Source organism: Anas acuta, chromosome 1, assembly GCF_963932015.1.
Source record: "Anas acuta chromosome 1, bAnaAcu1.1, whole genome shotgun sequence".
In the NCBI taxonomy this organism is placed as follows: domain Eukaryota; kingdom Metazoa; phylum Chordata; class Aves; order Anseriformes; family Anatidae; genus Anas; species Anas acuta.
The window spans coordinates 6059480-6130884 of NC_088979.1; the positions used below are offsets into that span (position 1 = coordinate 6059480).

A 71405-nucleotide genomic window follows, 5' to 3' on the forward strand; every position below is an offset into this window, starting at 1 on the left:
GGCCTCATCTTCTGCACAGACCATGGAAAGCGATTCCACTGCCATTCTCTGTTTCTATTCTTTCTTTATTTGGTCTCTGTTTGTTTGTTTTTTTTTTGACTTTCATCTGCCAATATCAGAACTTTGAGGGCAGATTCTGCTGAATAAGCAACAGGCAGCCAAGAAGTTTGAATACTGGATCCCATCTGTTTACTTTGAGCTACCCAATTAACTCTCTCTCCAAGACAAAGCCCAAGAGCCGTCTGGAAGATCTTCCTCTGCAAGGACAGTTTCCAAATGGGTGAGATTAAACCCCTTTTAATTCTCTTCATTCTAGAGTATTCCAAGAGTATTTCAGCAGCCTCCGTGCTCTCAAACTTCCCCACAGGCTCTCATGACATATCTCAGAGCATGTAGCACACAGCCTCATTATTATCCTATGAAAACACCATTCTGACTGTAATACAGTTCACATATTGCTTCTGACATTTCAATAGAAACACACAAAATATATTTTGGGTCACCAGGACACCACAGCATACCAAGGATGCCTACCATGCTATTCACTGTGGAACAAGAACACAATGGTTCTGTAGGAAAATGGCCCTAAGCATGTAGACAGTTTGGGTTTACAGGCATCTGGTGAGCAGTCAGAAAATGAGGATGTAATGCAGAGGAAAAATTGAGCTGTAGCTTCTGTCCACAGACTGAAGAGGTAGGATTCTCCTTTATCTGTTTTTCTTGGCTCTGTAGGCTGATGGCTGCATTGATTATACTTGTAGAGAGTCCAAGTAAGGGTAATAACAAGGGTAGCAGATGACTGGAACAATCTAAGATCTGAAAAATGTCAATAAATGGGTCAGGTTTGCCTCTTTAGGAAAGGAACACATCTTTCAAACACATCTTCTAAGTACTCTGCAGTCAGCATTCAGTCAGCCCAGAAATATTCTTATATTTCCACATAGCTGTTTCCATGCAGTATCTTACTGAAGGCTTGAAGGAATCACCAAAAAAGTGCCCCAAAAGCAATTCTGGAAATACCCAAGATGAAGATGAGTGGCTTTTTCAACAAATGATCCTATATTTACACTAAGCCTTTTAGCAGCACACAAAACCAGAGACAAGAGTCAGCCCCCTCTAGTTAATACATAAGCTTTTCTATATCCAGAGAAAATAACAAATGTAGGTTGAAATGTTGGTTTGACACAGGTCACTTCTTAAACTGCTTTTTCTCCTCTCAGATTAGGTTGTCACAAGTAAAGGACATGGCTGGACAGACAGGTAGGACTGATTAAACTGTCACATGCCAATGGTACATTAAGCTACTTTGGCAGGGCAGGAGAGGCAGAGTGGCAAGCCTGCTGCGACCGGTGCTGTTTTGCTATGTGTGGCCACAAATGAAGCCCCTGAGGATGTCAGGGAATAAACACAAGGACATAAAGCAGGGGAGCATGTATTATGCATGCACAAGTAGAGGAAAACAGTCATTAGTCAAGGTCTTAGCTGTAGGGACACAAAGGTTGGTACTGTAGCCCTCTCCTCCCAAAGGATCTAGTTCTTTGCCTCCTTGGTTTTTGAACAAATCATTTGCTTTAAATCAAAATGGATACAACCCACATTCACACAAGTCTGACAGGTGACAACAGTAGACTCCATCTTTAAAATCTCATTCATATTAATTTTTCTGACTCTTGCAGAACAGGACAAGACTGAGAACAGCCCTTGTGACTTTATTTCATATTTAAGGCAAAGACAAATAGAGCACAAAATATTCAGAATTAGGGTTCAATTAAAATGAGCTTCTACAAATGAGAATGTTTATTTAAAAAAAAAAAAAAAAAAAAAGTCTTATAAATGCCTTCTACCAGCATGGAAGGAAGAATCCTTCCTCACTGCTTACCTTCTAAAATGTTCAATACATTTGGGAGGAATCTTTTCAACATGGGAAAATAGAAATCAGCAAACTGGAGATATGGGAATTGAGCAATATTTAAGGACAGGCAGCTTATTTCAGGTCCAGCCACAGCATTTATAACATGCTTGTTCTCATTTGTGCTACCAGTCCCACAGCTGTGCTTTCCTTGCCGTGAGCCAGCTAGACATGTATCTATTGTCCAAGCAAGTAGCGCTTACTTGCTATTTACTCTTCCAAATCAGAACTTATTGTCAAAAAAGGGCTGAATCCCATTTTGGTTCCATTTACAGCTAAAGACTTCTGCCAATATCAGCACAGGCATGTGCTGGGTTATGGACATTTCCCTGGGCTTGAGCATTCAGCTACTTCTCATGGCAGATCTAACAGAAATTAAACTTCAGTCTGACTTCACCATGGAATTAATTCACTCTCTTTGTGTGTCTAAGCAGCCTTCACCACAGATCTGAATATCACTGTTTACATTACCCTTTCTCCAGCTCATGTACAGTCCAAACCAAAGCCCCCTGAAGACTCTGAAAGGATTCCCACGGGCTACAGCAAACTCCAGGAAAGCTGTCTAGTTTTCAAATGCTTACCTTCAGTTTTTTATTACTGCAAACATTACCTTCTAGTATCTGTTATTTTTAATTTGTTTTGAACCTCTGGAGAACAGCAAGTACAATGCGCTAACCTGGCTGGCCACCAGAATTCCCATCTACCAGGTCTCTGAGTCCTGTGTCTGAAAGATGCTAACCTTTGTGTTTGTTTCAACTTAGAGTACACAGGTTGAATGTGCAATGGCTCCAGTTAGTTGTAGCCGGAGGTATTGTTATATACTGTTCCTTTTACCCTTAAAACAAGTTTTGTTTTAAACAAATAGCTGCTCTAGGGGAAATAACTTCCCACAGCATCATAAGAAGCAAAACACTCTTATCCCGTAACAGTAGGGAAGATGAAGCATCTCTTTTCACAGCACCACAATACAGCGCAATTGAATTAGGCTTGCAGTTCCAGCCCCCATTCAATGGCTACTTGATTTTTGCATTACTTGAAATAGAGAGACACAGAGCAATTTACTGCCCTCCATCCATCAGATTTCTATGATGTTAGAAGGAAGGCTGCACTTTCCTTGGGAAAAGAAGACGAGCAACAAGAAGCTATCTGCACCAAAGGATGCCTGTTTACACTAAACTATAAATGAATGCCATACTTCTGAGTTTTACTGAGTCCAAAAAATGAGGGGTTAGTAACTCATAGGGAAGAGAAACAGCTGACTTGTTGTTTCAGGTAAGTCTTCAGCAATCAATTAATTGCCTGATCAATGCAGCATGATCTAAGCAGCCTAATTGAAGAGAATTAGTACTTAGGAAGCATATATCTCCAGAGGGGGACCACTGCCAGTAAAGTTAACAGCCTTTGGAAATACAGCTGCCTAATTTGATTTAGGAGGGAAAATGGTGTGAAACGAGATATAAGGACATCACAGGTAATTGACATCCAGAATGATACCCTTCAACAGAAAGGCTTCAGGCTGAGAATTTATTGATACCCGCAGACTCTGGTGGCAAGAGTGCTAACACATACATGTTCGCATTTGGAACCCAACAGCAGGAAGCCATGAATTTTTTATCATGCTATCACAAAGTTGAAGCTGATTTTTCCTGAAAGGAACAATGCTCTTTTAAAGAAGAAGGGGACTGATGACATTTTAGTGTCACAGGGGTTACTGAAAAACTCATCTTTCCCTTATATATATGAGCTAATCTAAATCTACTCTTTCTTAGTTTAAAGCCATTTAAAAAAGCAAGTAGAAAAGTATTTTGTATGTATTTTGGGGTTCGTTTAACTCACCTGCCCCACTGGGCTTCCAGAAGACTTTTTCTGGGCAATATTTAGTTCCCTATCTGGTTATTCTAGAGTTAAAGATTCAGCTGCATAAGCAGAAGTGCATCTGGCCTGAGGAAAGGGCAATATTCTCTAAAATTAATATACCTTATATTCAAATAGGGCTGTGATTAGTGAGTTAATGTACCACAGGGTACATTAGCAAGACGTTTTTATTGGAGCTCTGAAAGTGGGCTTTTTAATTCTGCATACATCCTGCTTGCAAAGGATGCCTTGCAGTCCTCAGTCCTGTATCTGAGCTAGCCTCTACTTTCTAGAGGCAAAAGCATGCTTAGAAAATCCTAGGCATCCCATGTCCTAACTGAAAACACCCAGAAATGGCTGCACAACCTGAGCCAACAGGCTTTTTTCCTTTTCATAGCCCTTTGTAGAGACTGATTGACTGATGAACACTAAGAGGAAGATCACAGAATCACAGAATTGGAGGGGTTGGAAGGGACCTTGAAAGATCATTGGGTGCAACCCCCCTGCCAAAGCAGGCTCCTTAGAGCAGGCTGCCCAGGTAGGCATCCAGACAGGCCTTGAATATCTCCAGAGAAGGAGACTCCACAACCTCCCTAGGCAGGCTGTTCCAGTGCTCCGTCAGCCTCACCATGAAGAAGTCCTTTCACATGTTGGTGCAGAACTTCCTGTGCTCTATCTTGTGACCATTACTCCTTGTCCTGTCCCCCCAAACACTGAAAAGTGGTTGGCCAAATCCCTCTGTCTCCCACACCTCAGGTATTTATACACATTGAGGAGATCCCCTCTCAGTCTTCTTTTCTCCAGGCTGAACAGACCTAGTCTTTCATCATAGGAAAGATGCTCCAGGCCCTGTATCATCTTTGTGGCCCTCTGCTGGACTCTTTCCAGGAGATCCCTGTCGTTTTTGTACTGGGGAGCCCAGAACTGGACACAGTTCTCCAGGTGAGGACTGACTAGGGCAGATTAGAGGGGGAGGATCACCTCCCTTGACCTGCTGGCCATGCTCCTTTTAATGCACGCCAGGATCCCATTGGCCCTCTTGGACATGAGGCCACAGTGCTGGCTCATGGTCAACCTGTCGTCCACCAGGAACCCCAGGTCCTTCTCCTCATTGTTCCTCTCCAGCAGGTCATTCCCCAGCCTGTACTGATACGTGTGGTTGTTCCTTCCCAGGTGCAGGGCTCTACACTTGCTCTTGTTAAACCTCATTTGGTTTCTTCCTACCCATCTCTCTAGCCTGTCCAGGTCTCACTGAATAGCAGCACAGCCTTCTGGTGTGTCAGCCACTCCTCCCAGCTTTGTGTCATCAGCACTATTCCCTCATCAAGGTTGAACAAGACTGGACCCAGCTCCGACCCCTGGGGAACACCGCTAGTCACAGGCCTCCAGCTAGACTCTGCACCACTGATTACCACCCTCTGAGCTTGGCCAGTCAGCCGGTTCTCAACCCACCTTACTGTCCACTCCTCTATCTCACACTTTCTCAGCTTTGCTAGCAGGATGTCATGGGAGACAGTATCAAAAGACTTGCTAAAGTCAAAGTAGATGACATCCACTGCTCTCCCCTCATCTACACAGCTGGCAATGCCATCATAGAAGGCAACGAGGTTGGTCAAGCATGACTTCCCCTTGGTGAATCCATGCTGACTACTCCTCATAACCTTCTTTTCTTCCAATTGCTTGGAGATGGCATCCAGAACGAGCTGTTCCAACACCTTTCCAGGGACAGAGGAATGTCGGGCCACACAAGATGTTGTGTGTCCCAACAGTACAAACTTCACTGTTCTTCCCCCTCTTGAAGAGATCAGAGCATTTTCACATGTGAATCCAGCAGATTACAGGAAAAGAAATGTATGGCCTCTCTGCAAAACAAAAAATATGTTTTATGGAAAGACAAGCACATTAGTCAGACTTTCATATGGCTCTAGGAGTTGTTAGTAACTGATTGAGCTTCACAATTTGAAGATCTGATCTTATCATTATTTTCACAGCGCTGCCTGGATTTCTACTTAGACTTGAGCCAGATAAGTAGGTAAACTAGAATATAGATTGTTTGCTTTCATATAGGAATTAATTTATCACCTCATGCAGCTGCATGGCATTTCTGGTTACTTGACTACAAGAATGTGGATACCAAAACATGAATCTCCCACTTAGCACATGAGCTGCTGCCTATCAGGTGAGGCTGGGTAATTGTGTGCATGCCCTTAACTCCAGGAAAATGTAAAATTCACATCCCATGGTGAAAAAGCATTAGGCAATATTGTATTATTTTGTATTAATCACAGACTAAGCAGGCCATCAGGGACAGGGACCACAGGTCAGCCAACATACAGTGATGTGTTAAGGCATCACAACATCAATCGTCTATCAGCATGGTGAGATACATGGGGACATAGGAAGTTCCACCAAAAACAGAGAGACTTGCAAATACATCATTTTACTTCTACTTTTTTTTTTTTTTAGCCTGCCTTTTAACAAATCTTGTGTGTCCTTTCTGTTCCAGCCACGCTTCACAATAGCTCAATTGTTTTTATCCTTCTAGTGGTCCCAAGACCTACTGAGTTTTGCGTGCTGATATCCAGAAAAAAGAAGCACACTGTATACATACAAAGCCAAGAATATATTGTTAGTGTAACTGTAATATTAACAATTTAAGCGTAACAGCCCAGATTTAATTATTAAAGAAAAGAATTTGTTTGCAGCATCACATCACATTTACAATACATGGTACCTTTTGCATATGTTAGATATTTGTTTTTAGTCCCCTTTGTTACTCCTAGAACCAGTTTTGCCCAGCTTCAGGTCTTTATTTCTTCAGCTGACCATTGGTGAGTTATTCAGAGCTGTGGAGACCCCAGTGTCATCACAGGCCCCCTCTCTTATCACCCTGTGTCTTTATTCCCTGTACACCATGTCTGGTTTCTTCTCGAGGTCTCTGCACAAGGCTTGTATTTCTCTGCACTACAACATTGTGTTAGCACCGTAAAACCATGGTGCTACCACACAAAGCCAAACAAAAGTAAAACAAAATAGCTGTCGACACCTGGTCAATTAGAAAAATTGCTGTTACAGCTACAGCAAGTAAAACAAAGCTCAGTGGGTCAAGAAGAGTTCAAAGCAAGCAAGCCTGACATGCCTCAGTCCTCTGGCCTTGCAAATTCAGCACAAACTGTGGTCTGTTACTAGTACAGCAGTACTGTGCTGTAGGTCTACACAGTCAAGAGATTTTAAAGGAATTTTATTCTCAGTCAACAAAATGTATATCAGAATTATTCATGTGGAAAAACAGCAGGCTCTAAACTGACCAGGTCGATTTAAGGCAGTCTTCAGAAGCATTGAGCACTGGTGAGACTCATCTAGATGGATCACTCAGAAAAATCCACTCTTCTAGTCAGTTCAGGCCCCCCTTCGGGTGCTGATAGCCATATCTTATTGCCTCTAGCTAGAGGTATAAATGAACACTTGTAACGTGCATCCAGTAAAATATAAATGAAAGAAAATGCTCCAGCTTGCTTCGATCACCTGGCACATTTTCACCATGCGGATTTGTTGTGGAAGGAGGAGACCTGATGTGCAAGAGTTAATGGCTCCCATTTCCAGCCAACAGCCTCAGTTGTGCAAGCACTTATCAATGTACTTACATCTCACATTCAAGTGGTCTCAAGTGTAGTGGTGGGTTCTTCAAGCAAAGTTAATTAAGAGAGTGAGATAAGGGAATTTGTTCCCAAAGGCTGCCTGATCCTCAGCTCCTAGTGCAAGATGATGCCAGCTGGGAGGGTGATCCCTGCAGCTGTGAGCTGTGCCACTACGTCCTACTCCAGGCTCCATGCCTGAACAAAACCATCTTCTCCTCAGCAGGATTTGCCTCCACAGTGGGAAAAAATAAAAAAAATAAAAATTAAAAAAAAAAGCTGAGGATCTTCATTTCTGCATTCTCACAGCCATGCTAACAGGATGGTATGACAAGACAGATCTTGTCACCCTGTTACAGAAAAGGCATCTCGGCTCAAGTGATCGTGTCAGGGCTGTGAGCTGTGTTGAAAAGGGACACATGCTCGGGGCTATCACAAGCCCAGGCAGACTCTAATGTGAACACATTTCCTCAATATTCATCTGTTCGGCTGACTCCTGTCTCAGCACATAAGACATTTCCTGTGGTAAATAAAGGGCTATTTACCATTTACAGAGCGTGAGGTACTGACTATCAGAGTAAATTAAAATTAAATGGGGCTCAATTAACACTTGTTGCTTTTGCCAGTTTCATTTCTGAACAAATGCACTAAAATTATGACAAACCTGGGATGCAGCTTAAGCAGAAATCAATAGAGAGACAGACAACTCTATTTCTGACTGAAATCACACTAATAGCTTTCTTTCAAAAAAAAACTAGCAGAGGACGTGTGAAATAGGTACTTAAAAACATCCCTCAAGAAAAATGTGCCCTTCAAACACAGATTGCAAACTGTTTTACCTAGCTGTGTATTCTTTTCCTAGGGACTTCTTAACCTCCTTGGTTAATGCATTAAAACATGATAGTGCCTACACAGATCATTTTCATCAAGTTGACACCAACATACCACCATGTCATTGTGATTATTGTTCAGCTGAACCTTGTAATCTTTCCTAACCGATACCAACCTCAGCAAAGGACCCAGACATTAAAACCAAATAAAATTACCCTAGCATTCGTTTGCTTTTTAACCCATAACCAAGGTTACTTTAATCTTGCTGGAAGGGATGACCTCTTTTTCTCAGCCTCCCAACACTTGAATTCGGGCATGTGTTTAATGTTTTCCTGCCTGTATCTCTGCATAATTAAAATACTTCAATATGGTCAACGAAGTTAATGATTTCCATTTATCTTAAATAAACTGGCAGATGTCCAGTAATCACCCACTTGTGTCTACCAGCAGTCCCCATCTCTTCTTTCCTTCTGCTTTTTTTTTTCCACCAGACAAACACACTGGAAGCTGAACCCTGATATTAGAGCAGATAGTAAAATAGCAATAAATATATTCTCAGGAAGCTGTGGCTGTAAGGACTCCATTGCCTACAAATTCTATTGTAAATTATGCATTGCTGTTTCGTATCCTTGACATTTTTAGTAAGTGCAATAAAACACCTTTATAGAGTTGGAAGGAACTGCATGTCAGCTCAAGGAAAAAAAAAAAAAAAAAAAAAAAAAAAAGAACAAATGAAAGACATAATTGTTTTATCTACAATAGATTTCTTTAGTAGATTACCGCTGAAATGGACAGACTTTTTCCCTGTCTACTAGGCAGGATTAAAACCTGGAAGGTCCCACATTTCACTCAGCCAGCCATTAGATTAGAAAATAAAGTGCAGGAAGGAAAACCAGAGTAAGTTGCAACTGCAAAGTCCAGAGCTACAGCAAGGAGTTATATTTGCCACCATTTTAAAAGTAAACAGGGATGCAAGGGTGGGTGGGTATCAGTCAACAGCTCTCCAGGGGTCAGTTGGCATCACCTAAACCCCCAGAAACCTTTCTGTGCCAAAATCCCAGAGTTAAATTAAGGCTTTGAGCAAGATAAAATATTACACAGAACCAGAGGTAAGAACCTAGCTAACAGACAGACCCCTAGATTTCTAAAATATAAGAAAGCTGTGCTCTGCCTTCCTCTGTGATCACACGCTAAAGGGACTTCTTATTCTTACAGTCAGAGCTGTAGTGAGGTCCTATGAAGGAGATATTTGTTTTTGCAGGCATGATGTGAGGTTGCTTTTTCACACCTCCTGTTAAATACAAGCATCAATATGACTGCATCATTTCCAGCTCCCAGATAACAAGAGCATAGTCAGCAGCTCCAAAACCAGATCATTGCTTTTTCCTTTTACTTAGAGTCTTTTTGGTTTTGCTGACCTTGGAGTAAAACAAATTATTAGATTATTACATGTTAAAACAGTTATTTATGTCCTCACTGAGGTAACTGTGTGGTTACTACAGCTGTGTAATCAGCCAGAAATCCATTCTTCTGGGCCCTAAAATAAACTTATAATAAAGTTCAAATTGTGAAGCTCGTAATGAACATTAGCTCTACTAGTAAAAATTATACCTTGAAGATGCTTTCTTCTGTTACTGTATAAATAAATATACATATATATCCTGACTTCTCATACAAAGATCCTTCCAGTAATTTCATGCACTCCTAAGGAAGACTTCTGGCCTGCACTCTTATCCTGGTTTGGAGAATATAGTCTCTGAGACATGATAGCAAGAATGAAGTCACACTAATTAAAAATTCTCCTGGTCCTGAAGAATTTTCACTCTGAATGTTCACAAATAAAACCTCCAGATCTGAATGACACAGTGGTGCCTTCCTGAGTCTGCAGACAAACCCAAATGAAAAACTTCTGTTGCTGCAGGATTCTTTATGGTACTTGGGTAAGAGGAATCCTGATTCATTCAAGAACAAGAGCATCTTTTTAAGGTGGTGCCCGTGAAAACTTCACCTGCCCTATTGCTACGCAGCTATTTCGTGCTACAACCGGCATGATTTTTGCAAGGGCACAAATTCACTTCCTCAGATCCAGGCCAGCAAGATGCAAGCAAGCTTCTACCAAGCTGGCCCAAGAGCCCCATGGCAAGTGGGTTTAAAGATGGGATGGCTGCATCCAGCTGAAGTAAACTCAGGACAGCAGGAGGGAGTTTGCAGTGTGAACAAAGTCTGCTCCTGCCCTGATATTAATCTTAAAACAATAAGTCAGTCTGCACTGAATTGTGCAGACATCTCCCTGCTTTGCTGTTGGACTCCAAACCAGCTGGACAAGCCAGCTCTCATTCAAAAACATTGCATTCATTGTAGTGCTTGTCATATTAAACTAATCAGCCAGCTGGTGAATACATGTTTGTTCACATCCACCTGGCATTCAAGTCAGATGGATACCAGGAGGGAAAGACTTGGCAGGTCAAGGTGCCCCTTCCTGCACACCTCCACACCCCAGTTTTCAGATAACTATCCCACGGGGAGGCTCACCCTAACAAAAACAGACCATAAACCTCCCTTGCTGTAGCAAGATTAAAGAAAAATTGCTCATCCATCATAGCTATTTTCAGAATTAAATCAATCTCAAGTGGTCCTAACAAACTGTAAGTAGTCAAACCTGGAATTTTTGATGTCTAGAGTCACTTGCCAGTGGTTTTGTTTTGCACATCTATTTTTTCCCTTGAAAAGGTGTGTTTGATGACCTTTGAGTCTCTGTTCCTTGGATAAAATTAATGCCCTTTATTTTAATTGTCATTTTCAATTGCTTTAAGTGTGTGTGTTAACCAAGCAGACAAAAACTGATTATTTAAATCAGTTTTTACTTCAGAGAAATGTGTTTTGCCTTAAAATAAGCCATTTGGAATTACCACTGTCTGTGCTAAAGTCTAAACTAATATAATTATATTCATTTAAATTAAACTAAATGTTTACCAATGAAATTTTCAAAGAAAGGCAAACTGCTGAATTGGTTGAATTTACTGACTACATACCAGACACTAGAATTTGCTCAAGTTATAAAACAATTTTGACATTTGGACTCTCTTTTCCAAGTACAAAGGGACTATTAATTTCTGTTTAATCAACTTTATCAGTTCAGTAACTATTTCTTTCAAAATATAGAATAGTTACTCTTCTTCCTCTGGTTTGAATAAAAGAAACTATCAGAGCAAATGACACTCAGTAGTTTTAAAATCTTAAAAGGCATAATGACCAGAAATAATAAAGTTTGCTGAATAATTAATGATAATACTTCATTTGTTTATTTAAAAATTTGTTTTGCATACATTTTTCATTAACTTTTTTTCCTGATATATATACCTCACTAATAGTTTTTTAATAAATTAACTATTCAAATGTTTCTGTGCATTTAATTGAATTTTAAATCTATTTAAATGTAATTAATAAAAATTGCACATAAAACATTAATCATCTAGTGCCAAGGGAATGTATCATTTATCGTCTTATACAGAGAAAATGTGAGACAAAGATCAGAATACATATACATTAAGCTAAGTTGCTACCTAGAGACATACCAAACCTTACACATACACAGATGTATACCTTTATGCATATAAGGGGATACCTCTGTATCTACACGTATATGGCGTATGCACATAAATATTGTGTCAGCTAACAGAAAAATACCAGATTTATTCTAAATTCCAAATTCTATTAATTCCCCAATCAAGATGTTTTAATGGTTATTCATCAGTAAGGGATAACCTGTCTTTGGTAAAATAATTATAAATTGCAAACAAGATTATAATAGATTATTTAACTCAAGGCTCACTACTTAATGGTTTAAATTATTATTAGAATTGACAACTTACATCAATTTGAATCAAATTCAGTCAGACAAGGACATTTTTTGTCATGATAGTGTTCTAAAAGATTTACAGAAAAATGAATTAGAATTTTATTTACTCAAAAATCAGCATTCAATTCACAACAAAATAATGCACTTTATGTAGAACATAGTCTCTTTGTGTTAAAAGTGCTGTGTAAAGAAAAAAGATAATATATTATATATATATATATATTGGTTCAAGTTAACATATTCCATAGCCAGGAAGTGTCATGGTTCCAAAGACCCCATTTTCTAAGTCCTCCTTTGCCCTATTCATGATGAAATATTTTCTACCTAAAACATTATTTAATACTTATTTTCCATTAAAAGATAGATCGAAGGCCAAATAGGAGAATTTAGAAACAAGTTATAACCTGACTTTTCCCAGGCTGCAGTGGAATAAAATTATTTATTCAAAATAACACTCATCAGTTGTGCCTGTACCCCAATCCAGACCTGGAACAAGTGTTCAGAGCTTTAACCTCAGTTTCATATCTTGTTTTCGGAACTTTTCTGCTTAAAATTAACTCCCATGACCAGCATTTGACTAGACATGATACCTTCTGCAGGTCTTGGCTCACATGCAGCAGCAAATTCCTGGAAGTACCAAGCGGATTTTTGATGTCTGCCTCCCCGCTGCCCCCAAAGGTGCCCCGCCACACCTGGATTTTCAGCCTCTGAACAATGAAGGTTCTGAATAACAACAAAAATAACAGACGAAGGACTTTTGCCATGTTGTGCAACAAAGATTTGTCTTAGGTCTTGTATTACCACCGTGAAAGACCTGTATGGGAACGGCATGGAGCTGGGACAGGGGAGGGTCAGGCTGGGTGTTAGGGAAAGGTTCTGCACCCAGAGGGTGGTTGGGCACTGGGACAGGCTCCCCAGGGCAGTGGTCATGGCCCTGAGCCTGACGGAGTTCAAGACAACGTTCTTGGACAACGTTCTCAGACATAGGGTCTGATTTTTGGGTGGTGATGTGTGAAGCCAGAAGTTGGACTTGATCATCTTTGTGGGTGCCTTTCAATTCAGGGTATTCTATGGTTCTACAATTCTAGTGAATCATCATCTGAAAATGTCAGCAGTAGCATGAGCAAAGTAAATGGTAGTAGGAGATACAAGCATGAACATCCTCCCTGAGAACACATGCCATGGAGATGGCTTTGGCTGGCTTGTTCTCTCCAGGTTTTCACCCTGCACTTCAGGAAAGATGTGGGCCCTTGAAAAAAAAAAAAAAAAAAAAAAAAAAAAAAGCCTGAGCTCAAGAAAATAAACCTCAAAGAAGAGACAGGGGACATTTAGGCCAAAGACAAATACAAATGAGGGTGATAACCGGTAACCAGTCCACCCCAAATTTCTAATCCTTCCCCATTCTGGACTCAACTTCTTAGGAGCTGCAGATATTCCATCCCTCTCTTTCTTTAGCACTGTTAATTCAAAGCAAGCTACAGAGAAGCTAAGGTAAGATTTACTTGATCAAACACAGATATTACAGTGCAAACACATTTCAGTCTCCTTTGCTAATCAAAAGAGGGAAATTCAGTTCAACCTAAGCAGAAGGTGCATATTTGTTCCTAAGATGCTTGCCCTACAAATTCATTTAGAGACTATAAAGGAAACCCAGCATGATTACTTTGGGTGTGGGTCCTCAAACAGTACATATCGTCTGAGTAGAGATGAATCACACCCTAAGTTATTAAGGGCAACAGTACAAGAAGAGAGTCTCTTTAACCTACAGATTTTGCAGGATTATGTCTGTAAACAGAACTATATTTTTCAGCTACAATCTGAAAAGTATATATTCAGCTATGGTAACACATGAAACACTTCCCATTTTCACTACAGCTACTATCAGTATCCATTAGCCTAAATAGAGCAAGTAGAAACAATGACTTCTTGCTGGGACTAAAAAAGAAAAAAGAAAAAAGAAAAAAAAAAGAAAAAAAGAAAAAAAAAAAAAAAAAAAACAGAGAGAAAGAGAGAGAGAAAAAAAATCAGGTTGGGCAAAACACATTTTGGGGTACATTAAACACAGCATGGCCAGCCAATCAAAAGATGTGACTCTCCCATTAAAGTTGTGTTGGTATGGCCTCACCTTTAATGTTGCATACGATTGAGGATCCACAATATAAGAAGGATGCTAAGGTACCTGAAAGCCTCCAGAGGAGGGCAGCAAAACTGTAAAGGGGCTAGAAGGCATGTGCTGTGAGGAGAGGCTGAGGACACTGGATTTGTTAAGCTTGGAAGAAAACAGGTTGAGGAGTGATCTCACTGCTCTCTACAACTTCATGATGAGGGGAAGTGGAGAGGGAGGTGCTCATCTGTTGCCATGTCCTGCACCTTTGCTGGGCCCTGCACATTGGTCACAACAACCCCATGCAACGCCACAAGCTTGTGGCAGAGTGTCTCAAAGCTTTCTGTTCTGTTCTATTCTATTCTATTCTATTCTATTCTATTCTATTCTATTCTATTCTATTCTATTCTAGTTGCCCAGACAGGCTGTGGAGTCTCCTTCACTGGAGATCATCAAAAGCCACGTGTGCACAGTCCTAGTCAACCTGCTCTGGTTGTCCCTCCTTGAGCAGCAGTGGGATCAGATGGCCTTGTCCCTTCCAACGTCAACTATTTTGTGATTGTGTAATGAAAGAAATAATCCCCTAGAGGATCTCAAAGCCATACCAGTATCATTAATGTCTTTCATTTAATCAGTTGTGGCTTTAACTATACCCTTAAGCTGGGTATCTTCTTTGTATTTGTCCAGAGCCAGAGCAGTGGAAGAATCTCAGTATTCTGCTCAGAAGGGAGAGAATGGTTCAATTCAATCTAAGCACTTTGTTTCTTCTACCTTGCTTGTCGTTAAAATTATTAACATTGCACACTGTTTTTGAAAATATGATGCAAGAATATCCATGTGCAGAATGAATGTCTGCCTCTGGAGTCATCTTCTGAGCATTCCCACTCACTGAATACAACAAAGCTTTACCAGATCACCTCCCAAAAGCAGCCTTTCAGCTCATACTGCTGAACAACCATCATGACAGCTCTCCTAATAGATAGCTTTGTAAGTGTACCCAGCGCTACACAATAGGTGAGCTGTGCCACACAAATTATACTGAGTTATGTTCTTTCTGCAGATGACTATAAAATTATATAGGCCTCTCTCCATAAGGGACTTAACTTGCCTTCTGCAATGAACACAAATGTGTGGCATGAATCATGAGGACAATGATGAAACTGATTCTTAATAGCTAATTGCTTCACAAGGGAGAGATCACCTTTGTAGGGAAAAAAAAAGAAAAAAAAAAAGAAAAAAAAAAAAAAGGACCTGTAAATTTAACACAAACCATCTTAAAGGCTTTATATAGAGCTGAGGAGCAGATTACTTCTCTGCATCCTTTCTTCCCAATTTCTTGCAAACAAGCCAGACAGCAGTTTTCCAAGGTCAGGACATATCTCAACTGCACCTAAGTTCCTTCCAGGACAACGTTTCATTCTCTGATGCAACAAAAAGTGAAAAATCTCCAAAATATCATTTTTCTTCAGTTCCCTGTTGCTTTCCTTTGTTCTTTAGCCACTTGAGGGAAAACCTGGCCACTAATCTCTCAAGCTTCAGTGTATGGTTACCACTTGTGTATCTGGCCCTGTGAGAGGAGGAACAACAGCAGAGGATGATCCTAAGGGACTGTGAACATCATTGGAACCTCTGTTGACCCTCTCCACTCAGCAGTCCTGTGTGTGGGTAGACTTGGCTTTAAACTATTATAAGCCATGTCATTAGAAAGCAGTACATTTACCATTATTCTTCCAGCCGTGTGCTTGAGTACAGTATCAAGATTCCCATGCCCTCACAAAAAAAAAAAAAAAAAAAAAAAAACAGCTTCTTCCTTACTGTACTGGGTCTGGTGGTAAAACCACCACATTTACGGAAATCAATTTCCTTTAAATGACCCAAAGAAAGGCCTGAGCTGAATTCCATTGCTACACCTATGGGACTTCTGAGAAATAAAAATAAATAACTTTAGATGTCAAGGAGCAGAGCAACTCCAAAACTGATTACTCAAATTTAGAATGGCATACCATCGACCCTTGCCCGAAGATTTTTATACTTAATGTCTCTGAGTCAAGTGGACTATGAGACCAGAGCAACAATTAAATACTGGTGAAAGTGTTTCAGCAACAGCAACATCTTTCAATACCTTTAGGACAAGACTGGTACTGAACATAAACTTTTCCATCATATATCCTTTTAATAATAGCAATTGCTGCATTTCCAGTTTTCCAAATAGCACGCAGGTAGGTATGTTGGCACGAATTTGGCTAATCATGGAAACTTTCAGTGTATTAAAGACACATGAGGGACCTGGCACTGTTCCAGATGGAGTGCATTACCAAGATTTTTATGGGAGTCATCTACTGGCAATTTGAGTGTATTCCTATTTTGGATGTGGAGAAACTAGAGAAGGATTTCAGCAGAATCTGCAGAATCAAGAATCAAAACTTCATGCATCTATTACAACTACTCCTTTCACTGAAGACAGCACCAGAAAAATTTTTACTCCTTTTCACCACAACCACCTCCTCGCTCAGTTTCCTACCTGATTTTCTTTGAAAATTCCTGCTGATTTAAAGTCATGTGACTCCTTTTTACATTCATATGGCCATTTCATGAAAAAGAGCATAAAAACGTCCTCACAGTACAAACCCTGCCATTCGCAAAAGCTTCTCTTTTCCATTTTACGAGTGGACATCATTTTCTGCTCAGTTCATTTTCTTAAGATGAAGAATGGTTCCGCCTAGTCTTGGATTCAGCTGCATGAAAAATTACTCAACCTGAAACTTCGTTTCCATTCAGATGTGTGAAAAGAATGCACTTGCTTTAAAATAACGGTGGTCTTTGTAGATGCACCAGCTCAGGAAGCTCAGGATCAATCCATGATCTATTTAATCATATTTAAAGACTCTTTTCTCTCTGTCCTGCCATAGCTTTTTTGTGCTACTCTAATTTCTCTTTTACTGTGTACCGCAAGCAAGTCTTGTCAGCATTATTGACATCATTTGGACCTACTGCACGAGTACATCCATTTTGATGTGAATAAAGGATGACCAAACATGAAACAAGTGAATTGCACCAGAACTGGGTAATGGTCTCAACGATATTCCAGCAAAGCAGTAACCCTGCTTATTCTGTGCTCTGAAAGAGGAAAAATAAATGACTTCAGTTTGTTTGTATGTGTACCAACCATTACATTTTAGCAGTATCTTTAATTAAAGAGCATTCCATAGAAATCTGCATAATTCTTACTGTATCTGGATACAGTGCCTGAGTATAAATGTGACCTCTTCCTAATGTAATTTCTCCTTTTGCTGTCTACAGCGATATTGTTCATAACTTTGTTCTATTTCACTGCCTGAGACTAGCAGAGAAGACCTCAAGAAAAACAGTGAATTTACTGGAGAATAATCAGATCTACACTGTGTAAAAGAAATGGACATTTAACCATGGCTATTTCCTCAAGAAGATAGAATTCTTTGTAGGCAGAAATTGTTCCAATACACTGCTATATAGGTTGTTACTCATGAAAGGAATTATCTTACAAAGGAAGCACTAAAGCAGCATTCACAAAGGCAAAGCTTCATTTTTAGTAAGGTCAGTTTGCTCTGGGCAAAGTCACAAGACAATCTTTTCCAGCTTTTGTAGGATGATATATCAACACCACATCAGTCATGTGCATAGAAAATGTACAGTTTGGGTTTATGTGCTGAGGGCAGGTAATTTAGCCAAATCCCCATCAGCAAAACAAAACAAAACCAGATAATATCTTCAATATCTTCACAAAGCCTACAAACCCAATGGCTTATCAGAGCTCTGTATAACAAGATCCTGTGGCTAAAGGAAGAAGAAAACCAGGGTATGAATGTTTTCTTCTGACAAAGAAGATAAAGAAACATATCTGCTGAGGCAGCATTTCTGCAGTTTTCCACAAAATCTTCCAATAGCTGTAGGATCCCCAGCTTCTTGAGGACCACAAGAGCACCTTGCTCAAAATAGAAGGCTGCACACAGCATGTTGTCGGTTCAGTGTTGTTGCCTTTTGTACAGCAAAGGTGAAAACCATTGGTGTAAATACTCAGAAAACAAACCAACAAGAATAACAACAACAACAAAAAAAACTTTGGCAGGCATTTAAAATTGTAGGTGAAAGTCTATATTTAATATTCTGCAAATATTAGTCCTGCATGTTCTGACCCAGCTGCCTAATTTTGTGTGGATTCTGACGCTTTTCATGTCAAGCTCCATGAAGCATTTTTGCAAGTACAGTGACTAGATCATACATACTTACTTTGTGATGGGCTTAATGTTTGTTCTGGGTGGTTTTTTTGGAGGCAATGCTCAGCCCTCAGAGCTTTCAAAGCTATCTGTGAGGATGCACGTATTGGTGCTAACATCCTTGACAAAGCCTTGTGAACACAACAGAGAAAAAAACCAACACTACTAGTGTCTCTAGCAATAACTTAGTTTTAATAAGCTTTCTAGAGATGCATATGATCACAATGTGACGTACATCCAGCACATTGTTTTTACATGCAAAAAATCAATGAAAAGGATTTCCAAGGTTGGAAATACACAGTCAAGGCAGAAGAACAAACCTCTCCTGAGGCTGTCACTTTTTGTGACAGGTTTTGTGGGCTGATAAAGTCTGATGACAAGACAGTGTGCTGTGGTTTTTATTAAAGCACACTTGTCTTGTCAGTACCCTTGTGTGGGCTGATAGCTTTCTAAGATGACCTTCCAAGCAGAGGCTGAGATACAAGCTCTACAAGCCAAGAATGTCAAGATCTGTGATAATGTTCAATTATAGTACCTTTGTTTCCATTATGGCTAATGTCTAATGTAGATATAATTGATTTGTCTTCTGGCTGTTTTTGCATTCAACGGCACTGTTGCTCAATAGTTCCACTCTGCTTGGCTCAGTGAATAAGCTTCTTGCAATACATGCCTTGGACATGCCCTTTATTTGAATAAATATTTCTAAGTAGACAGACATTATTTCTACATGTGTTTTTTAGAACTAAGTACTCCTGGTGCTCTTCTAAAATCAGCTCAGAGCATGCTACATACTCTGTACAGAAAATACTCCCCAAGAAATAACACATTTATCCAGGTATTTCAGAAAATAAGTTTACAGCTTTTTGGAAAGGTCTCCGCAGAAGGGGAGTGTGTCAGAAAAGTCTGAAGTATGAAGATCAAAAGTTTTCACAGTAATCGACATGTTTTCATGAAACGTTTGCTCAAGAGAGGTTCTTCAGCTGATCAATTGATCTTTTAGATGAAGAATAGGCAAAGTGAAAGGTCTTCTGTCTGACAATATATATATTACAGAGTATTTATATATTATTAGTATGGTGAAGACCCAGGCTTCAGCCTCTTTCCCTACAACTTAATTCAGACTTGGAGTTTGACCTTGACTCACTTAAATGTCAAACACATTTTACAGATATTGGAAAGTAACACCATCCACTTGCATGGATCCTAAACATCACATATCTCACATTACTGTAGCCAAGGTTGCCCAAATCCTTCACATCTCCAACCAGTCCTTACATGTTCACTAGCATAAGGTCCAGCAGCACACCTTTCCTTATTGCCACCTCCGTCACCTGTGTCAGAAAGTTATCATCAGTGCCTTCCAGGAACGTCTTGGATGGCTTGTGCTTTGCAATGTTGCTCTTCCAACAGGTATTGGAGTAGTCGAAGCCCCCATGAGAAATTCCTCATGTGGGTTCCTCAAACGGGTGCCTCAGAGATTCAGAGAAGGAAACACTGCCACCTCTGTCTACAGACAAGGAGCTGAGGTGGCAAGAATACCCAGATCTTATTCTTCACTCTTGAGCACACTGGGAAGTTCTTTGCCTCCAAATTATTTCTCTGTTTGCATCCACAATCCAACATGGACTGGAAGCTCGCATGGGCTGCAGGTTAAATGAAGTACCCATGGACACAGCTTCACTTGCAATGTTTTTTCAAGCAGTTCAGCAGATATTGCTGGTAGAGAAGCTCCAAAGAGCCCAGTGCCTACAGCACTTTTGTGACACAGCATCAGTGGTCCCGGGCCTGCTGTTGTCCCATCCACCCTTGCCAAGATAACACTAGAAAGAAAGGATTTTTTTCCTTTTAGAGATGCCAGCAACATTCCTTGGAGAGCTTTGAGTTGCCTATTACAAGGGCAGAAAATATTGACAGCCACTCAGAAACCAAGCTGAGGCAAGCTGCCAGTACAGAAACCACTGTTGCAGCTCATAATCAGCTTAGGAGTCAGGGAGCACAACTATTGCATGCAAAAAGCATAGTACCATGAAAGCACAGATGCTTTATATGGCTGTGTAAAAGCCTGCAAGGAAGTCAACCGACCCAACCAATGTCTTCAGCTTTGGACTTCTCCACTGCTCTCACTCACAGTTGGATTTTTCAAGGCTCCCTTGCACTCCGTGCTTTCCAAGTGGCTTAAACACATCAGAGAATATTCCTGCTTTGGAGAGGATGAACACAAGGACAGCAATAGAACTGCACTTTCTTGAACAGAAAAAGTTGTTTTTCTTAGGCTGGACAAAATTTTAATATGTGGTACTTACTATTTCCTCTACATACAACTGGTGCTTAAAAAGAGGCAGGAAGAAAATGAACAGCCAGCAGATCCTTCCCACTAAACTAGCCATGCTTTCTAAAGTGTTCTCTGCTATTAGCCATGGTCAGACTGCAGGGTAAGGACAGAATGTTCTGTACAGATAAAGTGTCAAAAATTGCTCAGAACCAATCTTCATATTCAAAGACATATTTTCCTTTAATTTAGCCATTCTGAATGGCCTCCGGTCACTTGAAGACATTGAAAAGCACCAGAAACGTAAAGAATTACAGCATTTGCTTTAACCATAGAAGCAATTAACTCTCCAGCAGTGTGGAAAACAGCTTTTGAGCTGTATTTATTGATGCATAGATTTCACTGTAGTGTGATATTTGAAGACAAATTGCTGTGCCTATAATTAAGACCGTTGAGGAATTGGCAAGTGAAATATAATGATGAAAGACCAGCTCAAAGGGCAAGTGAGTTAGATTGGTCAGGATGATACAATCTATATGACCTCAGTGCCCTATTCCTGCTCATTGATTTCCCAATTAAATATAACTTTTTATTCAATCAGTTAGAATATACTGCAGGTTATTGATGCACTACTAGTAGGAAAAAGCAATGAAGTAAAGATAAAACAGTGGGTGAGCACTGTCTCATTTTAACATTTTATTAACCTTAATGGGGTCATGATGAAGATGGTGTTATTTGCTTGGATCTTTTCATCCTTTTTTTTTCATTTCTGTTTTTCTCTTTTAGTTTAAAGTGAACTTATTCTGCCCAAACCAGGGCAGCCAAAGCCCAGCCCGGGGAGATGCAAGGCCCTTTGCTCTCCTGTATTTGAACTATGCTGAAATTTCATTGTCAGTACTGCACCTTCACCCCATCACAGCTAGATTAGAGACAATCTAGGTAATGCAGAGACAATGAGAGGTGTAGAATAGTTTCTGTATAAGGAGAAATTGAATAAACTAGGACTTCACCTTGGGGGGGGGGGGAGGAAGATAATTACGGTGTGATAATGGTTTATGAAATAAAAAATATATATATTAAAAAAAAAAAAAAGACACTGAAAAAGTGAATATAGCTGCTTAGCCCTGAAGAACTTAAGGCATCATCTGCAGAAAGGAGCTGGAAGAACTAGAGAAAAAGATTTCCAGAATGAGTACACCTGCATTTGGAAGAATTTGGCTAGTCCAGAGCATTGCCAGAGATTTGTGGGTTTGTGAGAAAAATACCTTTTACTAGCTTTCACCTAAGCTGTAATCAGGTTTGCATGAAAAATGCTTGCTTTATGCCATTGTTTAGAATCAGACCCTCAAGGAACTGAACCTTTTTTTTCTTTCTTTCTTTCTTTGTTTTCTTTTTCCAGAATAATAGCAGATACAATAGAATAGCAGTTACTCACTTCTCCACTTCTTTCTGAACAGTGTTTCATTTGCACATCCAACGAGCTGGGAAGAAAATTACATACTACCATCTTGGGCTTTTTCAGGTGTGCTCCAGCTTTAAGGTGAGGAAACATCTTCTTTGTATCAAAAATCAATTTCCTTCCAGAGAGCAACATTTTCAGAGATCACAAATATTGACAGAGTATGTACAAAACCTGGTGAAACACACGTATGAATCACTTTGTGCAGATTGTTATATCCTAAGGACCCAATCTGTCACAAGCTCGCATTTGTGCGCCAGGTATAACAGTGTTGAGGTCAATGGGACTGCCCATGACAGATGAAATTTAGAGTGGAGACAAGCCAGGCCTCAGGGCAGTGATTTTATTGGGAGTCTAGGCAAGATGTAAAACCAGCCCTTCTGTTCGGGAAATGTGGATTGTGAGATCCATTGAGTTTGGTCTTTATTGAAAAGCTGCAAATATGGACATAACAGGGAGGAGCCCTCTTTCTCACTGTTCCCATCCTCATTCCCATGACAATACACACAGTATAGACATGGAAACCAAAGTTCTATATTTTTTGACAAACAAAAATTCTCCCATGTGGCAGGACGAGGGGGAATGGGCTAAAGTTGTTCCAGGGGTTTTTTAGGTTGGATATTAGGAAGAACTTGTTTACCGAGAGGGTTGTGAGACATTGGAATGGGCTGCCCAGGGAAGTGGTGGAGTCACCATCCCTGGAGGTCTTTAAAAGATGTTTAGATGTTGAGCTTAGTGATATGGTTTAGTGGAGGACTTGTTAGTGTTAGGTCAGAGGTTGGACTTGATGATCATGAGGTCTCTTCCAACCTAGACAATTCTGTGATTCTGTGAAACACACGAAGTCAACACAAAACATTTTGCTTAGAAGCTTCACATCTTTTCCAGACTCTTCCTGTGGACAATGCCTTCTACCACTGACCCACTGTCTAGCGATGTTATTTCCACACAACTTCATTATCACAATAACTGAAAAACCTACCATGCATTAAAGGACTTTACCTTGTATTGCTGAACTTCCACACATAGTTCTGTATTTACTTCCTTTATTTATTCTCACACTTCATATGGTTAGATTTGGACCAGCTTCTCAAGATCTTCAAGGAACTTAATGTGAGCAGTAATTCTGCTATGCTCAGTAAAAATATGTTAGTTGGCTCCTCTGTGGGATCAGACCTCCATTTAGATAGATTTGTATGTCTCTGCAGGTCTCTGAAGCCTATATATACTAAAAATTTAAGATGCCATTTTTCCTAGTTATTTTCATTGGAAAATAAACAATTTACAAATCCAGAACTTTATGTCAATTTGCTAGTTCCCCCCAAATTTGCATTTGTTGGCCGCAGCACAAGTTCCCCTGTGGCCCGTGGAGAGGTCCCTGGTGGAGCAGGCTGTCCCCCCTGCAGCCCATGGGTCCCACATGGAGCAGATCTCCACGCTGCAGCCCGTGGAGGAGCCCCCAGTGGAGCAGGTGGATGTGGCCTGGAGGAGGCTGCGGCCCATGGAGAGCCCCCGCAGGAGCAGGCCCCGGGCCAGAGCTGCAGCCTGTGGAGAGGAGCCCATGCAGGAGCAGGGGGTCTGGGGGGAGCTGCCACCCACCCATGGGGGACCCGTGCTGGAGCAGTTTGCTCCTGGGGGATGGACCCTGTGGTACAGAGCCACGTGGGAGCAGTTCCTGAAGAGCTGCAGCCTGTGGGCAGCCCCCAGGGGCTCAGTTTGGGAAGGATGGCATCCTGTGGGAGGGACCCCACGGGGAGCAGGAGCAGAGAGTGACCGTGAAGGAGCGGCAGAGATGAAGTGTCAGGGACTGACTGCAGCCCCCATTCCCCATTCCCCAGCACCTCTCAGGGGGAGGAGGTGGAAGAGGGTGGATGGGTGGAAGTTGTTTCTAGTTTTCTTTTAGTGTTCACTGCTCTAGTCTGCTAGTGATAGGTAATAAATTATATTAGTCTCCCTATGCTGAGTCTTTTTTGCCCGTGACAATAGCTGCTGAGTGATCTCCCTGTCCTCATCTCAACCCTTGAGCCCTGTTCCATCATATTTTCTTTCCTTCCTTTGAAGAGGGAAAGTGGAAGTGATTGTAGTGGAGTTTAGCTACCCAGATGGGTGAAACCAGCACAGTGTCTCATTTCTGCATTCATAAAATGAAGGTGATAGCTCAGATATATCATAGAATCATTCAAGTTGGAAAAGACCTGTAAGATCATCAGGTCCAAACTTTAACCTTTAAGCACTGCCAAGTCCTTCAATAAACCATATCACTAAGCTCTACATCTACACATTTGTTGAAGACCTCCACGGATGGTGAGTCAAACACTTCCCTGGGCAGAGTCCAATGCCTCACAACCCTCTCAGTGAAGAAATTTTTCCTAATATCCAACCTAAACCTCCCCTGGTGCAATTTAAGGACTTTTTCTCTTGTCGTATCACTTAGTGCTTGGTAAAAGAGACTGATCCCTGCCTAACTATAGCCTTCTTTAAGCTATTTTTAGAGCACTATAAGGTCTCCCCTGAGCCTCCTTTTCTCTAGGCTGAACAACCTCAGCTCCCTCAGCCACTCCTCATAAGACTTGCTCTCCAGACCCTTCACCAGCTTCATTGCCCTTCTTTGGACATGCTCCAGCACCTCAACATCCTTCTTGTAGCAAAGGGCACAGAACTGCATTGAGCATCACTGATAGTCTTATCAGTGGAAACTTGTCAAAGATGATGGAGCTACAAATGCAAAAATAAAACTAGTTATAACTATATGCTTATTCACACTATTCCATAGATCCAGTGAATCAAAAGCTGGATAGAAGAGGAGCAATTTTCCCAAGTAAAGAAAAAGAAACATTTCTGCTCAGTGAACAAATCAATAACTTTTCACACACACACACACACAAAAAAATAAAAAAAAAATCATGGGACACCATTCTACCATCACCCTTATCAAAATAATGGGAAACTACTTATCCAAGTTTTCTACTGCAAAGAAAACACCCAATATATCAGATCCACAAGGACACTGGAGTGAAGGAGTGAAGTTAAAATGAGTAGCTTAATTACCTGCCATAATTTATTGGACATAGACAACTGAGTCCATGGTTCTCCAAAATTAATTCATGATGACCTTGAAACAAAGAAGCTGTGAAGTAGTCAGACTCTCTTTCTTTTTTTATCCCCACAGGTAAGTTTTTAAAAGTTCTCAAGACTTGTTAAGTATTTTCTTGTGATAGAAGAGGAGATAATTCTTCACAGAGCCTTCAGATCTCATCATCTGAAATACGTTTGTTTAGGAGAAAATGCGATCCATGTTCATACCCTTTTATTCCCCTCAAAATGTATTGGTTCCGTTTATAAAAGGTATTAAATGATACCAGGGTTTCAGTCGAATTCACTTACCCGTAGAAGTCTACTGTTTAGATGTTTATACTGCAGCTAGTCATCCCACATCCCCTTTGTGAGAGGCAGAAGCAAACAGGCACTTTATCTTTGTGGTGTATAGCAAATATCTAGAATAGCTCAGATTAAAGCAACTGTTTTCATCCATTTACTCTCAAATGACTCAGTAGATGTCTACATTTGATAGTGCTGATGGATCCCACCCCATGCAGTTGCCCCAGGATTCACAAACACCTTTCATGGACCTGGCAATGAACTCAGCCCTCCCAGGACTCACTTACATGATGTAACCCCATTACTACCTTCAGAAGAGAAAGTGCTACAGACTCCTGGGCTTTCCTATTGAAGCAAAATCTCTTCTCATTTGAAATTTCTGGGGAATCCAACAGGCAGAAAATTCTGAAGAAGAAACAGCATGACAGAAAGAAACCTCTTTTGGAGACACATTACAGAGATACCCATCTACAGAGTGAGTGTTGAAGGAGATCCAGTCCTTTCAAATACTTTTTTTTTCCCCCTCTCCCTCTGCAGTCTGTTGTCTTAGAGGGATTTTAACACTTTAAAGCTTTGCTTTATGAAAAAAAATGTCCAGGACAGCTACTCTGGAGTACAGGACCCAGGCAGGTACATGACTAAGGAGGTGGGACGAAGCAGTGCCACTACTGCATTTTGTTGCAGCATTTGCTGACCCTCTGTAAATACAGGCCACCCAAAATACCCAGGTGGATGATTGCTCTTCTACACGATCTTCCCTTGCAAACTTCCTATTCTAAAATAAGAGTCTCTGTTCCTGAAAACAGTCTGTTCTGCAAGCGAACTAAGTCTCTGAACCAAAGTAATTTCACTCTGAAACAGGAGTATCCCCACACTGACCTACTCCAGGATTAATTCTTTAGGAGAACTGTTCTGCTGAGGTACCCCACTCGGTCATTTCCCATCAGATTTGTGCACTGAAAAAACTTTCCCACTTCTAATGAAAGCTGAATGGGATTTTCTGATGGCTGTATTACAGCTCTTTACACAGCGATTCCACTGGTATGGGAAACAAATGGTCTGTGATTGCACCGGTCATGTTTTTCATATTTTTGTACCTGGTTTTTCATTTTTTTGTACCTGGTTTTTGTACCGGTCATGTTTTTCATATTTTTGTACCTGTCCTCATTATTTGTGGAGAAAAACAATTCACACACACTCTTCTCAGAGACACAGCATTATGCTAATTTCTTAAAGTTTTTCCTTTGAAGCCACTAGAGCTTTAACAACTTGCAGCACTTAAGAATTTGCCTGTTTGCATTTTGCGTGGGTCAAAATAGTGAGAGAATAAGTGTGAAATGAGTCAGTATTTTTCCTGTGATTAAGTGACGTACTTAGAAAACTCCCCCGGCCATAAACCAGCGAGATCTGAGCAGTTCTCCCTGCAATGGACTCTTTCAAAGGAATCACGTTTCCAAGGGGATCTTTCCTTAATTCAGTTCTGTCCATTCTTAATAGCTCAGCCCCATCACAGCATTAGCACAAACCTTCTCTGATTTGAATGTGTCACGTCCACGCAGGGATCAGCGTGATCATCCGGGCTGGGGTCCTGCATAATGATCATCTCCTGTAGAAGTTTCCTCTATTAAGTGTAGTATTCATGGCTGAGCTGTAACTGCCTGCAGAGAGAAATAAAATCGTGCTTTAAAGACATACAAATGACCTAATACAGCCCCTAGCAAGGTATTCCAGTAGCTAAGCATTAAAAACATGTGCCTTATTTCTCCAAAACGCTGCTTATGTAATGTTTGACCGCATTAGGTAGAGACCATGATCAAGGCACAAATGAGCTTTACGCCGCTACATGGTGTTCTGACTTGCCCTACAGAAGTTTCTTCATAAGAATATCAATTTTTCACTGAATCTCCTGTATCAGCATTCCTAGAATTGGCTTAGCTTTACATTTCTCTCCCAACCCCTTGCTATAAATAGCCGAGTCTCATATATCATTTAAGGAGAATAAAACATTACTCCTTGCATTCATTTATTTGATTTTACTGCCTTGCTTGTATGTTAATCAAACGCATAAAGTGCTGAGGTGCATAGGTGCCAAGTAAAAGTCAATATTTTACCGTGAACCTCATTTATCTACATTAGCCTGAAACAAGGTAGATCTGTAAATTTGGACATTATTGAATTTAATGACGAAGATCAATTACAACATCTCTGACATGACAGGGATTTGTCAGATGGGGAGGAAAATCATCACTTCTTCCTCAGGAAGCTTATAAATGCTGGCTGGTTGGGCCTGTCCATCTCTTCCAGTGGACTGATGTACGTGAATGCTTAAATAATAACAGTTGTATTTGAAATACAGACCCGGCATTTAAAAGGAGTTTAAAACAGGGCTAAGCTACAGTGAGCCCTCTGAGGGATTGCTTGGCAGGATTGGCTGAAGTACAATAAATTAAGAAGAAAAAAAAAAAAAAAAGTCACTTCAAGGGAGAGATCCGCAATTTGGCTGCAAACTGAAAGCAATTCTGAACTTGGACTGTGACTTTTCTGGTACACAAATACGAACCACAACCATTTTAGAGGCACTATGATGGTACAGATTGTAAATTATAAAGCTCCCCAGAACCACAAGTGCTGCTTTTCTGAAGGAAACTTGGGAACACATGGACAATAACCTCCTCTGATGGAAAGTGCTGTACGTCGCTGAAGTAAATGTCTAGAGACTTGTAACACTTCCTACCCATCCTTCAGCCTTGTGCCCTTTCTCCAGCACTGGGTAGGAAGCATTACTTTTCAGGTTGCTAATGCACCATCCCCTTAGTGAGCTGGATTGGAGGTTGTGTACCTCAAAGGAAGAAGGATTTGTATTTTTCAGTGTTTTCCTAGACTTCCATCCAACAGCTGATGGGTACCATCAGAGCCTTTGATCTTACCAGAAAATGAGCTCAGCACATCTCAGGATTGGCCCTGTATCTCAATGTGTTTTTCCAAATCCTGGGAGCCAAGGCTGATGGCATTCTTAATGCACAGTCCTATTTGGCAGATACACTGTGGTGGTTTCACCCTGACGGTCAGCTAAATTATACCACAATCATTCTCCCACTCCCCCTCCTCAAAGGAAGAAGGGAGAAAACATGATGGAAAAGGGCTCAAGGGGTTGAGATGAGGACAGGGAGATCACTCATCAGTTATCGAGACTTTGCCTTAGTCTTCACTAGTGATCAGGCTTCCCGTATCTCTTGAGTCCCCAAACCTCTAAGTAGGGTCTGGGGTAGCAGAGTCCCTCCCACTGTAAGCGAAGAGCATCTTCAAGACCTCCTGATGCAACTTAACAACTACAAATCTATGGGCCCTGGTGCCATGCATCCCAGGGCCCTGAGGGAATTGGCTGATGGAGCTGCCAAGCCTCTCTCCATCATATCTGAAAAATCATGGCAGTCAGATGAAGTCCCTGGTGATTGGAAGAAGGGAAATATACTCCCATTTCAAAAAGGGTAGAAAGGAGGAGCCAGGACACTACAGACCAGTGAGCCTCACCTCTGTGCCTGAGAAGATCATGGAAAAAATCCTCCTGGAGGCAATGTTAAGACACATGCAGGACAAGGAGGTGATCTGAGACAGCCAGCATGGCTTCACCAAGGGCAAATCATGCCTGACCAATCTGGTGGCCTTCTGTGATGGAGTGACTGCAACAGTCAACAAGGGAAGACCTTGTCATCTACTTGGACTTCTGTCAGGCCTTAGACATGGTCCCACATGACATCCTAATATCTAAATTGGAAAGAAATGGATTTAAAGGGTGGACCATCTGGTGGATAAGGAATTGGCTCCTTTTGATCCCTTACTCATTTCAGTACCTAAAGGGGTCTTATAAAATGATGGAGAAGAACTCTTCACTCAGGTAGATGATAGGATGAGGGGGAACTGTCTTAAACTAAAAGAGGATAGATTTAGATTGGCATTAGGAGGAAATTAATCACAGTGAGGGTGGTGAGGCACTGGCACAGGTTGCCCAGAAGAAGCTGTGGATGACCCATCCCTGGAGGTGTTCAAGGCCAGGCTGGTTGGGGCCTTGGCCAACATGATCTAGTGGGTGGCATCCCTGTCTATGGCATGGGAGCTGGAGTCAGATGATCTTTAAGGTCCCTTCCAACCCAAGTCATTCTATGATTCTATGATTCTATGATTCTATGATTCTATACAGTATTTTATCTGTTTAAAACTAATCCAATTTATTTTGCCCAAAACAGCTTCAGGAACACTTAGCAAGTAAACTGAAGAAGCAGAAACCTTTAACAGGAGGAATGATGAACATCTAAGTCTGGGCAGAAGACACAAACCTGTGGAGTCAGCACAGCTGGACCTTGAAAAGTATGTTTGGACAATACCTTTGGTTGTTACCCATCCAATAAATCCAGAGAATGTGACTTGCTTAACTGTGACTGAATTCAAATTTCTTCCTCAAGCAGCTGCACGCTACTTTATTTTTATTCATGTATACAGGAAGGAGGCCATGCAATTTTAGATGAAATAGAAATAAACTGATGCTAATAACTTCAGTAAAGTCAGACGTAGCTACCTGAAGTGTTTAAGAAACACCCATGCTTGGAGAGACACCCAGACGGTAAAGGTCTGAAATGAGGTTGTATAACTTAGAGGATTTTTTATAAACAAATAGAGATGCCTTAAAAAATAATAATCATTATACAGTGATTACAAAAAAGGATATTGTTGTGAAGCCGATTTTAAATTCTAATTGCAGATGGGGAGTTAAGAACTGGGATAACCCTCCAGAAGAGGGTGGCTTGCTTGTAACCCAAACCCATGGGGTGGCAGGGAAATGACATAAATATCTCTGTGCCTGTGTGTGTAGCAAAGAGGGGGGCTTAAAGCTTCTTGGGATTAGTTGCAGAAAAGTGGCTGCAGATTTGGTAACATTCTGCAAGGGTCTAGCACTACAGTTTATCTGCTGCATTACCAGTTTTGATCTTGAGGGTATAGTTCACTGGTTGCCAGTTAATTACATCCCATTAATACATTTATGAACTACTTCATCCCAGTTGTGGCTCAAACTGTTTAAACTGAGCAGTTTTTCCCTGAGACAACAAGAGCCAGTCTCAACTTTTGTCATGAACAGCTGGTACTCAGTAGGCCAAATCGTGGTATTTTATCACCATCTGCTGGAGACAAAATGTCATTCACTTAAAAATGGCAATTTAATCTCAGCCTTGTAACTTTTGACTTTGTGGACAAAATGTTCCATACCTGTCCATAAAGATTCAAAGATCTTAAAGGCAGCACAGACTAGTGTGGCCTCCACGGTACACAGGTCCCAAAAAGTCATGTAAGGAACAGCCAGAAATTACAAGAGCTCCTATATTCTCCTGCAATGAATCCCTTTATCGTTGCTAAATCTTCCACCGATGTGTAGTCGGGTGCTGTCACATATCACTGTCATGGCAAAGGCTTCAAGGGCGTTGACAGGTGAAATAAAATTTGCAGTACAGACACTGGTTTCCTAGCACTGGAGAAAAGAAAATAAAAATAAATAAAAACATCATGCAAGGGCAGGAAGCCAGGCAGTTTTTCACCACTATCAGAGAAGTGATCCTTTCTCTCACTTGCTCAGAGGGTCTTAAAATTGCTTCTTAAACCTGAAAAAATACACAACCTTTTCCAATGAGTGACTAGAAAATAAATGTTATTCTCCTTCTCCTTTCTGCCCCTTGCTGCAACCTAATGTCCTTACAGCTTCCCTCCAGTCTCATCATAACTTCTTTCTCTTTCTTGTACCTCCTGTCACACCTAAACAGCAGCACTGAGAGCTCAAGAAATGCCTGGACTTATCCTGCTTAACTTTCACCGTACGTGTGGCTTCTCAGTCGGAAAGCAGTACTATCAAGGCATCTTCTGTAGTTACTGGCAGCAAAGATGGGCTTTGTACAGGACAATTTCTGTCTTAAAGGCGCCACTAGATCCAGAAAGATGAGAAAGAAACTATTCTTTTAATTCAGACACTTCAGGTTGTTGATTTTGTTGATTTAGGTGGGAAGGCCTCATACTCCCTTGGTTTGATGCTCAACATAGATGCAACCCCTGGGGAAATTCTGCAGCCCCCCATGAGATCTGTTCAGTGGGGATGGAGCCTTCAGGAGACAGAGCCAGGACACTCTCTAAATTTCTCCTGAGTAAGTACAAACTGGGATTTGTCAAACACTTCACACACAGATAGAAGGGAGCTTATTTTCACATCATTATTTCTGGCCCAAGGCTACCAAATTGCAAGTCTGTCTTTTTCAACACGTGGGAATTAGGGAGTTTTAAGAGTGCCACCAGTCATACCTCTAACTGCATTTGCTGCCTTTGGATTTTGATTGCATTGCACTGCTATTTTAATGGGCCCAAAAGAGCACAGCTAGTTTGCAGTTAAATTGGGCACTTTGTCTCTCTTTTTCCAGTCTCCAAGCAAATATCCAACCTTTGTAGATGTATCTGGTAATTCTTTCCTGATCACTACCTCTGTCAAAAAAATGCTCACTGGCTCCAAAAGGGCTAAGATCAGTATCACTTCACCAAGGGCACCAAGAAAGTAGCAACACAACTACTGCGGGCCATTCCCCAGCAGAAAGACAATTAAAATCTCTTTCTGGAATGAGCCTTAGAGCCACTGACCCCAAACCACTCAACATGGTGTTTCTGCGTGCTCCATTTAGTTTTGTTCCTCCTCCATGCTATGAGGCAGCTGCTTCTTCTCCATTACATTACCACATCCCACCCACCACGTATTTTCATGACCCCAAATGCCCTCAGCCCTATTACCTGCTGGCACCTGGGTGTCTCCACGCAATCTCATTCAGTCTCTCAAGAAGCAGAGCTCTGAGATATCTCAGCTATGTAGAAGAATCAATTCTGGAAATGTCCCAAACCTGGCAAGTCAGGGGAAGAGGTCAAGAGCCCACTTTTCAGTATCATCTGATCGCACAGGGATGACAAAAAGAGCTTAGGTGTGGTGTAGCAGAAAGGGAAAAAATATTTGTCTCTGAAAAAAGAGATGCAAAGGTCTAGTGACAAGAACAAAGAACTGGAATAACTGCAAAATGAATAACTCTGTTATTCAGAGTTATTCCAGTTATAACCAGTCCTCTGGCTAGGACTCCTCGGGATGGAGAAGATGTTTTTACAATCATGACTAATTTGAAGACACTGAGCCCATGGTACACAGAAATTACTCTTTATTCTGGAAAATGGTTCCTGCCCACAGCTCTTTCTCACCAACTCACTGCAACCCCATTCCAAAACCTGTAGATGCTGTGGGTCTGTGTGGTCAGAGGGATGTGCTTTGACACACCAGGCACCATCGTATGGGTCAATCAGGACCCAACGTGCCCAGGGTCTCTCTGCACTGAAGTGTTGTTTCTTATGTTGAGCTGCTGTGTTAATACTGGCTGGAAAATACTTATTGCACGTGCTTGCTCCATATGATCTCATTTTGCCTCAACATCACAGGCTGAAGAGGAAATCAAATTGTTGCACAGAAAGTGCAACAAGTTTTAGGCAAGTACTGCAGAATTAAGTTTAAATTTAAAAAGAAAGTAAACTCCTGCCTCAGCAAGAGCACACGAGAGCCCTGCTGAGCTCAGGCCTGCAAGATGGGGCTACCCGGTGCCTTTTAGACATGGTGTAATCTCAGAGGTCTGCAGTAAATTGGCAATGTGAGATGAGCTCTTGCCTAATTAGCAGATTTCTTCTTGTGCCTCAGTGACTGCACACCAGAGCTTGGCCACCCTCCACTAATTTGCAGCATCTCAAGCTTTAAAACACTTTCTTACATTCCAGTTCAGCAGGGCCAGCTGGAGGAGCACCTGCCAAATGGAAGAATTCACTTGCAAAGGTTCACATCCAAAATGAGGCCTGGGACTGGGGCAGTTCTGCACCAGTGCCTCAACACCTCTCACACCTGGGCTTCTTGTTGAATCCAAGAGGTGAATCAGGCAGAAATATTTATTCCATTTTGCCCATAGAAATAACAGGGGACTAGCACCAAGACTTTTAATAGATCTTGTGTTTGTAATTCCCATGCATAAACAAATCGCAAGGCACCCATTGGTCACTCCATCTGGCAGCAGGCACCAAGGCTTTTTGATATTTCACATTTTTTATGTTTCTTGCATTTGAATGGCAACATAACCCTTTGCTTACAACCCTGCTGCTGCACAGAAGCTGTCTATCAGCGCTAAGCCTGGCTGCAGGAAGGACCCCAACATTTCCTTAAGGGTTGGGTCTAATCACAGATTTCAGAGACCAGAACAGCACACTGGCACAACAAAAAGGAGAAAGTTTTGTAGATACTTGCAACATAAATATTAAACCAGGTGTGATTAAGAATGACTTACAACAGAAATGCTAAAACAAGTATGAGATTGACTTACAGCAGGAATACTAAAACAGGTATGATTAAGATTGAGGCATGAATGAGAATATCTGCATTAACACCAGATGAAACCATAGAACAAGATTTAAAAGAACAGCTTCTACACAAAATGCAGAACATTTTTCCCAGTCAAACTGAAGAGTGATTTGTTTCCATCTAGCCCAGACAAGCCTGTGCTCTGATGCCTGGGAGAGGGCAAGCAACAGAGCTTAAGAGCTTCTCTGGATGAAGAAGAACGTGTTGCAGTTTAATAATTACTGCATTAATTTGGGAGAGAAGTGCCCCCATAATTGAAGTGCCCTGTGTCCTGAGGTGTCCCTTCTCACCCCTCCAAACTATACTCTGTTCATTCAATATTTAATTTCCTGTCAAGAGAACACGGATATCAATCCAAAACTTGAAATATATTTTATTTAAACACAATTATCATGATAATCCTAAAGAAAATATGCCTAGACAAAAAATTAATTGTCAGTCAACAGTGATAAATAGTAATAAGGCATATTAGTGATCATATTAGTACAGCTTTACAAATTCAAAGAATGAACTAATTTCCTTGCTAGGAAAAATATAAGAGGTGACAAGCAAGATCTAGGAGTGTATCTAGTGTCTGATGATATTCTTCACTTCAGTCTTGTTCATATCGCATTTATGTAGCTTGCAATAGCTATACCATCTTGCTCTTGTCCTGTGGGCAAATCTTCTCCAGAGCGCTGAAGAATGAAGACAGGTGTTAAGTGTTAGGTACTGGGAGAAAGGCAGAGAATTACCACATGCTAATTTCAACCCATACATTCTTGGTTCTGCTTAGGATGACGTTTCAGTGGTCTCTGTCACACAGTACAGGCCCCTCGTGTCCAAGCTAATGGTAAGGTAGAATTCATAGAATCACAGCATGGTTTGGGTTGGAAGGGGCCTTAAAGCCCATCCTGTTCCAACACTTGATGAGCGTTTCTCAAGCATTTCTCAAGCGTTTCTCCACGCTTATCAAAACAAAGATTCACGTTTAAGGCTGTAAACTACACAGGATAAAAGATGTGTATGCTTTAATCAGTGAAACGCTTTAAGCTGCTTAGCTGATACCCAACTTCCTTGGTGCATGCCATGGGGTGCACCACCATTTATACAGCACATGTGGCAACAAAATAAATAAATAAATGAAATCACTTAGTCACATTACTCAGATGACTTCCCCTTGTCTGACACCACCCCACGACTCCAACCACTCTATCCAGGCCCTCGCTTTCCCCCTCCAAATGCAAAGAAACCCCTCTCCACCTATACATGCCGCAGTCACCCCACACACTCGTGGGGAACAGACTACAACTCCCAGCGTGCACCGCGCCGCGAGGGCGACGAGGCCTGAACGGGCGCCCTGCAGCGGGCGGAGCGAGGGCTGACGGGAGATGTAGTTATCGGCGCTCGGGCTTCGCCCAGTGTGGGCGGGGAAGGGGCAGGTCTCAGTGGCACTTTTTTCTCTTTAAGCTGCAGTATTTGTTTCCTTCTGCCACTCCTCAAGAATTCTTAGTCATTCAATATTAAAATTAATTTTATAGAGCTTGAGTAGGCTGAGGAAAAAGTGCTCAGCTTTTAATTTCCCTGAAGGAACGTGTCAGATGCAACCCTGAGGAAAATAGGCAATGATGATGCATGAAGCACTTGTTGCCACAGCTATTCAGTTGTTGTTTTACATAAATATGCCCCTTCAGTCACTTAGATGCTCATATCCATGACTGGTTGGCTTAAACTAGCCTGTCCTATTAAATATTCAGCATTATACCTGGTAATAACACAGGCAAAAATAAGCTGCTGCACCTGCTGTCCCTGGAGCAGGCACACATAATTTTGGGAGACACCTTTCTCCTCTTCTCCAGGGCATCATCTACGCACTTGCTTGCTGAGCTTTGTTTGTGGAAATGCTCAGTTCTTGCTGTAAAGGTGAGACTTGAGGAGAGATTAACCCCTTTTTGCTTCCAGGCACCAGATTTCAGCTGGTACATTGGCTTACAGGAGGAAGAACAGCTCTCTTGGGTTCAGAACAGGGGCTTGCCTGTATTTATTGAGAGAGGCCTGAGAGGTGGGCCTGTGCAAACCTCATGAGGTTCAACAAGGCCAAGTGCAAGGTCCTGCACCTTGAGCAATCCCAAGCACAAATCCAGGCTGGGTAGAGAATGGATTGAGAGTAGCCCTGAGGAGATGCACCTGGGGATGCTGGTGGATGAGAAGCTCGACATGAGCCAGAAATGTGTGCTTGCAACCCAGAAAGCCAACCATTCCCTGGGCTGCACCAAAAGCAGTGTGGCCAGCAGGGTGAGGGAGGAGGTTGTCCCCCTCTGCTCTGCTCTCGTGAGACCCCACCTGGAGCCCTCCAACACAAGGAGGATGTGGAAGTCCAGAGGAGGACCACGAGGATGATCAAGGGGCTGGAGCACCTCTTCTGAGAAGACAGGCTGAGGGAGTTGGGGTTGTTCAGCCTGGAGAAGAGAAGGCTCCAGGGGGACCTTACAGCGACTTTTCAGTACTTACAGGGGCCTACAGGAAAGCTGGGGAGGGACTCTGTCAAGGGGTGTAGTGATAGGACAAGGGGGAATGGCTTTAAGCTAAAAGAGAATAGGTTTAGATTAGATGTAAGGAAAAAATTCTTTACTCAGAGGGTGATTAGGCACTGGAAGACGTTGCCCAGAGAAGCTGTGGATGCCCCATCCCTGGAGGTGTTCAAGGCCAGGCTGGAAGGGGCTTTTAGCAACATGGTCTGGTGGGAGGTGTCCATGCCCATGGCAGGGGGGTGGAATTAGATGATCTTTAAGGTCCCTTCCAACCGAAACCATTCTGTGATTCTGTCATCCATGGTCCATGGTGTGGTCCAGGCTCAAGTGAAGGTTCTGCTTAACCACAAGTTTAAAAATACACATATTAAAGAGCTCCCAAATTCTGGGGAGTACCTCTCTGCTTGAGTCTCAACTGCCAACCTGGATTTGTCCAAGTCATCTAAATCTTTCTGGAGCAAAATGTCCAGTGGTGTTAGTGCTCATGAGTGCCGTTCTCCCAGGGCATCTAGTGAGGACAGTGCTGCAAGCAGTGGACATTCCTCAAAAGCTGAATAGCTGATGGGTTGCTTTCAGTGTTAACAAGACTTGAAGGTACAAAGCAAGTAGCAGGCATCTTTTGCATAGAGAAAAAAAAAATGCATTAGAGCAGTAATATCTCTTTGAAAAGCTTGTCATTAACAATTATTTGCAGTGATGATGCTAATTTGGGCTTTTAAGCTTTGATGAATGGCTTACTTAAATAAAGGAGAAGGCTGTATGGCACTTCCTTTTTGTGGAGATTAGTCTCTGTGGATAGTGCTTTTGAAGTGCCCATGCACAATTGATTAGTTTGATGATTAGTGGACAAAGTTTTAAAGAATTATACTGAATGTTATGGACTGTTACTTCACATTAATTTCTTTTCTGGTATTCTGGAGTAACCAAGTCATTGCCAGCCATATTCTTGTGGGAGCTCTGGGCTTCTCTGCTTCAGTAAATCCTGTTCTGAAAAAAATGATAAAGTGCAGAAACCAGAACTGCAGGCTGTATTTTTTAGAAGTCCTCACCAGCATCTCCCTATTGTATATTGTGACCCAGATACTGCAAGAGGGATGTTGAGAACCATACAGAATCACCTTCTGGTAGGGCCCTGTTCCTGGGGAATGGGAGGAATGGCTTCAAATCATGTCAGACTGAGAAGAGACAGGAAACCATATCTCCTACTTCTGCTGGACATCCTTTCTTCTCTTTCTCACTCCCTCCCTTCCTCAGTAAGGACCTTTAGCCTGAGAAGTGCCCTCAGCAAGTTGGATCCCATGCAGATAAAGGAATTACAATTGCATAGGGCCAATCAGACTCATCCTTGCACATAGCATTTTTTGTTCATAGGGCTCAAGTCAGGGCATCAAATCTTCCTAGAAGGATTGTGTAAATACCAGCAGAGTCATTCACCTCTCTGTGCTGCCTAAAGAGCCTGGAGATCAGCTTCAGGCTCTGAATCACTGGTTTGCCAGATGCCTCCTACCTAAGCACTGTAAAACCAGGCCAGCTACCTACAGCAGGTGACTGACTGCACCTTGCACCCAGCATTAACTTGTCTCTGCTCATTCTGTTTAGGTATTAGTATTTTTCTGCTAGGTTCCTTCTGGATTACATGAATATTTCTCATATGTTTCAACCAGGAGGAGACAATATTTTAACTTCTATTTTCTTGGAGATTTTTCCCACTGGTGTGAAAATGAGGCCAGAGGACACTGCTTAGATATAATAACCACCATTTCACCACTTCCAGCTGATGCCCTACTTTAATGATATGCTGCTTAGTTTCAGTGTTTAGCCAAGGCGTTTATTAATTGGAAAATGTGCCAGGGGTGCCTTATTGCTGTGGATTACCTGCCTATGTTCTGAGGGTAAGGGTAATGAATGACTACATGATATTGAAGAAATTTCAACACCTATTCTCCCAAGTACAATGTTTTCAAAATATTTTTTGATCAAGAATAAATGTATTTGCTATTTCTGGGATTTGCTCGTTAACTCTGATAATACTGCATATTCTAAAGTGTAAAATCAAACCAAACCTAATGAAGAAATGAAACCTATGAAGACTTGCCTTCATTTTTCAGAACTGGGTGAAAGACCTGGGGTAGAGGTGGTATACTTTTACCTTTAAAATGGAAGTTCATGTGAAAGTTGAGGAAGGATTGATTTCAGAATATTTAAAGATGCATTAGCCTCCTTCAGTTAATTTGGTTAGATCTAGCTTTAAAATTTTTTTGTAACTGCTCTGTTTTCTGTTCTGTTCTGTTGTTTCTCTGTTCTGGAAATGGTTGTGGACAAACTGTAAGTGGTCTGAGACTTCTCAGGACTGCAGGCAGCTCCAAAAGGGGAACTTGGGACAGAATCAGAGGAGGGGACAGAGCCCAAGGGGAGTGAGCAGATGCTTCCACCCACAAGGAGGTCCTTTTATTTTGGCACAGAACTCGAGCTCTGTTGTTATCCTAGATATATAAATGTCTGTGAAAGGCAGACATAGCTTCCCTGTCCCTTCCTGCTGACACATGGCATTGAAGTTTATCCTATTGCTGTCACGACCTTTCCCTTTTTTTTTTTTTTTTTTTAGCATACAGTTGGAAGACATTGAGAGGCATCAGCAAGAAGCAAGGGATGATGGAATAGAAAAGAGTCTTTGAGTCTGCCCAGGGAGAACTAGAATTATTCATAACCATTCTACTGAGCTGATGCTTGATGTTAACCTTTTTTTTTAACTCTCTTGCAGGTGTCTGTGGAAGATTTCATACAGGCTTAGAAATTGCACTGGTGGAAGCTGAAACTGATGTCAAGGAGGGCTGTGCTCTGACCAAGTGCAGAATAACAGCAGGTGCTCTGAAATGGCACCAAAGATCAGTTTATACAGTAAATATATGCAGTGTTAACACTTCCTCAGTGTAAACTTCCAGCATCTGAACTGTATCTGTGAGGAAAAATTCAGTTTCTTGGCAATGCAGCACCATATGCTGCTCTGTGAGTAGTCTTGTCGTGCTTCTTGGAGTTTGTTGGCATGGTTAACCAGGTGTGTGTGTGTGTTTTGGCCAGTTTTATCCAGATTAAACACCTTGGATATTGCCTTTTACTTCAACAGCAATGCTGACTTCAATCTCCAGATACAGAAACAACCTGCAAAGGTCCCTCAGCTCTTCACATTTTCACCCAGAAGCAGAAACAGGGTTCTTCACTAACCCAAGCCCCTCATTGCTGGCCTGCAGAAGTTATGTGAAGGAGCAGAGGCACAGGGTGAGCGCTGTGTGATTTGGGGTGGCACCCTCAGAAGTTTCAGAGAACATGGTAGTGTTTGTGGGCAAGAAGTTGTGACTTTGGGTGTCTTCAAGATGCATTTTTCTTTGAATTTGTGTGACTTTCTTGAGCGTAGGTAATCGTGTAACTGGTTTTTGAGCACTGGGGCAAGTAACATCAGGGCGATGTGTGGAAATAATCCCCTTTTCCATCCCCAAAAAATCCCCTTGGTGCAGCAGTGCGAACTACATCTCCCATCATGCCCCGCGCCGCCCTGCCCCGCGCCTCAGCGCCCTGCGCGCGCGGGGCACCCTGGGACTTGTAGTCCTCTTCCCGCCCCCCACACCCCACCTCCGCCACCACCGCGCTCCGGAAGCGATCGGGGGCTGCTGAGGGGGCGCGGAGATTTCCGGGGGCAGCCGCCGATGGAGGCTGGGGAGCTGCCGAGAGCCTGAGGGGGGCCGGGGGCCGCCGCCGCCATGTTCGGCTGCCTGGTGGCGGGCAGGCTGGTGAGGAGCTGCAGCTGGGCCCCGGGTTCCTTAGAGCCGAGTTGGGGGCGTGAAAGGAGTGTTTTAAGGCCAGGGAGAGCGCTGGTCCCAAAGCTTGGGGCTCCTGGGGGTGGGGTGGTGAGGGTGGGTGTTGTGCTCTGGCATTGAGCCAGCAGGGTGCTGAAGGTTTATTGTGTCTGAAAGGAAGTGTGGGGAGCTGGGGGGGGCGCTTCTTGCAGGTAACTAGGGATGGGGGTAGAGGGAATGGCCTCAAGTTGTGCCAGGGGAGGTTCAGGTTGGAAATGAGGAGACATTTCTGCTCAGAAAGAGCAGTCAAACACTGGGACGGGTTGCCCAGGGAGGTGGTGGAGTCACCATCCCTGGGGGTGTTCAAGGAAAGCTTGGATGTGGTGCTTGGGGATATGGTTTAGTGGGTGACATTGGTGGTAGGGGGCTGGTCGGACCAGATGATCTTGGAGGGCTTTTCCAACCTTAATAATCCTATGGTTCTGTGATTCCTGTGTGAACAGGTTTCCGTGCTGCTGGGGTTGTGCCAGCCTGGTGCTCAATAGCCACTGCTCATAGCCTTGGCAGCCTCTCCTGCACCCTATTTTCCGCCTACGCGCATGGGGAGCGAAGGTATTCGGATCCTGTAGGCCTGGGTAGGATTGTGTTCAGTGTAGGTGGAACAAGACTTGTCCCTTTTTAGTATTTATTTTTTTTCAGTTCTACTGATGTGTTTGACTTTTATCTGGCTATTTAGGTTCCTCATTTTTTTTGTTGTATTCCACCCTAGGCATATTTCTGTAAAGGGAAATTCATAGTTACACTCAAAGATGGAAAACACAGCAATGCTGACAACAGTTTTGTTCCTTATAGGTACAAGCAGCTCCTCAACAAGTGGCCGAAGACAAATTTGTATTTGATTTACCAGACTATGAAAACATCAACCATGTAGTAGTGTTCATGCTGGGAACTATACCTTTTCCGGAAGGCATGGGAGGATCTGTCTATTTTTGTTACCCGGACCAGAGTGGGATGGCAGTGTGGCAACTGCTGGGCTTTGTCACTAACGAGAAGCCAAGTGCAATCTTCAAAATTTCTGGCCTGAAGTCTGGTAAGTAGAGAAAACCAGCAGTCAGTGAAATGGGAGTGTTACTGCGTGCATGAGGGGGTAAATGTTAGGCTGTTTTTTATCAAACTGTTGCGTGAAAAGGTGGATCTGTTTCCAGGTAGTGTCTAGGAGATGTGGTGCTAGAAGCATCGGATGAGTTTTGTGGAAGTCTGGCTGTATGTTTATGTTCCTAGTGAGATTTCTCGCTTGTTTTATCTTGGATGCAATTGCAATGTCTTCCACTGCTTCTGCATAACCTGAATAAAAATGAGCCCAGACTTTCGTTAGCATGGTGTTTAGGCATTGGGTTAGATATTATTGGAATACTTTCTTTTTGCTACTACTGTTTAGCAGCTGTATTCTTTGTAGCACAGGGGAAGGTGTAGTAAAGAGCCAGGTGTGACACAGTGACTTTAGAAAGCTGGTTGCTTCAGGTGCTGTGTACTGCGTAATTGCCCGACAGAGGGTATCGGCAGTGGCAATTAGGCTCCCAAACGTTTTTGTGGTTCTGAAGTATAGCTGAGACAGAGAAGTCTGACTCTTAAGAGTCAGAGAAGGCTGGTGCTACTTGAATCGTGTTTATATTATTTTTTTCCTAAATAAGAGTGGGATTATTGTCATGCATATTGTAGAAGTAATGAGGCACTCCCATGGCATAGCTTCCTCTCCCTAAAGGAAAGCTGGATGGCAGTCAAGCAGCTTAAAGCTTTTCAGTGGCAAAGGCCTACCCATCTTTTGTCAGTTCCGTTGTAGTTCACAGCCTTAACGTAAAGATGTTTCCAGATGCTCTTGCAGACCAGTGCCTTTTTGCCCTAATTTCCAAGAAAGAGGGAACAGGAGACCCTGTCTCCTTGTGACCTTGCTTGTTCTCTGAACTGTTTTTTCTCTGTCTCAGCATCTCAGTTGCATCAGTCAGCATAGGACCAGGCATGAGGATGATCTCCATGGCATGGGGTGATGGTGGCTCTGCTTGCTGTGCCCGCCTGTCCTGGTGTTGCCTGCGGCTCATCCCAGACCACAGAGGCAGCCTGAGCTGCACAGCCATAATTTCCATGATAATGAAGGGTTGTGCAATGGACTGGAAAGGGGAAACCAGAGCGAGTGATTAGAGAGAGAGGAGTCAGAGAGGCATTGCTGCCTGCTGAAATCTGCATTTGGCTGTCTGAGGCTGACTTTCTGAGCCTGGTGGCGATAGCCAGCGTGTGTCTGTGAAACGGGGGAGGAGGCCAAATGTCAACGGCATGCCCTTCAGCACGCAGGCAGCGTGCCTGCACGTCTCCTGATTCAGCGTGCCTTTTTTTTTTTTACTGGTAGGTAGTGGAGCTGTTCCACAGAGAGGCTGAATAAAGAAGGTGAACTGGAGTTTTATCTTCTCCATAAGACTTGTCAAGGGATTATGTTTGTAGCTTGGTTATTTGGGCTCGAACTTAATCCACTGTTGAGTGCGGGTGGAACAAATTTGTGTCCCTGATTGTGTCCCCAAATGGCCAGTACTGGGTCCAGCCTTGTTTGATCACCAATGTTGTTGTTTCCTCGCCAAGCATCTGCGTCTGTTCAGCCTGGAGAGCTTCAGTTTGAGCTGCAGCAGTAGTACTTTTTCACTCTCTAATGTCTCTGGCATTCCTGGTGAAATTGCTGTGAGCTTTATCTCTTGACACAAGGAGTTGTGCTCAGTTCTCAAGCTGTGACTAGAGAGAGCAAGCTTTTTTCTTGGGATCCTGCTGCCCTTGCACAGCATGCCTTCAGAGCCATTGTAGGTTCTGCTGTGTTTTGCCTCAAAAGTTGTATTCAGGTTGCTCTGGAAACCTGTTTGGGAATACCACCGCTGATCGCTGGCTCTTTGTCACCTTGAACTTCTGGAAGTGTTGAGGTATAAAGAGCAGGAGCATCTCCAGCCTCTGCTGTGGATAAAATGCTTCCCCTTATATGGGAATTATATTAACAAGGGGGATAAAAGTTCCAGGAAACCATTTCTATTACAGATCTTATGTACTGTGCATCGTGTAGTGATGTATGCAGTTCTGCTTTCTGCTCATAGACGTGACATCTCACACACTGTCCACGTCTGAGGCATGCAGATGGGTGAGGTTTTTGACATCCTTGTGCTGAAAGGTATCAGGGGCTCAGCATCTTGACTCAAGCTGAGATAAAGGGAAATAAAGGATCAAAAAAATAATTTAACAGGTTGCAATTTCTCTGCTATGATGTAGTTTGTTGGTGAGTAGAGAATGTGAATGTGAAAACTGGGTTAGTATTTCAGTTCCCATTAACACGGTGTTCTGCCCATCTGTAAGGGTTGGAAGGCTAACTGCAAGGGCCAGGCATTCAAAATGTGGAGTGTAAAGGGTGGCAGAGGATGCTTTTCTCTCTAAAATGGACAAAATATATGGATATATTGTATTATTTAGATCAGGGGTGTCTTTCTAAAGTAGTGATACATTTTGAGTGAGCTGCTTGCTACTTGAGGATTTTATCTGTTTATTGTAAGCTTCTCAGTTGAAGATGTTACAAGGTGTTAAATTTCTACCAGCTTTATTGCTGTGGGGATTCTTTAATAATGAACTTGAGCATGATGTTTGTTTATTTGATAGCTTTTCTATTATATTCGTGAAACTTTTATATGTTTTACAAGCAAGCAGCTGCCCACAGGAGGGGTTGAGCTCATACAGCAGTGGCATTTCCCAGAGGAGCAAATTAATAGCACTTAAGAAGACAAACTCTGTTCTTACCAGCCTTATGTTAAAGTCACATTTGAAGAGAAGAGGGAGTGCTTTGCTTGTGAACATCACGTTGGATCCCAGTCCTGGGGTCAGGGTGAGGAGTGACACACACCTGGCTCAGCTGAAAGAGGTGCTGGGCTCTGGCTGTGTCGGCTTCTTCCTGGCAGTGCCTTGTTGCCTTCAGCAGAGAGGGCTGCTGAAACATCACTTAAGTGTTAAAAGGATACTTTTCCCACTGGGGTTACTCTGAGTGAAAATAAATAAAAAATCAATACTCCACCTAATAGAATTGTGAGCCCCCAGACCTTTTCCCTGTATTTTCATGTACGGATGCTGCTGAAGAGGGACGGGTGATCAGAGTCCCTTGTCTCTAGATGCCTGTCATTGTTTGCAGAGCCCCTAGGTGGAGCTGGGGCTGAAAGTGCTGATTAACAGCAAGGTGAGAAGGGTCAGGAGTGATAGTAGGAGCTTGGATGGTGCTTGTGTGAGCGGAATGCAATTTGGGGGTGTTCTTCTACCTAGTTCATGTTTTTTTTATGTAACTTTTGCAAAGTCAGAGGTGTTCCGTGGTTATTTCTTCGAACTTTGCTGCCGTTGGTGGTCTGATGAGGCATGGGGCTGCCCAGCTCTCCACAGGGCTAGCTCCAAGTCACTGATGCTGAAGGCTTTTCAGTGCACAGGCAGGTTCACAAGCACCTGGTTTGAAGGAGTGAATCAAACAACTCTTCAGCACTGCTGTGTGTTCCTATTTTTCTGTAGTCATTATGATGTGCATTAAAGGACTGGTTCCTATAAAGAAAGGTGTTACTGTCTTTTACTCACAGATCATAATTTCTGTTTAAGCGATTTCCTTCACAAGTAGCTTTAAAAATATTTATTTTTTTAGAGGCTTCCTTAAGATCTGCTGGTTTCTTACAAATGTACCTGTCACACCTTTTCATCTGTTGTGCATATATGTGCTTGTGCAAGTGTTCGGGCTGTGCTTTCTGTATCCCTGTGACAGGGAGATGGATCCCACACCCCCTACCAGAGATCTCATACAGAAGAAACGTGGTGATTTAAGTAACACTGTCTTCAAATGTGTGTCAAGTGTAACCCGTGCTGTTTGTGGCCCTTTCAGGGAAGGGAAGCCAACACCCCTTTGGTGCCATGAACCTCCCGCAGACGCCAACTGTGGCCCAGATTGGAATCTCGGTGGAACTCCTGGAAAACCTGGCACAGCAGACTCCTGTTGCAAGTGCTGCTGTGTCATCGGTAGACTCGTTCACAGAGGTATGGTGGACATCCTGCTTTCAAAATCCTCTGTGGTAGCAAAGCCTTCAAAATTGATCTTCTGAAGAAATAATTATTTAAAAATATAAAGCTGCTGTGGGTGGTTATGGGACTGCAACCCACCTAATTGTTGTCAGATCATCTGGAATTTTTGAGGTGACTTTTTCTTGTGCTAGAAGACATCTTCTAGTACTCCTCTGCTGCAGAGGATCAGGTTTTGTATGCTCAGTGGAACCGGGCCAACAGATTATAGTATACATGTCCTATTGTAAAAAACATCATAGAATCATAGAAGCCTTCCTGGTGGAAGCTGAAGGAAGTTTCCCTGTTGCTGAGTCTGGCAGTGAGTTGTAACGTAATGAGGCTGATTGTTAAACCACTTGAATAGCCTGCAGCAACCAGTGGCTTGCCATGAGCTGGACTTTCCAGCTTTAATGTGGTTTGCAGTTCTGATGGTTTAATTTGAAGGAGGAGGCCAGCACTGCATCACTTATTTGTCACAAAAAGAAAATGTTCTTCCTGGAGCTCCTTATCCAGCTGGACGAAATTGTCTAGGGAGGACTCTAGTGAAGATTTTCAAAATGATTTCTGAACACTAGGTGGATCTGAGGGCAAAACTGAGAGTTAGGATGTTGTGATCTTTTTAAAACTGATTACCTGGCCTTAATGTATGGACCTTCCTGCTGCATTTTAGATGGCAATGCTAGTTCTACTTCATGTGGAGTTGCATATCTGCTAAAATTTTGCACAAAAATTCAAACTGAACAAAAAAACTTACTTAGGATGTCTCTTTTCTGTTTCAGTTCACTCAGAAGATGTTGGATAACTTCTATAATTTTGCTTCCTCTTTTGCTGTTACTCAGGCACAGATGACGCCAAATCCTTCTGAAGCTTTCATTCCTGCAAATGTAGTTCTGAAATGGTATGGAAATGATCTGTAGTGTCCAGTGTTTTTTTTTTTTCTAGGCACCAGAAGAGCTGATTCCTAGGTATTACTGCCATGCCATCCAGGGAGATGATGCAGAAAAGTCTGTTACTGATTCACTGTTGGTTACCTAAAGTACACAGGCATTCTGTCCACTGTTTATTTGTCAGTGTCTTCATATATTTTTTTCATTTTTTTTTCCCCTGTGAGCTTAGTTGTTTCTAGAAATACCACCCTTGACGTATGTGGGGTCACAGGATGTTGCTGATTCTGCAAGTGCTTCTTGAGTCATGGGGAGACAGAACGCTGATGCCTGTCAGTTTGTTCTTTAGGGCTTTTTTATGCTTGTTATCTTGGACATAGCTCCAGCATAGTTACATTGCTTAAGAATATGGAAGGGATGGAGAAATCATATTCCTAGTTGACCTGCTTCTGCCACCAGGATGAAAAAGTTTCTGAGTTGTTTCCCAGGGACTGGTTTAAGAGAGGGTTTTTAGCAGGAATAGCCCACGTGGTCTGGAGGTAAACAGTGAACTGCAGACAGCCCTGTAGGATGTTTGAAAAATTCTTTCTAATATTTTCTCCGTTAGCCCTCTTTAGCCTCAACAGTATTAACCCAAGCCCTTTTTCTAAACAGTATTTTGGGCTTTCTGGACAGTTTGATCATTAGTACAGGTCAGTGTGAGTCTGTGAGCAGTTACTGTAAGCATTACGTTTCCTTTGGGAGTGTAATTTGATGCAGATCTCTCCTAAATAGAAGGTAACTTGGCACTCCGTGAACATACGTGGGTGTAAGGTGGGAGAAACCACAGGGAAGAGGGGCTAAAGAAAGAGGGTTATGGCTGGTCGTGCCCTGGGTAACACTGAATTTAGTTTTGCTTGTTCCAAACAGTGAAGTGAAGTGAGGCATAACTCTGATAAAGCAAACACATTTATCTGCTAACTTGATTGCAATCAAGTGGGGAATTGGTTCTGTTCATATGTTTGTTGTCATAATGCATTTAATTATAGCTTCTAAAATGGAGAGCATCTTTAGGTCTGCAGTGGACTTGCTGCAATGGAAATCAATTCATTTAGCTTAGAAATATATATTGATAAGCCTTTTTCTTTGTTTTTTAATTTGAGTGGGTTTAAAACATTCCAGAGTTTCTTCTCTCATTTGAATTGGGTTAAGAATTTTCAGATATAGAAGTTTTTGTTGTCTTTATTTCATTGGTTGTAACTTGGGATATCTTTCAGCTTGCATTTGTGAAGATTGAAAGGGGTTTCTAGCTTTTGCAGCTCAAAGACTGCAGGTTGCTGTTTTTGCTGTTTTTTGTTTTTGTTTTTTGTTTGTTTGTTTTTGGTTTTTTGTTTGTTTTTTTTTTGAGGAAGTCACAAAAATTGTGTGCTTTCCATGTTTTTCACTGCTCTAAGTTAATTGTGGATTCGAACATCAGTTGTCATTTGCATGTTTTTCCTGGTAAGGAAAGTGAAATTTGGAAAGGATATGTGCATGATTGATTCTACCATGCGTTAGTTATTTTTCTTCATTAGATTTTGCTCTACAGTTACTGTGTATAATGAATGTGGAAGCTGGAATTATTTTGCAAGAGGAAAAATAACAGGGACTACTTCCCCTCAAGATTTCTGTTAGAATTATAAGGCAAAGCATTTACATTATTTGTGTCATTTTTGAAGGCATTTTAAAACACTTTTTGATCTTTTTTTTTCTAGGTATGAGAACTTCCAGAGACGCCTGACACAGAACCCCCTCTTCTGGAAAACATAAGCTTATAAATCATGTTATTTGAAATACTCTCTAACCAGTGCTATCGGAAATATACAGCAGTTAACTTCACTGAAGAATTCTGAGGGGAGGAAAAAAAAAAAAAACGATTAGTCTGAATAGACAAACTTGTAACTTTTATATTACTCTTGAAAATTATTTAAAATTAAAATCTGTGAAAACTACTCGCCTGTGAGTTTTTTAATGGAAGCACTGAGAGGAAAATGTAGAACATATTTCTTCCTCCACACAACTGCCAAGGTGTAAGAGGGGACACTGTTGTCTTTTGTAGTAAACACCACAGGGCTTTTGAAATGACAAACTACAATCAATGCGTGACTGGAGATGGTCATAATTCCTTATAGTGGGTTCTGGGTACTGCCTTTGTGTGCATCATCCCCTTCTCTGCTGCTGGTTTGTTCCACTTCTTCGAGGAGAAGCCACTGTAGAGCTTTCTGAGGGAAAACATTCATACTGCTGGGCTGGAGCTCACAGTCTCATTCCAGGCTTGCAGCTGAGTCTCACAGCCTACACAAGTTCCACAAATGCTTTATTGTGTGGAAATACCATAGCACAGAGGTGTGGGATTGAATTTTCCAATACCCTGTTGTAGGTTTCTACCTTACCATGAGACCCTCGGGTGGTGGATGTTCATGATGGACTCATATACCAGTCCTTGGAGATACCAGTGGTGATTGAAGTAAATGCCTCTGTGGGTGAGAGGAAACCTATGCTCATTGAGCAGTCTGTGCTTTTTCTCCAGCCTCTAAGGAAGGGAATTACAGATTCTCTGAATGCTTTCAGGTGGAAGGGACTGTAAAGATCACAATTCCAACCCCTTACCATGGGCAGGGACACCTCCCACCAGACCAGGCTGCCCAAAGCCCCATCCAGCCTGGCCTTGAACACCTCCAGGGATTGGGCATTCACAGCTTCTCTGGGCAACCTGTGCCAGGGCCTCACCAAATAACACTCAGCTACTCTTTCCTTGACACTAGAACCAACCTTCTTGCTTTAATCAGTCGGGAAAGGTAAAAATATGTTCCTTCCCTGTCAGTTGTTGTAGCCTTTGACACGGTCCTGGGGCCAGCACATGGGCTGATCCTCACTCAGCCTGGGGTCAGCATGTTGCAGTTCCCCTCCGTGGTTCCCTGTGGCTTACAGTGCTCCTTGGAGGGGGCTTTGAGGATAGAGCAGCTCCCCAAAACAGCCAGTTCAAGTCAAAGCCAGCCAGGGCCCCGGCAGAAGAGGTGGCAGCCCTCTTATGACAGGTGACAGCGGGGGCGGTTGTGACCTCAATGTTTGTGCTGCCCAACTCTGCTGCTCTGGTGAGAGCTTTTCTCTCGGTCCACTTTGCGGCCTGGAGGAGGGAGGCAGTGGGGTAGCATCAAATGGCTGCTCTCTCTAGGGTGTAACAGCACAAGAGAAGTATCTTTGAGTTTTCAGGTCCAGGTGTTAACCTGGAGTGAGGGTATGGCAGCCATGGCTTCATTCCCCTGGTCCCGGAAAGGGGAGAAGAAGGCATCTGACTGGAAGGCGTCAGAAAGAGCCTTGTTTCCAACGCTCTCGTGTCTCACAACCAAAGGTCGGAGCATCTGGAGCTGTTCCCTAAGAGTTTTTATAGCAATGTTCAAGTACAACAACTGTGGTCAGCCTCGGGGCTGAGTGGTGTGCAGGCCTGGTGGCAGATCTCACCCCCAGGTGGACACTAGGGCAGCCCTGATGTCTGCCTTCTGCCCCGAGCTCTGGGCCTGGTTTCTAGCAGGCTTTGAAGATGCTGGGCACAAGTTTTGGCTGCTCTGGGCTCCTGTTTGGTTAAAGGAATCAGAGCCGTGTGGGTGGAAGCCTAGGGGCTGTCTGACAAGGGATCAAAATGAGAAAACCTGTGTGTGTGTGTGTCCCTGTGTGCCAAGCACTTGCAGTTTTATTTTAACACCAGGCCTGGTCTGGGGCCTCCAGGTTTCCGGGCTTAAATCGTGGCTTTCATTTTCTCTGCAGAGATCGTGCAAATTTGGGATCAGGCATCTCTTGACGTTCAGCGGCAGCTGGCAGCGGGCAAGGTGATCTTTATGCCTGCTCTCTCCCCTCGTGCTCTGATGGTTTTTGTACCCTGATTTCCCCTCCCCTGCCAAAATAACTGAATGCAATTAATGTTATCTAATTGCACTCCCTTTAACTTCTTTGATGTTGTTTTTCTGCTTTAAAATGCAGTTCACAATTGTGCCCCAAAATCAATTTTTTCTGTATATTTACAGGAAAAATAAAGTCCAGCAGATTCAACTGATCCATACTGTCAGTCTCTGCTCCACACTGCTGGAGTGGAAAGACCACCCCGATCACCCGATCCATTCAGGACTTACCAGAAATGTCAGAAACCCTTGCTCGAGGGTTGGAAACTCTCTAACTGAATGATGTTCACACTACTTTTGCTTCAAATCCTTATCTGTCTTCTTTTTTTTTTTTTTTTTTTTTCCCTCTTTTGCTTTTTAGCATGTCAGGATAGTTGGACTGGGGACATTTGCTGTTCTTATGCAAGAGCTGCGTGTGGGAAGGAATGACTGTTTGCTCATTTGCAGGCCTGTATTTCAGCTGTCCAACACTGCCAGAAAGATTCTTAACCTGACCTATGCCAAAAGAATTATTCCTGGTAAGAAGATCAGGTAAAATCTTCTTTCCCTCTGAAATAGATGTGGGGTGTCCTCCAATGCAGTGGCTGCTGGCCCCAAAAACTGCCACACTTGCTCATAAATCTATGCTATTTTAGGGTGGTCTGATTAATTTTCAGAACATCTGAGCAGCTTTTCTGTTTTCCTTCTTCATTGGAAGCATTTGACAGGCATAGCAACTGAGGGTGGGCAGTGTCGGTGGCCTTAGCATGGCACCTGGACTCCAGAAGCCCACTGCATTGCCTGAGGGCCTGGGAGCTGATTGCAATTAGCATCCTAGCTCTACATGATTGTGTTCCTCTTGTGTTGCACAGCAGATTCTGCACCAGTTGTCCCACTGGACTACACCACGATAGCCCTGGAGACATCAAAACCCCCGGATGCTGTGAGGAACTGTCTAAACGAGACCGTGATGTATCTCTCTCGCTGCATCGCAAGTGAACTGAATATTGATTTTGTTTTCCGGGACATGGGCATCCTTTCTGTCAAGCACATGGAAGTCCAAATGAGGTTTTATGAAAAATTTCTTCTCAGCCTGGACACAACAGGAAACATTAAGGAAGTTCTTGGCAACGTAAGTCTTGGCTTGGACATTGTGTACAGCAGACGGGGTGCTCTTTAGATTTCTTATTCTATAATCAGTTCTCTTGATGAAATACAAGGCACAAAAGATGGCTCTGTTGGGTCACACTGAGGATCACAGAGTCATTGAGGCTGGAAGGGACCTCTGGAGGTTGTCTGGTCCGAGCTCCCTGCTCAAGCAGGAGCACCTAGAGCAGGTTGCCCAGAACCACATCCAGGTGGCCCCGCGTCCCATCCCTGAAGGCTTAGGGGAAAGGGTACGAGAACCTGACAAGTTAATGGTGGTAGCTGTGGTTAGCAACGTGGTCATTGCCTTGGAATCATCTCACCTCTCTCTGTCCCTGTTGCAGAGGAAGAAAGGGATAATGAGTTGGGTCATTTCCCAGGAAGAACCTGGAGTTCCTGACATCCTCACCAAACCTGACATCCTGTTTCCCAGGTGAGGATTTTCTGTCGCCTTTGACTGATGATGTGAGCAGCCTCTCAACTCATGACAGGCAGCACTGCATGACTAGGATTTTTCTGCTGCTCATGAGGTTATTGAGAAAGAGTAACTCAGTACACTCCGTGCTTACTGCTGGTTGGGTTGAGAGACATATGTCTTCACTTGAAGTAATGTAGAGAAGTGATTGCTTTTTACATTGCCATCAGTCATGCAAAATAATCAGTCATTAGACAGAATTTGTGGAGCATAGCAAAGACTGTAGGCAAACTTTAAAATGTTTCATACATTCTACCTTCTATAGGATTCTACATGATGGAAATCAGCATTCAAACATGTTTGCAAAATTCCCATGCCTTTTGTGAGATTTAAGCAAGCAAATTGTATCTTAAATGCCTTTTGCAAGGGTATAGAAGTTATTTTTTGGCAAACAGCAAGGCAGTGGGATGTGTCTGAGTTTAATGCTGCACAGCAGCTCCATTCGTGACCCAAGTGCCGGAGTCTTTCTTTCCAGATGCTATGATGCTAGTCAGGAAGGGTACCCAAGTGAATGGGAGGGTAAAATTAAAATTCAGAATGCTCTGAGTAGGTTGGAAAGCAAGAGACCTTCATGTCCTCCGGGTCCTCTTGGGATAAGAGATGAGAGATGGTCCCCCCTTGGAGCAAGAGTGGTTTCCATTAATCCTCACTGTTAGCAAGACGACTCGAACAAGACCTTAGAAGACATGGACAGGGTCCTCCTTCCTCTCCAGGCACTGTAGTCCCTTCCTGTGTAGCTTGGTTTTCTACTGAAGTCTTTGAGGGTGCTGCATTTTAAAAATGATGGTCTGCAGGTGGGCTACTTGTAAGATATCTCTGGCAGAATGGGATCATCCATGTAAGCTGCAGAGGAAAGTAGTGCCCTTCATGCACTGCATACACGTGCTCTTGTTTGCAGCCTGCAGGGCAAGACCGAATACGGAGAATTCTTTCTTAAATCCCTCTGTGAAAGACCCACTAAATCCCTGCAGGAGAAGATGAAAGATTTTTTTAAGAAAAAGCCTAACAGAAAAGGTAATGTCAGAGCAGACTCGTGATAGCACTCTGTGTGTTCTTCTTCTGTCTTGCTTTCCAGGTGCTCAATGTGAATGTTGAAAGGCTGGTGTGGCTTTACTGTGCCTTTCTGGTGAATGCCAGGTGCAAAATGTCCTTTCCTTTCCTAAACTGGTTTGTGCACTAAGGAGTAAACATTTAGGGAGGCCTCCCAGGTTTCTGAATGCCAAATTCTGTCTCAAACTGGCCGTAGTCACGGTGTTTCTCATGGAGCTTGTTATTTTCTGAGGAGAAACATCTGGAGATGATTACAGAAGGCTCCTTACCTGTGCCAAAACAGATCTTCACTTTGCTTAATATTAACTTTCCGAGAAGGTCTGTGGGCTGGATGTGCAGACAGGGCCAATACAAAGCCCCTAGACTATAAAACAACGTGGCTCCAAAAGAGTCTGTTAGGTCTCTGGCATCTCCCAACCAACCTTTCACAACAGAGAAAAGATAAAGAAGTGGGAAAAATATTATCCAGGAGTAATACTGATCTGCAGGAAGTGTTGGACAAGTTCCAGCATTCGAAAGAGCCTAGGACTAGAGGAATGAGGAATTAATGGTGTCAGTGGTGTTTATGGCCTGGCTGAGTGTGTCTGGGTGATGTTCCTGTGTGACTCCTCACCAAGGTGCTGTTTTATGAGTGGTGGTGCTTTGTGCCCGCAGGGGTTCTGTCAGCTCTTCCTCACAATTGCCCTGTGAAAGTGAAGGCAGTCGGCCTGGAGGAAGGACCGGGGGAGAAGGTGAAGAGAAGAGAGTCCTCAGTGAGGTGAGCCTCTGGAGGAAATGGGGGGAGGGGAGTTTCCCTTGGCCATAATGTGTGTGTGAGCTCTGAGGTGTTACAAGAAGCGACCAGAGGATGTGCATGTAGCAGACCTCCTTTAAAACCCTTGGGATCTGCTTCATTTTACTCTGAGCCTTCTTCCAGTGCACAGCTCTGTTTAGTAACTGAACGGAAAAAAATGTTCCAGAAGTCGAGGATTACCTTCTTACTCCCTTTTATTTGAATGAACTTACTCTTTTTGTCTTGTGAGAGCAATGTTCAGGGTCTAGCAATGTTTTGTGAGAGGGAGGAGAGGTTCAAACGCCCTCTGAACCACTACTTCATGGTCTCTGCATGTCTCAGCTCTGATCAACACTCGGATTGTGCCTAGAGGCCAGCAAAGCTCAGAGGTGACTAACCACGAAGGAGCTCTCGCTTCAGTTGAAAGAGCATTACTTGACATAAAAATAATCTGTCAGCCCATGCTCCCCAGAACCACAGCTGGCCTCATTTTCTGGGGTCACTTTGGTACTGAAGGGGCCTAGGCCTGGGCCTCCTGACCTTGACTTGGAGTCTGGAACCAGAGCTGGCTTGTACAGCTCCAGCTTTCTGCCCTCTCTTTGTTGGAGAGAAGTAAGAAACAACACACAGGGCAGGAGATCTTCCATGTGTGGCAGAATCGTGTCCTCTGCCATGAACACCATGTAGGACTAACTAGGCCTCACTCAGGCTCCTCCTGGCTTGCATTTTCAGGAGGCTGTCTGGAGTTTGGAGAAGCTCCCAGGAGGAAGCAGGAAGCAAAGAGATGCTCGAAGCTAAAGCCCAAACTGCCTGCCCTGTTCCTGACCGTTACATCGAAGCACTAGAGGTATGCTGTATGGGAGCTTTGTCCTTATAGCGTCACCTTTAATTGTGAAAACGTTTAGTAAGGTAGATGTCAGTCCTTTACAAATCCTTTATTTGTAAAGGACCCATACACAAGAGCTACAAGTCACTGTTTATACGCTGTGTTCATGTCTGTGCACTCATGAAACACATGATATCTGTACCCAGATAACTGTTAAGCTGTTATAGGGGAGAAATGCAGGGTTTTTTCAATCAGTTGTACCACAGGAGGGCTTTTCCTTTCTGCTGGTTGAGCTAAACAACACTGACAGAAAGGACAGAGGTGAGGAGAGGTGAAATGTTTCCCCCACCTCCCCAAAGAGGAGGGCAATCCTGTGGGCTGCTGCCTTTCTGTGCTCCCCCAGGAGATGGAGAAGCTCGCTGTGGTGTGGCATTCACAAAGAGTCCTGACAGCTTCTGCCCCAGGGAAGGAGAAGAAAGCAGAGGCAGAGAATACACGCAGGACCCAGGTACTGCAGGTATTTCAAAATGTGCTGGAAAGTAGCCTGTCTTTACAGGGAAACTGAATTTTGATGCTATCAGTTACCAGCGGTGCCTAGGAGGTGACCGTTGTCTCTCAGCTTGGCAACTCCCAACCAGGAGAGAGAAGTTCTCAACCCAGACCAGGGGATGGGAAGAGCACCTTGCTGGGCTGAGGACACGCTGATCATCCTGGATTAAATGGGATGTCTTTATCAGGAACATAAAGTCTGCCCCAGAGATGGCTTCAGCCAGTTGTACCCAGCCATCCTGTAGGGGGAGAGCTCCAGGTCACGTTCACCAAATCTAGATTCACTTGATGAGAAATACTGCTATGATTTTGTAAATTCATTTACATAACTAAGAATTAGGACTTGATCCCCAGTGAAAATAAAAATGAAAATAAAAGTTTCTTTTGGCTTCAGTGGCTGAGGAAAAGCCTTTAAGGACTTCTTTATCAAATAAAGTCAACCTTACGGCTGACTCTTCTAAGAAGAACCGTGTTAATGCCAATGAGAATGCTCAATATTTCCTGTGTTCATCTCACCTGAAATGGATTCTTTCTTTCCATAATAGCTGAAAACCCAACCAGAGACTCACAAGAAAGGGCACAAGCTTAACCTGGGGGACACAAGAGGAAGACAGAAGACAGACAAGTCCCAGGAAGGCAGTGGAAGAGCTGCTTTTGAGAAGTAAAACCAATTCCATCCCAGGTAACCTAGCTGGCAAAGCTCAGAGCTGTTTCCCAAAAGCCTTGTGAGAGACCCAAACCCTCAGATATGTCTCTGCTCAACCAGAGAGGTAGTTTGAAGACTCATTTCTGGGCTGCCCATCTGGGAAGCAGCAATAAAGGCAGTTAACAAGGTCCAGGCTGAGGTGCCTGTCAGAGTGGGTCAGCTGGGGGACCTATCAAATCCTCCTGTAGGATTTCGCAGGCTTTGTTGTGCAGATGCCACACGTAGCTGACAATGTCACAGGCAGTTTTGGAAGATGGAGAGGCCAAATGGGAACTGGAGCATCATTAAGTTGTGACAGCACTGATAGCTGCATGGTGGTGGCTTCTCAGGTTCTCACCTTACAGGGAAGTGTCTGCCTGGTGTGGAAATAAAATAATTAACACCTCACAGGCTTCTGCAGGCCACACTAGTTAAGAAATGCATGCCAGCATGACCTAACAGCCCTCTGGCCCAGCACAATTTAACTAACAAAAGCACAGGAGAATTTGTGTGGAGGATTTCTGTTTTTTTTTCCAAGGGATATTGCCTAGATCCAGCTGATTGTCCAGAGCCTTCCTGTATGTTGTACTCTGTGTTACCGCTCCCTCATGTAATTTTCTATAGTCCTACTCATGTGGACTTAGTGAAGAATGAGTCGTGGAACCTAAAGGGACACCAACTGGAGCAGCCTCATTTTGGCAGTTTGTAGCATCACAGATCACGATGGTGTTCTGTCTTCTCCTGCAGCTGGAGTAACAAGCTGCTTCTGTTCTGACCAGGTCAGCACTGCTTTCTGGTCATTCCATGACAGGGGGGCTTTTTATCATTGGGCTTTGGAAAGCCAGGCTAGACCAAGTGGGCAGGATAGCCAAATCCATCCCTCATGAGCTTTATGACCACTGTAGTTTCCAAGTATATTTCTCTTGCCCTGGCTCCAGTCTTCAAGGCTGTAAATGAACCTATGGCCATTTTGGATAATGCATCAATGTGCATTAAAGCACTCTCGCCCTCGTACATTCAGCAAGATCTCATCTCTGAGCTTAGAGAATGCAGTACACACGTGAGACCATCACTGTAAATTACTTTTCTTTCCAAACTGCTGAAGAATAGAAACTTGCAGAAGAAATACTCTACCCCCTTTCAAACTGTATCACAGAGGTGGCCTTCAAAACACCTGTGAAAGTACAAGCTCATTTGTGGCTAGGGGTTGCATATTTGGACTGCCAAGCTGCTGGAGCATAAATGCTTTTTCTTGCTTACTTGTGATGAGTATGAGTAGGGAGAGGTACTCCTGCATTTCACTGGCTGTCCAAGATCTGAAGCTATGACTAGTTTAGGATGCTCAGGGAATCTTTATCATTCTTGTTCCTGCTGAAAGCCTGTGTATGCAGCCTAAGTTCGGCACGAACACTACAGGTGAGTAAAAAAGGACTGTTGTCCTCCTTTGAAGTCTGATGTAGGTGTGGGACACTCACAACCCCGTCTGTCCCCTTTCACGGGGGATCTCTGTTCTTTGAAGTGCAGTGTCAGAAACTATCCCAACAGATTTACATTTTGTTTTCAAGAGAGATAATAAGGTAGGGTTTACAGTACAACAGAGACACATTTCGGTAGCCTAAATGAGGAACAGAATAAACCTCTTACTGCATTTTCCCCTGTCAGGCTGAATTGTGGTGTAGTGTCTGCTTTGTGCCTTCCAGAGGGAAGGAAGATCCTGTAGATGGAATTAGACTTTGTACTGTCTTCATGATAAACAGTCAAATGCTCGTTCAATATAAACTATATTTATGGTGTATGTATCTATAGATTAGATGCTCATCTCCCAACAACACTTTTTTTTAACCTCTACAGGGTGTTTTCACATGAGAGAACAGAGTATATAGAAATTGTCTGGGGACAAGCCACAGGAGAAACAGATACAATACATATACAAATCTATTTTGCCACCAGGAGTTCAGGCCCACTACATGGAAAACCTTTTAAAACAAAGAAAGTCTGCTATCATTAGACATTGAGGCTAAACATACTCCTTTCATCCCTTCATAAAAGAAAAAAAAAATCTCTTTGGAGATGCTCAGTGTGCAACAGTTGAAGGAAACATTAGCTTCCAAATTTCACTGTATTTTTAGAAAGAAAAGACATCTCTGACCCTTGCAGCCTCCTGAAACAGGTTCCTAGCTGCACAGAACCTGCCACAGAGGCAGGCAGCCCAGGCAGAGTCTGATTTAACAGAACGCAGATGAGAGCAGTAAGGACAGGAAGTAGAAGGAGCTGATGACAGAATTTGACAAAGAACAGACTAAAAGTTTTTAAGAGATTAAAGGCTTTAGAGCTTAAACTCTTCTGTAATTCTTAAAGACTCCAACTCTTCCTAACTTCTTTTTCAATTACTATCATTCTACTAGCTCTGTACATTCCAGAAGAGGTATTTCGTTGTCAAAAATAATGATTATCTGCATTCTGACTCTAGAAATAGGAAAGTCCAGAAAGAAAAGAACAAATCAAACACATCACTTTTCTGCATTCAGATGCATAAAGCCCAAGTGAACATAAAAGGGAAGAGTTTGTTCCCCTATGGTGTGTATTCAAGTTACTATTTTGATTTATATCCTCAAAGCAGATGGGGCTGACTGGATAAAGCTGAATTTCTTCCCCAGGTCTTGCTCCAGATCTGCATTTGCCAGTTTTCCAGTTCTTCCCCATGTTAACAGTATCCACACCTTGAATGTGATTTCATCTCCTTCCATGTTCTCAGGGCAAACCAGCTGGAATATTTCTCTACAGTTTAATAGAACAATGGTCATGGTATTCACAAGTTAATATAGAAATTAAAGCTGACCCTAATTGTGTTAGGCCTCTAGGCAGCCACCACCCTTCCTTCCTCTCAGAAGCGGAGCAGCTCAGTTTTGAGAACTTGGCATTTACAACCTAAAAAACAACCTTGGCTGAAAATCCTTACTGCTTTTGTGTCCCATTTCACTCTCAGCCCTGAACACGGAAAAACAAAGCCGACGAGTCTAGTGGCATACTACTGCAAAGCACTTCCCAGCGTGAAATGGTATCAGTCTCCAGCCCACGTGTTCTGGACATACTTTAGCTCATCCAAACAAAACTTTAGCATTCTCAATGCCTTTTCAGTGCTCTCCCAATCACTTCTCCACCCCAACAACTTTCCGGACTCTGCCAGCTCCCCATCCATGAGATAACAGAGGCCTGTTGCAGTTGCATGTTAGGTTATACCGTGCTTGCAATTTAAAGTAGAGGTTAAGAACTCCAGCCTCAACTACCGTCCTCTCCCTCTTCAGCTAACTTGTGTTCAACCCTGCAGGTATTTCATCCACCTCCCTTCACTTGTTCATCTTCAATCAATATCCCTCCTCTTCACGTGTACACACAGCTGCATCTAGGACCACTTACACAGAACACAGACTAACACTTCAACTATACCTGCAGCATAAGTGTTTCAGCTACAGATTATAATTGTTAATGTTATCTGCTGTCATACTAATTATTCCCCTTTCATTTTTATTACCTGTATGGATTTTAAACCCATAAGAAATAATATATTCATTTTAGAATCAGTTATTCCTAGAGCAAGTAGAGCATTGATAATGCTATTTGGAAATTCTGACAACATCAATATTTTTAATTGCCTAACCTTGATATAAAGTAATCCCAGTAACCAAACAGACAAAATCCAGAGTACAGCAATGTGAACCACAAAAAAAAAGTTGGTAGAGTTTTTCCCCAAATCAGTAACAGAAATGGTGAAAAGCACATCCCAGTTTGAGATTATTAAAACTTAACTTAAAGTGCAATGAATTTAAGGAGTTCAAAATATTTCTAGTAGCGATTTAACATTTATTTATGCTATATTCCTAAGTGTAGTACTTCCTTTGTCTGGCGCCTGGATAATATTCAGTAGCTTCATTAAGTTTTTAGCATAAAAAGGGATGAATACAGCTACAAGCCAAAAAGGTATTTCATAAGCCATACCTGAAAATTCATTGTGGGAAATAATTAAAATGGACAATTCAGAAAACTTTACAAAAATACTTCTTTTTATTAAAAGCAGCAAAGTTCAAGCAGAACAATACACAGAATGTAAACATCACTAAGTTCAGCTCCAGCCTGCTGAACCTTCGAGGAAGTCTACACTAAATGCGTCTACCACACTAGCGAGTTAACAGACTATATTATAATTTGAAAATATATTTTCTACTTTGAATTAAGAAAAAGTTACTTATCGTAGTCTGTCCCAGCGCCAGATACTGGCATCATCACACACAGCTATAAGGATACTACTGTCCCTGCTAAAACTGGTTTGTCGAATGGCAGCAACACATTTAGGATGAGTAAGAGTCGTACACCTATAAATGAAAGAAAATTATTCAGCTGCAATGTTAAATCTGCACTTGCTACTACAAGTGCTGTTTCACCACCATCTGACTTATGTGACCTAGGAAGAATTTGTAGGGCAACAGGATTGCACCCTCTGTGATGTATTTTGTATTCTGAACCTGGAGATGGGAAAGTAGTGATTTCCTCTTTACCCATTGACATTTCTCATCAATTTTCATGGAAGCATGGACTGAAACCTTATTGAATCACATTATTTACACCTTTGCAATCAATGTTCTTTTCCAATTGTTAGGAATAAAATATGGTAATTGGGTGACTGAAGACTGCAGCATTTGGGGGAATTTTGTATAGGCATTCATACATGTATTTTTACAAACACAAATTAATGCATGTTTGCATGAATATATATTGCAGGTTTGTGTGCATACACACAAAAACATGCAATAAAATCACCTGGCCACACAGGCAAGGAACTGAAAAGCCATATTGTTTTCTTCACATCACACTCATAGCTAACCTTTATATTCTCACTACTTTAGTCCTTTCATCTATTTCTCCTTTGTCACGAGCTACACCCTCCTACCATCTCCTAATTGCTTTGTAAATTTTCCACCTAATTAGCGTGTGAGCTCTTTGAGGAAAACACATTCTTTTACTGTATCTTCACACAGTGCCCTGCACAATTTGATTGGGACCTCTTGGCACTGCTATAAATGTAAGTAACAAAATAGTTTAAATAAATGAATAATGTTAACCTTCAGGGACTCAGAACCTTTATTTACCTAGTAGTTAGAATGGAAAGTGGTTACCACTGTTCAAGAATTTCTGTAATTATCAGTAAAGGAAAAAGGGAAGCGCCCCAACTCCCTTTCTCAGCAAAACTACAATTAAACATGAAGTACTCACTTGGCTTTATGAGGATCCTCTATTTCTAAATCCCAAACGTAAAGTTTGCCAACCTGATTGCCCAGAGCAAGCATCTGTGAAAGAAAGCAGAAAACATACAAGTTCTACAATGTTATCTGAAAGAACTGAAAGTCAGAATTTTATAAAGGCTCTTTAGCAAAGTGGTATCCAAGTATTTGAACATGAATGGCTTAATGAATTTATGGAAGGAATTAGAACTGCTACATAATTTGCCTTCTTTCTCCCATTTTATTACCCCTCTCTGCAGATGGGGTGAGAAGATACCTGTTTCATATAAAGCCACCTGCAGCAGACAAACTCTCTCCTCAAACAGCACATCACATGAGCCAGGACTTTTGCCATACACATAAATACGAAATCACTGAAAAGCTACACACCTTCAGATGCAGCAAGGTCAAAGCTCACACATACCTTTTGCCAGAAATCCATCGAAAACCTCATGTACCATATATCGCACTGGCTGTAATCAAATCTCCCAAGTATGGTCACATTTGACTCACTGGGCTTGATTTTATCTATATCATCTTCCATTTTGCCAGGTTTCCAGCACACAATGGCATTTTCACATGACTAGAAGGGAAATAGTGAACACACACAAAAGTTACCTATATTTACAACTTATATTGTAAAACATTCAGCCTAGTTATAATTAAATCTAACATTTCCTGTCATAGCTTCCCCAACAACACTAAAAAAAGTAAAACCGAAAAATCTCACCTCTGCCCTTAGGTCACAGCTAAATAAATCACTAACAATATATCACTGCCCTTTGCTGGGAGCCCGCTGCCCTCACAGCTCTGCCAGAAAACCAGATTGCAGGAGCCCTCCCTCACCCACTTCAGAAGAAATCAACCACAGGTACTCAAACACTTTCACAAGCAGCTTAAATTAACCTACATTTGAGGTTTGTTCACCCAGTCCCTTCAACCAACAGGATTGTGCCTGCACCAATTTCTGGCAAAGAGGCAATGACGCTACCGAGTTTAATACCTGCAAGCAAACATTACTAGTGCTATCACACAGATCAAAGTAATTCCATTACATGAACCCTTGTTTCTCCCTTTAGCTGCAGGACACCTGATTTAAGTAGCTGCACAGCCTCTCTCTGGACATTTCATGCAGATCCTGGTTAGTTGGCATCATTGTACTTTTAGCAGATCTAATTCTGCTTTTTAGGTAAAAGTTACTTATCCACACATCCCAACAGTTGACAAAATTCACAATACGCTCCATAATATCATTTAACACAGCACAGTGAGTTAACCAACAACCCAAATCCCAGTAAAACTTCTACTGTTTAAGAACCTCAGAATAAGCAAACACGAGTACGATATCTGAAAAAGCTGCTACTTTACCTTGGAAAGGATTAGATCTCCCAACCATCGTACACAGTCAACATAGTTCCTATGTATGTCTCTCGTAGAAAAGTCAGGAAAGTGAATTTTCTGAGAAATAAAAGGCCTATGGAGAAAATAGCCAAGTGAGGTTCGGGGAAATACAAGTCCAACTTGTAAATGCCAGTTTTAACACATTTCAATGTAAAAAGGACAAGTCTTGTCTTTTTGTTGTTTTAAAAATTTTCTAACAAAGTAGATTTTGTATGCTTTTTTTTTTTTAAATAAAATTGGAACAGTCCATTTTCATCCTCATTCCTATTGAAACAAATTGTTCCCCAAAATGTTTAACTGTAAAAGACTGTACAGAGACAGTGCTAAGCAAAACCTTCAGATGCTGCACACAGCTCCCATTGCTAAATACCTCAAGAACTGGTTAAATCCCAGTTTTCCTGATGCTTCTTCTGCAACATCTAAATCGTCAAATAGAACAACACACTAAAAAAAAAGCATTTTTTTAAAGCATCATTTAATATTTGGTAACATTACCAAAAAAAGCGAGAGCATTTTCACAGCTAGTCTCATTGCTGAACATGTTCAGTGTGTTTTAGACTCTTCAATTCTCTCAATGGTTTAACTGGAAGTTAAGATTAAAAAATTGATGAACTTCATAAAGGAGGCTTTATCTATCATGTAACTAGTAGTTATGTTTACTTGACAATTTGCTCAGATTTGAGGTCAGATAAGAAAAAGTGATGAAAATTAAAGGTATTACTGCATAAATAGTTTTGTCCCAGCCCCAAAGACAGATAACAGACACAATAATTAGTGATAAATACACAATATGAATCATTTACTATGCTTAATTACAGATTTGATTCCCTCCTAGAAATTTTGAGGCAAAAGGAAGAAAAGCCATTGGCATGTCTTAAAACAAAATGAAATACAAGCTTTAATTAAGAATGATGATGATAATCCCACATATTTCCCAGTCAAGCAGATAATTAAAAAATAATTAAGATATTTTTAAATAAGTGTCAGAACTTTCAATCCAATAAAATTCTACTGAAGCAAACACCAGGAAGACATCTTCCATGGATATTCAGTATCCCCCACAATCCCCAGGTCACTCACTATCTCCAAGAACTCCCAATTTCTAAAGGAATTAATCTGGGCTGTTGATGAGCATATTTATTTTGCAAAGACAGCCAAGAAGATGAAGACTACGTACCTGTTAGTTTTATTTGGATTGTACTCATAAGACTCTTTGATGGCATTTATCATTCTCTTGGAATTGATTCTCCAGAGTTTTAGAGAGTGATCCATCCCACAGGACATGATTTTTTCACCCAGAAGATCATAATCCTACATATATGAAATAATTTTGAGCACCCCCAGCCTAAGCTGCATTATATCAATTCAGATTTTATTCCATCATTTCCATCAAAACAGCATCTTCTGCGTAGAGAATGCAATAAAACTGCATATTTCAAATAGAAAAAAAATACTAACTTAATCCTGCTCACTGCACAGAAGTATAGTAGCTTACTAACTATAGTTACTCTCCCTCAATGAAAAAGTGGCATATTCAACAGCACTGACAGACAATGAATGAACCTACTGCTCGTGCTCTCCCTCAGTAAATTCCCTAGGTTTCATTTCATGGAGCAACCTTGGCAGAACTCCAGGGCTACTACTTGGGTGATGAGTATTTACAACTCCCAGAGAACACAGCATCAGGTTTCATGTAGGTACACACCTCACCTTTCGGGTCACACAACAGCAAAGGAAACAGTTGTTAATAAGTGTGTTAAAAGTCAAAGATTCTATTCGGTATTTGCCGGGTAGCAGCATCTGCCTCTGCAGCCGCTGAAAAGCAGCATAACTCACCTGAAATAACTTCTTTTCTTCACTACCATGAAGGTTTATTTGCTGCTTCGGCTTGATAAGACCTCAAGAACTTTAAAAGTGGGACCATAATGAAAATTTATTACTCCTTCTAGCCCCACTGAGCTCTACTTCGTTTGCATCTAGGCTGCACTGAGTGAATTGGCTACTGAAATAGATACAGCAAGTGAACACCTGTCCTGTTTATCGAGAGGTGGCCAGATCAAACTACCAGATTTAAACTTATCTACCCCTTAAACAGCATTGATGCACTTCAGGGATTTTGTTTTCCAGTAGGTATAGTATGAAAACAGTGCACAGGAGGATAAAGAGTTGCATATTACAGGCTTACTACCCTTTGTAAATCTAAATCACTGCCCCACAGTCTTCCACTTACTGCACTTAACACCTCATCCCTGTGCCCTTCTACTCCTCCAAATATTGCAACCAGCGTGTCTGTCTGGATGTTCCACAGTCTCAATGCATGATCTATAAAGAACAAATAAAATTACATGCTGCTTTTTACATGTACACATGAATAATATATTTCAGCTTCACCACTTTCAATAAAAGGTGTTCAAGTAAACATTTAAAAGGCACTTAATTCTTCTTCAGTTGTTAGAAGCAATGGAACTGCATTAACTAAATTGCCATTAAAACTAAGCTACTGTTTGAGTAATTCTGTAATTGAGAACGCGTGCCCTTCCCCCTCCCTTAGGGATACCTTCAACCAGAATACACTTAGGTCTTTAGGTCTTCTGAAAGAGTCTGATCTTGGACAAGTATGCCTTTATTTAGTCTTATTTCAAAAGCAATTTTGTATTTCAAAAAAGAAAATGTTAATTTTCTTTTAAGTCATTCTTACATCAGCATTCATAAATCTTTTATTTTCCTTTTTTTTATTAAAAGAATAAAACAGTTATTCTTTATGAATCACAGACTGTAGGGATGGGAGTTACTGTTTCCATAAACAATACACATTTCAAAGTCAGACTAATCCACTTGTTTAAAGGAAGTTTAAACAATTTCTAATGAAGAACCTCTACTGTATTTCCCATTTGGTACCACAAGTACACTACACTGAATTACAATAATGCCAACTGGAAGGCCACACAGGCCCAAACATTGTCCCCTTTTTCTACTCATCTCTCAGCCAAGCAGTTCTGAGACCCCAGAACTCTCTCACCTCACACCCAATTGTAGGTAGCACCCTGTCCAAGATTACACATTACATTTCACAGCACTACAGCTGATGTCAAAATGGCATCAAAAAGACAATATAAAGCACTCGAGAAATTCAAAAGCACAAACTTGAGGTTCCCAACCCTAATTCTCAATAACACTGAGGTCAAAAGTCCCCTTATGTTACCAGCCCTAGTGTTCCTGAAGGCTTAACTCTTGAGGCAGATCAAGTATCCCCTAACAAAACAGTCAAGATTAGGAAGCTGTGACTGTTTAGACTAGTCAAGCCCATGAGAAACCATACCAAAAAACACTTCTCCCTTCCCTAATACCCTTTTTACACAAAGCCCAATTAAAGTCATAGCTGCTCTCAAGAGGGAATCAAAGTTTTTTGCCTATGAGTACAGTGGTGAACGTCATCTGCAACTTTACAACATTCCCACTAGATGGCAACATGCTTCAACAGTTGAAAACAAACCAACTTCAAGAAAGGAAAGAGCAACTCCAATTCTCACATTTCTTCTCTAAAAAAGCAGCACTATTCACAATCCTGTTGCACCACAAGTGGAGTTATTTTTAGTGCAGGCCATGGATTTAAATATGTGCATGATGTACAGCCGTGAAGAGCAAGATTTGCTCTAGACTTCTAAGGTAAACTTGTTCAGTGCCATCAACAAAATTCTCAAAGACTTGAGAGATTTTGGCCATTTTCAAGACCAAAAATCCAATCCAAAGTATCCTGATTTATACAGAAACAAAAGAGGTTGTTGTTTTTTTTTCCTCACCTTTGCTTACAGATAAAAGGAGATTTGGATCTCTTGGATGGAATTTCAGTTCATTGATTGCATTTCCATGGCCCACGTAGTGCTGGGATAGAATTCAGAGACCAAGTTATCATTTCCCTTCATGTTTAGACATACTTAGAAGACATAGGTTTCATGCCTTACTGAAACACAAGCTATATCCCAAAGTTCTGCACACTCACCTTTATGCACTGCATTGTAATAGGGTTAATTATCCTAATAATACCCCTGGACCCCGCCACAGCAAGAAGAGGATGGCTTGTATTGCTATCGTACGTCCACGCACAGGTATAGAAATTTTCATCTGCCTACAACACCTCATGTTAAGGAACACAGAAGAACACAGACTTTTGGTTGGTTTTGAGCCAAAGAAACTTTCTTTTAAAAACAATTGACTTTTTAAAAGAAACTTGTTGCTATTTTATTAAAGTGCCAAGGAGTCCATGCTGGTCCAATAACAAAAAGATAAATATTTGATTATACATCTGCAAATATCAGCAACATTGACTTTTCCCCAGATGTTTCCTCACTTCTGTTCTATAACACATAAGGAATACCTCTCTCTTGGCATCACTTTTCAATCCCTTTCTCCAAAACACTGAAATGCTGGGAATAAAAATGAGGATGAATCAAGACCTAACTGACCAACACACGTTATTACTCTGAGCATGAAATATCATTCTTAGGCTTTAAATCCAGTTCCAGTCAAGAGAGAAGCCAAGACCATGGTAAAACAGTGAATGTGAGACACAGCACAAATATTAAGAGTTAGGAAGATTAAACCAACAAAGAATTGTTTTTCAAATATTTTAACACAGCACGTTCCATGAGCCTGCGTTTCTAATATTATTTCAATAGGAGGGACTCTAGGATGTGGAAAAGAACTAAGACAACTTGGACCTAACATGAGGAATGTGCCACATGAGCGAAGTATGAAATCACAGACAAAACCTTTTTGTTATTTTTCCTACAAAGCCTCTTAATCTGATAAAGAGGAACCAAACTAGTGCCTTTTTAACTCAAAAGGATACGTCAGCATCCACGTAGGACTGCAACAGACGGATTTCTCCTTGGGAATGACATTCATATAATGTAACCTGTTAAAAAAAAAAAGAGAAATTGATGCTTTCTTGTGGTATTTCAAGAGCAAATCATGTGCACTCGTATATTAACTTCCTTACTGAGAGAGGTAGAGTGTTTTTATGGCTTAGCTCTCATCTATTACCTGTTTGTTCCTCACAGGTGGGAATGGTTTGATACAAGATGCTCACAGCAGTTTCAGTTTAACACCACTCCCAGATACTTCTTGACTTGTCTCAGTAAGGTTAAGCTCTCTTTGTAACTCGTTACACTGCAACCACGTCCAACCTCAGGCAGTCTTTTTACAGGAGTATTTGATACACAGCTTAATCTTAGTTTAGCACTTTTGGTAACTATCAGGTGGAAGAAAGCAGGAAATGAAAGGCTTCTTGTTTATGCACAACACTTCCATAGAACACACTTCAGGAGTTATTTTCAAGACTGAAATGACAGATCCTTCTCCATAAAAAGCCCATAAAGATGCTCCCCACAGGCCATTAATTTAGCTACTGAGCTACCTGGCATCCTCACAGACACTTCTCATCCCATTTTAGAGTATGTAACTGTTTGGAAACAGTAACACATACAAAGAGTAATTTTAGTGACAAGATACATTTATGCACCTGTCTTCCTTCCTCTCTGTTTACCTTGCCAGAAGAATTTCCATTACCACACAGAGGCTCACTCCCAAATAGCTAGAGCATGACCTCACACAACAAGTCAGAGGCTGCACCTCTCCCAGATAACAGACGCTACGTACCTCAGAAGCAAAGCTTGCTATGCGAAGGATCTTGTGTCAGTGCTAAACACAGGTAAAGGGTTTGGTTGAAACCAGGAAAGCAAACAAAAGCACACGGAAGGGCTTATGGTTAAGAACAGATTACTCACTCTGTTGCTGCCCACAGTGGCAAAAACGAGAGGATCACCTTCTTTACTGTGCCAGTTAAACTGGACTCCAAACAAAGGCTGACCATGGTCCTCCTGTAGATGCAAAGTAAGATTAGAGACAAAATAAATAAAACCCACAGACACATTATTTTCATGAAACTCAGCTGTGGTGGTAAACAGTTTAATTGTTATGTTCTCCTCCAACTACTAGCTTCGTATCCAGGATAATTTCAGATAGCAAACAGTTAAAAAGAACAGTTTTGTAGTGTCACATTTTTACTGGGCTCTCTTATGGGAGGCTAAAGAAATACTTCTCCTCTGTCTGCCCCCAAAGAAACGTTTTAAACAGTGAAGGGGAATAAGTGTTGTCTCACAGTTATGGCCAGAAGTTGCCAGAACTCCTGAGTTACATTTGCAGCTCTACTTTTTGTTTTACCACTACCAACAAGGAAAGCTCTGCGTCTAAGGCCAGGTCTATGTGCATTTTATATTACTTTCACACACGGATTTACAACTTCACAGAGGAGACCTACAAGGACTAAGAAGAATAATGCTGGTGTAACAGTGGAGAAGGGTTACATTTAGCTATTACAGCACAGTTAAGTCTCGCAGCTTTCTCACAGATTTGACGAACTAACTCCAGCATGTCACAAAGCTGCTGTAAAGTTCACGTCTACAAAGTGTTTTCAGACCTCCTTCAAGAACAGTCATCAGAAGAATTGAAGACTTATTTTTAAAGAGCTTACATCAGTTTAAGAGAAGAAAAAAAGCAGATATGTTTATAAATCGCGATGAATATGGTGGTGCTTGTTATTAATTGATAACAGTATTTTGGCCTGTCCTGACAGGATGTTTTCAGAAAGAATAATGTTCATTAGAGTGCCTCCCCACAGGGGACTGTCTGGGACAGTAAAGGCAGGAAGGAAGTGTCTCATGATGGCTGTTAAGCAGCCTTCAAATGGTAGGGCTTCAGAGAAATATTAGCCCTGGCAGCTCTGACCTATGCAAGAACCAAAGAATGAATTTGAGGAGGGGGTGGGGAGTTCAACGCTTCTCAGAAAGAAGCTTACTAAGAAGTAAGGAGGGCCGGAAGAATTTAAAGTAGGCAGTATTTACTGAGAAAGGCAGCATCTGTTATTACCTCGACAGGCAAAGCTAGAAAGAGACAGAAGAAAACCTCTGAGTGAAGGCCCTCCTGCATGTCTTAAAGAAAGGCTGTAATTTTCAAAGCTGAATACAGATTAAGAAGAATTGTTCACGGTTCAACTCAAAGTACTACTCATCATAACATGAAAGGCCAAACTAGTGTGTTTGTGGGATGGGAGAACAGGGGAAAAGCAGCAAGGTCATTAGTGACCCCAGGACAGAAGAAAAAAGCAGGTATTTGGCACTAATAAAGCATTACAGCTTAATTAGAGATGTAGAATGAGGAAAGCACTGGGGTATCTATCTGAAGAAGTTCTACTTTCCTTGTCTAACCTACCATCATCCTCACTGGTCAGAGAGAGCACACACTGTTTTGATAATATTTATCTGCTCTAATCTTTGTTCCAGCTGCTAACGATGAGCCAGGTTTTTAACAAATTACCCTGTTAGGTGCTGCACATTCTGGTTATCACGAGATAACCAGACAGAAGGGTTTGACCTACGTGCTGGTTCAAGAGAGGAATTGAGAAATGCCATCTTGACCCCGATATAAATAAAGGGCACAAAACCCAGAGTACTCAGGTTCTTCGTGCACCAGACAGAAGGCGCAGAAACAAACAGACCTCCAGCTGCTACAAAAGCAGATAATCAGTGGTTAGTTCTGCCCTTACTCACCTAACGCCAACGCAGGTTCAGGCAGACAAAGCCTAAAGCTGCTTTGAGACAGAAGGCAGGGAAATAACCACCAGGCCAACGCAGCCAAAAATAACCACCTGCAACTACACGAGCATGTTGTCCAGCGCTGTCACCACGGTGCTAGTGAGGCACCAACGGACCACACGCGCACTCCCAGTTCCCTCAAGTGGAAGCAAACCTTCCTGGCAGTGGTTTGAGTTAGCTTTCCCTACCAAGGTAACAAACCAGGATCCTGCATGTGGCTGGTTCCTGATTCCCAGCTCAGGGGACAGCGAGTAGAGGCTGAGAGACATCAACCTGCTAACAGCTACTGAGGCACACCCCAAACAAGAGCAAAGGGTCGGGCAGATGATGGCATTGTTCTGAAGGGAGCACATCAAAGCACATTCTTTGCTGGAAGATCTATAAAAAAATTACACATAGATATATGTGAGGATATCCTTCTGCTCGCTGTGTATGCTCATTTATAAACTACATTTCCACTCAGAGAGCAAAGTTGTTTTTTTTTCAGGACGTACCACAGTAACTCAGTACTGTAAAAAGCAATAAAAATAAAACACTTTCTGATTTCCTGTCATTTTCCAAGTTATATATTTGTTTTCCTGATGCTTAAATTTCAGCCAAAATAACTTTCACACTAGTGTTTAAAAAAGCATATTTAGCCAGCAGTGTTTTTCAGGCTGAATCATAACCATTTAACATTCAAAGCAGTGGGCAACGGTCATGTTTTCCTAAGGGGGGGGGAGGGAAGAGGAAAAAATAAGAGTAGGAAATTGAAAAAAGCAAACAAACCATAAATTGTACACCTCTAAAGAACATTACAATAAATTTCCATGTCTTTAAGTCATGTTGACTCCTCATTAATTTCAGCACATACATCTTACAGCATAGTTCAAAGGCAGAATGGGATATATATATGACGTGATATCCCAAGAGCCATGTATTTCTGAACCCATATACAACATCCAATCGCTACATTTTATCTTCACAGTATTTCCAAGATTAGTACGGAGGAACAGGGAAAAGAAAAGAAGAGAGACTTCCCCAAAAATAAAGTAAAAAAGACTGACCAAATTTGGCTGCTACCTGGTCTTTAAACCATTTCAAAGAGAAATGGGAAGACATAAAAAATATCCTGCTTAGAGTGAATGCAGCATTTCAGCTATGTTTGATTCCACTTGCACAGGAAGCTGGGGATTGCTTAACCACGTGGGGTGGTCCTTTGGGTCACCCCAGAGCAGGGAGGAGGGGATGCTCTGTTTTGCCAAAAGAACTCGGTAAATACTAACCACTTTGGGATATCTGGTCCGTGGAAAGAAAACAAATACGCTCAGCAGAACTCAAAACTTGCTAAATGTCTGGGTGCTGGAAGCCCACGCCAGTGGCTGAAGCAAGACTTTAAGC

General features: G+C 42.0%; 2 protein-coding genes and 1 long non-coding RNA gene across 8 annotated transcripts in view; 2 read left to right on the plus strand and 1 right to left on the minus strand.

The window, feature by feature from the left end:
* Nucleotides 1-40129: 40129 nt before the first annotated feature.
* Nucleotides 40130-48270, plus strand: HIKESHI (heat shock protein nuclear import factor hikeshi). 5 transcript variants are annotated; one of them, XM_068656410.1, is made up of 6 exons: nucleotides 40164-40307; nucleotides 40817-40948; nucleotides 41166-41403; nucleotides 45241-45392; nucleotides 46196-46314; nucleotides 48034-48270. In XM_068656410.1, the coding sequence occupies exons 3-6, from the start codon at nucleotides 41253-41255 to the stop codon at nucleotides 48086-48088; spliced, it is 477 nt and encodes a 158-aa protein (XP_068512511.1). In that variant the 5' UTR covers nucleotides 40164-40307; nucleotides 40817-40948; nucleotides 41166-41252; the 3' UTR covers nucleotides 48089-48270. The 5 variants fall into 5 exon arrangements, with proteins under 5 accessions (XP_068512255.1, XP_068512337.1, XP_068512170.1 ...); XM_068656320.1 differs by having other exon boundaries at nucleotides 40817-40925; XM_068656154.1 differs by lacking the exons at nucleotides 40817-40948; nucleotides 46196-46314; nucleotides 48034-48270 and adding exons at nucleotides 46359-46381; nucleotides 47854-47968 and having other exon boundaries at nucleotides 40130-40307.
* A 4833-nt stretch (nucleotides 48271-53103) lies between these two features.
* On the plus strand, nucleotides 53104-58657 carry LOC137842541 (uncharacterized). Its single transcript, XR_011089108.1, has 4 exons — nucleotides 53104-53621; nucleotides 54369-54483; nucleotides 54866-54970; nucleotides 55557-58657. It is a non-coding gene; the product is annotated as an uncharacterized lncRNA (long non-coding RNA).
* Nucleotides 58658-59736: 1079 nt separating this feature from the next.
* Nucleotides 59737-71405, minus strand: part of EED (embryonic ectoderm development) — a 16607-nt gene continuing 4938 nt past the window's right edge. The window contains exons 3-12 of one of the 2 annotated variants that reach the window (XM_068656615.1): nucleotides 68160-68252; nucleotides 67223-67288; nucleotides 66374-66499; nucleotides 66174-66255; nucleotides 64562-64695; nucleotides 63551-63684; nucleotides 62341-62446; nucleotides 61397-61555; nucleotides 60965-61038; nucleotides 59737-60066 (exon numbers count right to left, since the gene is read on the minus strand). In XM_068656615.1, the coding sequence (XP_068512716.1) occupies nucleotides 59940-60066; nucleotides 60965-61038; nucleotides 61397-61555; nucleotides 62341-62446; nucleotides 63551-63684; nucleotides 64562-64695; nucleotides 66174-66255; nucleotides 66374-66499; nucleotides 67223-67288; nucleotides 68160-68252 (1101 nt within the window). In that variant the 3' untranslated portion in view covers nucleotides 59737-59939. The remainder of the gene's footprint in view (nucleotides 60067-60964; nucleotides 61039-61396; nucleotides 61556-62340; nucleotides 62447-63550; nucleotides 63685-64561; nucleotides 64696-66173; nucleotides 66256-66373; nucleotides 66500-67222; nucleotides 67289-68159; nucleotides 68253-71405) is intronic. The other variant, XM_068656524.1, reaches the window with a different exon arrangement.

Excerpts from the sequence above, each read along its gene's own strand:
- HIKESHI (XM_068656069.1), top strand. The coding sequence starts at position 40,278 with ATGTTCGGCTGCCTGGTGGCGGGCAGGCTG. Across the intron at positions 40,308-41,165 it reads GCCTGGTGGCGGGCAGGCTG|GTACAAGCAGCTCCTCAACA; the intron begins GTGAGGAGCTGC and ends TGTTCCTTATAG. Across the intron at positions 41,404-45,240 it reads AATTTCTGGCCTGAAGTCTG|GGAAGGGAAGCCAACACCCC; the intron begins GTAAGTAGAGAA and ends TGGCCCTTTCAG.